Source organism: Nuphar pumila, chromosome 10, assembly GCF_984573655.1.
Source record: "Nuphar pumila chromosome 10, dmNupPumi1.hap1.1, whole genome shotgun sequence".
Classification (NCBI taxonomy): Eukaryota; Viridiplantae; Streptophyta; class Magnoliopsida; order Nymphaeales; family Nymphaeaceae; genus Nuphar; species Nuphar pumila.
The window spans coordinates 94,872,826-94,944,914 of NC_143258.1; the positions used below are offsets into that span (position 1 = coordinate 94,872,826).

The following is a 72,089-nucleotide window of genomic DNA, read 5'->3' on the forward strand; positions in this document are numbered from 1 at the left end:
TCTAAACTATTAGATGTGTTCAACATGCTCGATTTAGTGAGAATCTACTTTTGGATCATGATTTTTTTGATGAAAAAACATGTTTTGATGAGCCATGAAAAATTGGCACCCTCATAGCCTTTGATATTGCATCACCAAAAAAGCTTGTATACATGTCATATTCTCGTGATCCAAAAGTTGGTTACCACTAAACAAAATCTATAGATCACATCTATGATGTTAGATGTGAAAAAATATAAAAAAATGCAATTTTGAGAGGGCAGAAAGTGGGCAAGACCAACGTATTACTCTATAAATATCTATATATATTAGGCCCCATTTGGCGTTCTGCCTCATAGGTTTTAAGTTCTTTATGATGGATATGAGCCTTTAGATGTGTTTAGCGTGCTCGATTTAGTGGGAATTGACTCTTGGATCATGTTTTTTTGATGAAAAAACATGTTTTCCCAAGCCGAGCACCTTCATAGCCATCGATTTTGGATTGTCAAAAAAATTTGTATACAGGTCAGAAGATTCTGACTATCCAAAAGCCAATTCCTACTAAACAAAACCCATAGATCACATCTAGGGGCCACCTAACGGAAAAAATACCTGAGGAACACATTACTTTATATATATATATATATATTTGCTGGTGCATAATGAGTTTTTGTGATTGTGTTTTTCGTGGACCTCTGCCTCCTTGGGCTCCGGTTCATGTTAATCAAGACAAGTTGAACTTATGTAAAATGCTCAAGTTATTTACCAGCAGGAGATGTGACCATTGGAATAGAGAAAGCAGCAGGGGAGTTGGCCGGTGGAGTAGAGGAAGGTGTAAAAGAAATCGACATCGGAGATTGTGCGATGCCTGATGGAGGCCTCTTGCCAATGGGCGATGGTGGCAAGGAGGCAGCAGACACAACATTGACGACAATCTTCTCCCTGGAGGCATAGAGCTGGCCTCTGCTGCTGATGAAGTAGTAGGTCGCCAAGGCGTTGAGGATCACGGTCGTCGGGATTGTAGTCGTACCAGGTCCTGGAGTTCACGGGGACTTTGCAGGTGCCGTAATGGTTCTTGGGCACTTTCAACACGTCATCAGACGCCGCTGGGAAGATAAAAGATGATCACCAAGGCCAATTTGAATTGGGTTTTGGATTAATACATTGATTCTAATTGGGTTTTGGATTGCATTGATGCTTTAATTTGCTATACAATTTGATATCTACCACAAACCAACAAACATTAGAAACAAGGTTGGTAAATGCGATGAGGCAAAGCGAGGCGTTGAGCCTGCGCTTCGCCTTTGAGGCGTACGCCTCTCACAACGTGAGACTCTCAAGCAAGGTTGTAAATGCGATGAGGCGAAGCAAGGCGTTGAGCCTGCGCTTCGCCTATGAGGCATACACTTCTCACAACACTGATTAGAAATCCTACTTACCATGTTAGCCTTTGAGTTACTTCTAATGTAAAAACTGCATCCCAAACATTATGAACAAACCATCGAAGTAGAGAATAACTTAATGCATGAATCATGACTGATATACATATTAAAATGCATTTGAAAAACCTTTTATAGCATACACATGCTCCATAACATCTTACATGCATTCGTTGTTAGGATCTACCTACCTCAAACCAAAATAATTACTAAAATAAAAAAACTCAGAATCGTAAGGTGGCCTTCCTTCTTCTCTAAACTATACCTCATAGGATAAATCAGCCATCAGCTTCAAACCTTCCAACCTCACCCAAAAGGCATGAGAATAGAGAGAAGAAGAGAGAGAAAGAGGGAGAGAGCAAAATAGGACAGGAGGAAGTGAAGGGGGGGGGGGTTATAGCCCCTCTTGGCATCTCTAATGCCTATGGTAAGTCTTTCTACCTTTTAATTTTTAATTGGATTTCAATTTCATTAATTTTTTATTTTATTTCTTATTTTTATTGGCAACGTAAATGGGGATGACCCACCTCCTTGGACTATTTTTTCATATGAGAGTCCATGTCATATAGACTCCCTCCCATGTAGGAGGGCCCACAGTGAGGACGCCCCATATGGAGTACATGCTTACTTAAAAACTAGTGTAACTATGTAAAATTGCATAATTATTTGGCCTAAGCTCCAATTAAAAAATTATTGACTTCTCATGCTCATAAAGAATCCTAAGTAGATTAATATCTTAAAAAGTAGAAGACATGCCAAGTAGCAGGTAAAAATAAAGTCTTGAGGTCTGTATAACGTTAAATTCACCAGTCACCATATATATAGCCCACTTATTTGAGCGTTGGAGCTCTTGGTCTAGACCACCCTTTACACGATCAGTCAACAGCCCTCTCCAGTCTCCACCCTCCTTCACCTCAATTCCTATTTCCTGGCATCCAATACGCAGTCTTGTGAATCTACAACTTATTTTTGTAGGGAGAATTCCTGCCTCTGCTCTTCATTTCTTTAGTTACCACCCAGTTTGATTTTCATCAAATTTCTTGATTTGACATGCATGGTCGAGGGGGGGACTCAGACACATACATCACATTCTTACATACATATCCATGGTTAGCTGTATGGGCACAGTTTCCAGAAGAACTATATAAATATACATATTGAAAAAATGAGGGACCCATTTTCTCCTTCTGCCCCAAAAGTTTGAAGTGCTTTATGATAGATCTGAACAGTTAGTTGTGTTTAGCATAATCCATTTAGTGAGAATAGACTCTTGGATCATGTTTATGTTTTTTTTTTATGAAAAAATATATGTTTATGAGCAAGAAAAAGCTGACACCTTCTTAGCCATTGATTTTGGATCATGGGAAAAACCTGTATACAGGTCAGATGCCGGTGATCCAAAAGATGATTCCACTAAACAAGACCTATGGATCACGACTCTGGTGTTAGATGTGAGAAAACATAAAAAAAAAAACTATGATTTTCAAGGGTGAACGGAACCAGCGCGTTATTGAAAATGAAAACTGAACATATTAGATGTGTTTCGCATGCTCCATTTAGTGGGATTCGACACTTGGATCATGTTAAATCTCATGTAGTATTATTATATCCAAACCGGTGTCATATTTTCCATTAATATAGGTAAATATATTAAGGTATTATTTATGAAAATATTTTTTACAAAATTTTCTTATTCGCAAGAGAATCATTTATCATATTTCATTCATTCAAATGTGAATCCAACTGTTTGGACTGTGTCCGACTCGATTCGCTGAGGCGATGATGTCCGCAAACTCATCTAGTCCATGTATTTGACACACCGATAATTTTAGCGGACTGAACTTCTCCACAGACAACCTACTTCTGGAGAAAAAGTCGCAAGGGGCTTGACGGGGGAGAAGTTTTGACGTGTTCAATAGCGTGTGGGACCCACGCTAAATGGGGGACAAAATATCTCTGCACATATTTTTGTCAATGCTATCAAACACGGTCTAATAGGCTAATGACTTTTATGGCCGAGCAATCTCGATTGATAGGGATGCAAACGAGCCATCTATGATTTTTGGCAGTTCTGACCCGGTTCGGAGTGGACCGGGGGCCCCATTTGCATCGGGGATGAAGGTTAAAATCAAAACCTGTGTGGGGATGGAGGCGGGGATGGACTTATGCTTTCTTCCAACCCGGCTCTTTCCGCCCCCACCCCCATTCCCCATCTCCGATAGTAAAAGAACTAAAATACCTTTAGGGATGGCCCCGCTCCGTTTGTCTGGCAGGAGCGGGTAGTGCACGTCTCCTTGTGTTGGGACGTTGGAAGTTCCAACCCCAAATGGTATGGTTGTATGACTGGAAAGGGTCTGCCTAACCACAGCTCTCGGTCGAAAAGAAAAAAGGAAATGAGAACGCACCGTAGTAAAGTAACGTTACGTACTTGCGACTCTCACGAACTAATCCATGTGAATTTCGTCCAAGCACCTAACGTTCAAAACAAAAATGAAGATCACCACTCAAAGGCTAGTAAATCTTTCCTGAATAATAAAATGACTTATTGTTTAAAACATCAATAATAGCAAGTGAATACTGGAAAAACATTGGTCATCCTCATGGCTCATCGGTTTCAAACCACCTATTTATTAAAAACTCAGAGAAAGATTATTTTGACCAAATCAGACCTTAATATATATATAGGGGTGTAAGTGGGTCAGGTATACCCGACCTGACCTGACATCCCAAACCGATTATGTTCGACCCCACCCGGTTTTAGTGGATCCATGGGTTCGGGTTGGATCCAAAATATAGAACCATAATGAAAACAGCTTGGATTTTGAGTATTACATTACAAATAAGGACCCGAACCTGTTTGGACCCGACTCCCTTTTTTGTACCTTACCCGAATGGTCCACCATGTTGTTGTAAAAATGAACCAACCCGACCCCGATCCGGTTATGTGCTCAAACCCATTTTATTCTTGAACCGACCCCAACCCACTTTGTACTCAAACCAACTATGTATCCAAACCCGAACCAATTATGTATCCAAACCCGTTTTATAATTGGAAATACTAGTAAATAACTACAATAATTAGTAAATGTTATGTTATATAATCAATTAAATATTTAAAAAACGTTGATAAACTTACAATTAATATGCACTACCTTTTACTGATCAAAACTTTAGTTCAATTTTTTTTAGGTACTCCCTATTACCCTTCTGACATGGAAATTATTGAGTCGAAGTCAATCTCAATTCTAAAGAATAATACTCAAGAATTCATTGAATTTGCTACATTTCGATATATGTTTTTTTATTTCAATTTGAAATGAGTCGATGGTATGGAAATATGTTTTTATATTTCCATATTGGCATTTTTTTAAATAATTAATAAAGTTCTCATTTATTAGCATATAATCTTCTTAATAAATAGTTATTTTTGGATACGCAAGTTGGGGTTATGCGGACCCCACCAGTTGTGCAATCATACCATCAGGATTTGAACGTGCACTGTCCCAACACAAGGTAACGTGCATTACTTGCTCCTAACGTACAAGAACGTGGAGCCCATTAAATTACATATTTTTTAGTGCCTTTAACTAGTGAACTCGGTGAAGGCTCAGGTTTCCCTCGCAAGGGGGAAGGCCCATTAAATGACCCAGTTCTCGGCAAGGGTACCTTGTCATAAAAAACAATTAGGTCCATAATACCATCATATCAAGAACCAAGTTAAATCCTGAAGCCGTTAAGAACCGAATTGATCATACTCAAACCCATGAACCCATAAGGGTTTACTCTTTTTAGTCATACCCAGACCCGAAACCAACTCGAATCAAAACAAACCAATACATACCCAAACCCATTAACCCATATGAGTCCATAATTTCTGGCTGTAACCATACCCAAATTAGATTGGTCGGGTTTGGGTCATAATTTTAGACCTGACCCAATGAACCGAACCTATTCAGCATGATCAAAATAGTAGAATCCAGGATCATATTTTTTGATGTAAAGGTACACTTTTTTGGGAGTTCAAAGTTAGACACTAATTTTTCAACCCTTAGAAACTGACATACACGTTAGAAAGAAGAGCCAAGGGCAAGTTTTTACTAAACTGAACATGCATGAAGGTCAGATATGCAAAAAATTAGAAAAAACTAAATATTTTATTTTTCCATTAGGGTGTTCGAACCCACGAGAGTAGAAATTAAACATTATCCTAATGATTAATTTTGATCTTTTAGGCTATCAATTTACAAGGGTTGGAAAAAATAAAAACATCAGTACCGTTTGAAACAATCTTTGCCCATGCCGTGATCAATGATACAGATGGCGCCACATTTTAGATGTATTTGCACCATAGTTACAAAGAAACAAAATGAATACAGGGAAACAATTGTGAGGCGGATTCGGAGTGTTAAAAAGCAGTACCAAGAGCAGAGGTGAATCATCTTCCCTGGGTTGGAAAGGATTCATCTTCGACGAATCGCAGCAATCAGTGTCAATGCCCCCAACCATAAGTTGGCACAACAAATCATAGCTATAGAAATAAATTCTCTTCTTGCTCTGCATCTGCTTCCTCATGCTCCTCATGTTCCACTAGTTGAACTTGTTGATGGATAGTCGGGCATTGGGCTGCAAGATGCCGGACACTATCATAACCAAAACACTTTTTGATCATTTTCAGTTGTCCGTGAGTTGGTGAGAAATCTGGTATTATATGTAGATCCCAAATCTTCAGCCCGGGGTGGTTGCTTGGTGTTCATTTAGTTGGTGGCCTTAGTATTGTCATGATCCTGTTCCCCGAATTCGAAAAGAGTCGTTGGACCGACTAGATGAAGATACCCGAGAATCTTGCTTTGACTTCAACTTCTCCTCCACATTTAAGGCATACTGATATACCCGAGCTAATGTCAAAGCCGGGATACAGATAAAATCATCAGAAATAACATGCTAACAACTCACGCAGGGAAGAAACGATTGGGTAGACTAAATTTGAAATGAGTCCATGGCATGTGAAACATTCCGGTTCTGTTTTAAAGAACGCCGAAATATAGTTGGACACCTGCTGCATGGCTCTCAGCTTCTTGAATCTGGCTTTGCAGACTGAGTTCATGAAACTCACTGACATAGAGCCTTGTCTAAGCTGGAGGCACGCCTGTAAGTCTGCTGAGCGTAGTTGGAGGGTACAAATTTGGCGTACATTTCCTGCTTAATCTCATCCTAAGTTTGCACCCCTATCTATTCCAGGGTTCTGATCACGAGTCTTCTGTAAATTGTTATGCATATGACCGAACTAAAGCCAATCCACCCAACCGGGTGACTGTTAAGAGAACCCTCTGATGCTCAGGGACCTGGTGGAGATAAAAAAAACTCTCAACTGCCTCGGACCATTCATGAAAAGTGTCTGCATCAAATCGTACCAGTGAACTCAGCAAGCTCCATCTTGATGTCATAAGTCTCTACACGCTTAGGGATGGAGGCTGATGAGGCCTGTGTATTTCAAGATATTTCTAACATTTTCTCACAATTTTTCAACAATGTTAAGTGAATTTTGGCATTTCACATCAACAATAGACGTTTTTTGAGCAATTTTTCATTTTGTGCACTGATAACATTTTGTCACAAGTGGATATTACGATAGGGTTTGACGTTAGGGATGACTGGATCCTGTTCCATTGATCTTCTGCATTGTTATCAGGGTACAAGATGTGTTGGTCACACCTTGCCACCCCCTTAAAAAAAAAACAGTAAATAACTAGCAAGCATCGGATCTATGGAACCTTGGTTGTCAATCCATCTTTTCTGTTGAATGGCATAAAAGTTCATCTTTTATGATGAATAACATAAAAGGAACCGACCCATTGTTTACTGTTCACTAGACAATCAAACATCCCTATTGTTATCCAATAAATCCCTTAAGATTTAGTATTTAATTGAGACACATGTTAAGTCTTTTGGTACTTCAAACTACTCTGCTTCTATGAAGGCAAAATATGCCAATGGTTTTTCAAGAACGTGAACTCTATAACTTCTACATTACAAGATCATAAAAATTTACAAACATTGCCCCATACAGGTGGCATGGAATGCATAGAGCGTGTTCAACAAAATGGGAGATGTCATTAGCTCAATTCTTCTTCACTACTTGTGAGAGAGCTTAAACTGTTAGCACAGATAACCGCTTGAACTCCTTTATGCAATATCTTGAATCCAAAAATTTAAAAAAAGGAAGCTCTTGTAATTTTTTTCCAATCATTCTGATATAATTGAAGAGTCAAAACCATTGTTTATAAGTTCTGCTTGAGTTGCAGGGAAGAAACGATTGGGTGGCACTTCCAAATCTGCAAAGTCACTTTCGAACATGCTAACAACTCTTTTCATGGATGGTCTATCAGTCGGATTCCACTGTATGCACCATAAAGCTATAGTGGTTATCTTCCTAATAATTTCCTCATCTCCTTCTCCAATAACATCATCATCTTTGATTTCTCTATTATGGTAAAGGCGATCATAAATCCACCGAGGAAAATAGACATCACTTGAGTTGCTACCACTGCAACCAACTTTCTCCTTCAATCCGACCATTGCTATTAATAGCATCCCAAAACTATACACATCTGATTTATGTGAGACATGTCTAGAGTTTCCATAGAATACCTCTGGTGCAATATAACCAACTGTACCTTTGCCTTCTGTAATGGAAACAATGCTTTGGTCTTTACAGTACAATTTTGCTAGCCCAAAATCAGAAATTTTTGGTGTAAAATCATTGTCCAGTAGAATGTTATGGGGCTTGATGTCAAAATGAATGATTCTTTGATCACATCCTTGGTGCAGATATTCAATTCCTCGGGCGATGCTTAGGGCTATGTTGTACAACTTCTCCCAAACTAAGCGATCATGTTGTGTGGTTTTATTAGTGCAAATGAATTTCTCAAGTGAGCCATTTGGCATATATTCATATATAAGAGCCCTTTGAGATCCTTCAACGCAGAAGCCAAGAAGGTGAACAATGTTAACATGGTGGATCCTGCCAATAGTAGCCACCTCATTGATAAACTCTTCACCTTCATTGTGTGATTTTGTCAATAGTTTTACTGCCACAGCAGTGCCATTAGGCAGCTTTCCCTTGAATACACTTCCATAACCACCTTGCCCAAGCTTCCGCTCAAATTTGTATGTCATTCTCTTTATTTCATTGTAAGTGTATCTAGTGGCTGTCAGCGATTTGTAATCACTCAAGAACCTTTCGAGTTTGGCAGTTGTCAGAGATTTGTAACTTCGATGGAAAGTAGATCGAACACAGAAACAAACTACACATGCTGTCAGTAAGCTGCCAGCAACTGCACCCAGAACACCTGTGCAAGTAAAAGCATATGGTTATACTATCGATAGGAAATTAAAGTTAATATTTGAAATTTGGCTTGGTGACCATTTGGATTAAGGTAGCAAAATGCCAGCCTAGCTACTAGCACTAGGTCATTAACTTCGTAGATGCCCATGAATCATTTAATCTGTACCTAATTAATAAAAAAATAAATTCAATATTGAAGTCTATCGATTTTTTTTACTGCTCCAGTTGTTTGCTTTTCCATAGTTGGCAATTTCAGCCTGATCTGGCATCCCACTGGATCCAAGTTGCAAAGACCAGTTGATAGCAGGCAAGCTGGGGAAAAGTGGTTGACAAAGAGTCTTCCCTGTTCTTGTTTGCAAGTCAACTTAGTTGATGGAATTGATGAGCTTGGACACACCGCCTTAGGGATAGGTTTTTGGGGTTTAAGTTTAATGAATTAGTGTAATGCCTTCCATCTTTAGTATTTTAGAATGAGACCTAGCATTTTCACTATTATGCCTCCATCAAAGATCAATAGTAAAACAGTTTACCTGCTACGAGTTTCAATCGTGACCTTCGTTTTCCTGAAAAAAATGGAAGAAAACAGTTAAAATATTGCACAATTTTTTAAAATAACAATAAGAGTGAACCAAATACTAAAATTGCAGCAAACTGCTATTGTTTATGCATCAATAGTACTGTCTTCTTTTGATTTTCATGCGTGTGGTGGCCTTACTATTTAATCCTATTTCCAGGTTGCACTTTGATTACCATGAGAGAGCCTAAAGAAAATATATACAGATGAGATTGAGACATCAGAGAAATGCAAGAAAAGACTCGTATTAAATTGGCTTCTTTCAGGTGTATGATCATGTAAAGACTCATATTAAATTGTAAAGGGTCGGGGTCTGCCTAACGCTTGCTAATCCAAAAAAATAAAAATAAAATTTCAAAGCCGCACCATATCTACAATTTTCTCAATCAGCCAAGGTCTCTCTGTCAGTCTGTCTATGAAAAATGATACCAGCCTTGTTTCCGAAAAACGTGATGGGAGGCCAATTTGATTACTATTCAGGTGTGTGAACGCAGTCTTCTGCATAAATAGGCTAATCTGGGATATGAAATTGTAAATGGCAGTAACAATACTAATGAATTGACGATTTGAAGTTTAGATTGTAGCGCACATTCTTGCTTCATTGCGCATCGCCAAGTCACAGTGTCAATCAAATGCCACCAATCTGGTTTTCAGAATTTTCTTGGTATCAAAATGCACCAAGTTTTTGGAAAAAAAAAACAGAGAAAAAAGGTATTGAAAATCTCTTTCAGTTAAAACAAATAGAAAATGAAAATTTTTCAAAAACATCAACATAGAAAAAATGATCACACACACATAAAATGGATTGGTACGTTGGGATATTTAGGAAAAGAATAAATCGTATTTATCATGAACATATTAGGCCTTTGTGTCTTGCGAATATTCCAAAATAAACACAAGAAATTCCAATTTTCAATAACATCTGCGACGTAGTCCAAGGTGAACCTCGTACAAGGGTACTTTTTTCCAAACCGGTTTCACTCATCCCCTGTCATCCCTCTCCAAGGGCCGCTATTTATTTAAATCGACGATGGTGAATCCATCTATAAGGTCAGATTTAAGGTCATTGATGAAAACAACTTGCATCATGAGATTTAAGAGAGGTACGAAGATGGAGGATAACATAAGAGGATGACTGGAACTGAAGTCAGTTTTTCCAGTTCACAGAAAAAAATTTAGAAGAACGCTCAGGAGTAAAGCAGCTACGTGAGAAAATCATTTTTTTAGTTAAAAGGCCATGTTCTCGTTCTATCCGAAAGAAAAGGGAAGCTTCCGTTGGCTCATTGGAACCAGATTCAGAGAGAGAGAGAGAGAGAGAGAGAGTCACCAGAGGAATTGGGGTGGGTGCTGCAACTCCCCGGGTGCGAATCATTCTGGCAGAAGCAAACGAAGGAACCGGAGGTGGAGTTTAACCCGCAATGCCCACCGGATGCGGTGCAATTGTTGCAATCAAGCGCGGAATCGAGAGTCCATCCCAGAAGGAACCCGTTGGACAAGGACGCGGCGAAGTCGCTGTTTGTACTGATCGATCCCAGCACCGGTAAGCTCACGTTCGCTTGGCAACTGATAGTCACACCGTGCTTGGAAGGGGAGTCGTCCAAGAAGGCGTAGGAGTACCAACCAGCAGTAGCGTTGGAACAAGAAGACACTTCATTGGATCTGAAATCGTAATTAGTGCTGCTACCACCACCACCAAGGTAACCACCACTGCCACCATCAGGAGTAATACCGGTGGGCGGGGTCGAGCAATTGTAGTAGAACGTCTCTATTTTGTTACTGGTCGCGAGGTTGAAAGGGAGGGTCGTAGTGGTGCCTGTGATGTCTGAGAGCACTATGCTTCTCTTTGGGTATTGGCAGGTTTCGGTCCCACCGATCAATCTGGGGCTGATGGCCACTTTGATGGTCTGAGCCGTGTAGTCGATGGCATTAACCATGAAGTTGAGGTTGGGGACCTGGAAGAGGAGGGTGTTGTTGTTGTCAACGCAGGTGAGATTGAAACCGGAGTACCCACAGCCACTGTCGAATTGGGAAGGAAGATAGAATGGGTATTTGACGAGGATGCCATTGCAGGTTTGAGGTGCACAGGCCAAGTACTGTGGGTTTACTGCTGAACAAGCTGTGATGAAGAAAAAAAAGAGGGAGAAGAAGCTGGTTGTCAACTGAATCATAATGAAAGATGGGGTGTTTAGATGATAAACCATTCGCTGAAGGAGAGCGGAAGAAGAAGGCGAAGAAGAAGTTGAGGGAGATGGATCTGTTTTTATTATTATCAGAGAACTTTTAGAATACCCCGAAACATTTTGGTTCTAATTGATGAGCACACCAAAAGTTTGAGAGCTTATCAAAGTTTTTACTTGGAATAATCAAATTCTCTTCGTGAATTAATGTTACATTTAATTTGGGTTAACTTTAGCTCACATTTTAAATTTATCATTTTACCATTGTAACTTGTAAACCCTTATCCTACAAGTATTAACAAACTTTGACGGTAGAACTCCTATTGCAATGATATTCAAACTCTTGACCTCACCCAATCTAAAACAAAGCCCTACCTACTGACTCATCATTTAACCACTTTAAAAAATATTTTTATATAATCCAGCAACCCAACCTGAACCCAAATTCTTAAGTACGGGCATAAAAAGCACCAACTGGAAAAATATTCAAGCCCAGCCGAACCCGACATAATATATATATATATATAATAAAAATGATTTTATGAAATTATGCGGATCTCAATTTGAGATTCTACACCCAACAAAATTATTATTTTGTCCGGTTCGGGTATACCATGATACATCAAAAAACCGGACCCATTGACAATCCTAAAGCCAATCAATATAACAATGACCCATCACATTGATAGCACAACCAAGTCAGGGTTTGAAAACTTGAAACTTCACCCCTAATAAACATAGACCCGATTATGCTAACAATGGGCTGGGACATTATTGGATTGATTGGTTTTGCTGAAATTTAGACATGGCTAAGTAGCTTTTTATTTTTATTTTTCAACAAGTGTTTATTTGGTATAGTGGTTGGTGTTTTTTTTTTTAAATTGTTCAGGTCATTTGTGCAGGTCAAGAATTGGAGTATATATCATTGCAATCAATAGCATTTATTACATTAAACTATGTTGATTTCTAGAATAATAAGTTACAATGGTAAAAAATGATACATTTCAAACATGACTTAACCTAAGAACAACTCAACGTTAATTCATGGTTGAAAGAATTTGATTAAACTAGGTAAAAACTTTAGTGTGAATTTGCAAACTCACAAACCTTTCGTGTGAGCATGAATTACACCCAAAAGTTTAAAAGTATTTAAATTTTTCTCTTATTATTATTATTATTATTGGGTGCAATGTGATTGCAACTGATCTGCCCTCCTACCAAAATGACCTGACTTAACTTTCTGATGACTGGATCTCCAAAGTGAGCCAGGGGTGTTGACTCAAAATAGTCCGTGATGACTGAAGATGGTCCAGAGGAAATTCCCCATACCGGATCAGAGCATGACAACCCCGGGTCCATGGACCTGGGTCCAAATATAATGCAGCCAGATTATCAAGAACGCCGGGGTATATTTTGGATGTTACAAATGACAAGGAATTTTAGGAGAAAACACTTTGTCAAGTTCAAATATGGCGGCAGACTACTCAGTCAAGATATGTTTTTCAAAGCAAGAATGTGTCCACACTGCAATAGAGGGCCCAAGTTCAAATCAATCGAAAGGCTCACAGTTTCGCCACCAACTGTTGTTATATTGCTAAAATATCGTGGTATTTTTACAGTCATTTTAAAAATCGTGATATTTTCTTTCGAATAATAATATCGATAGATTTGCATTATTAACAGCAACATCTCATAAAGAACTGCATATTTACATATTTTTCTACTTTTTAATAATTTGCCGATAAAAGCATGAGAAACGCAAAAACTTTAATTTTTTAATTCTTCATGAGAAATCGAGCTTAATTAGGTGGATTTAAGCAAACTCTCGGTCCACCAGTGTGTGAAGTATTATAGTGACATTTTTAAATGGAAATTTAAGAGGGGACGTAACAAGGTGGATTGGATAGGGATGTAAATGGTTTCGATTCAGGTCAGATATCCAACCATATCCAAATCGGTTCAGTCCAATTAGGTAGCCAAAGTCTCTGGACTTGGTATCAAGTTTTGCATCTGAATCTTTTTGAATCCGAATAAATTCCCATTTCAACTGAAATCCAAATCTGAATATATGTAAATTAATGTCATGCAATTTTTAAACTAGTTAGATCCGGATTCAGTTTTAGCTGATACCTATCGTCCCAAATCTGAATATGGATCTGATTAGGTTAGATTTGATTAGGTTCAACTTCACTGGGTCCTGTTTACTGTTAGGTGTAAGAAGGAAGGGAGAGCGAAATTCCAAGAAGAAACGTGGGTTGTTTTACCTTTTGGAAAAGGTTGGTTTTAAATAGTCTCATATTGATTGTGCTTGAGTTTTTTGTGGGCTTTATAAACTACATGTAAACTCATACACTTGTTCCTGAGAACAAGAGGGTGGGATGACCACCATACACGTGCGCGCCCGCCCACCGTGCCGAGCTGGTTCGGGTAATTGGCCCTTTAGGGCCATATCCATTGAAGACAAAAGTACCTTTTTACCCAAAGTGTCTATGGATACGGGTTATGAGAAATGATAATGGATCATGACTCCTCGAAGTTCGTGCCCGTTATGGCTCTTCGGATTCTGTAACGAATCTCGACCTTTCGAAGTCCGTTTACGGGTCACGTCTCCTCGGATTCCGTAACGGGCTCCTTCCACGTTTCATAACCGTTCGTGGGTTATAAATGTGTAGTCAGGGCTGGGGCCTGTTGCTCTCTCTCTTTCCTGAGTTATCCCGAAAGGAGTGTTCTGCAACATTTGGTTCGTGGAGGTTGTTTTCGAATGACGCTCCGTCGGAGTGCACCGTTCAGTTCGTCGTGGCTATTGTATCCTGGGGGAAGGACGCCGAACCTTGATTTGCACTGTATGTGGGGGTGAATCTTCTCTAAGGGGAGTACTTTCGTACGCCTTAGCCTGTTACATAATCTAAACATGTTTCTGTTGTTTTCTTTATGTTCTTTGCATTTGTTTGCTGTTATATTGTCGTATGGATTTTGGATGTTTGTGGAAACCGACATGTCTGCTCCTTGTTGTTGTTTCGATCGTCTGTTGATCATGCTGTATACACTGTTGAATTTCTTGTTTTATATTGTGCTTTATATCATAATGACGATTGTGAAACTGTGTGATCCTAAAATTGATCCAACATTTACAACCCCAGGAGGAGGTTGACACTGTGTCGTGGTACCACGGACATGGTATCTCATGTCACCATGTGGTAAGCCGGATCCTGTGTCAAGCTGAAGGCTCAGGTTCGAATCCCTCTGCCACATGGGGGCTTAAGAGAAATCTGGTAGGGGTCTGCCTAACCTCACTTAAAAAAAAAAAAGTGTAGTGGGACATATCGTTTGTACCCAAAACCGTACTAGAAAGCAATTTTACTTCTAGAATTGAGAAGAGATGTGAATATGCAACTCTTGAACTTTGAGCAATGTACTTGATTTTCAACTAACATGTCAAATCCTCCAGTCAAGTCACCTGGATCCTGTTATAATCAAGCAAAAGCTTGGAACAGAAATATTGGATCACCATCTTAATGCAGTGGCACGTCCCGGCCTATGCACAGCAGCCAAGTTTGATTATCATTGGAGAGGATACCAATTTCTCTACCACCAACTGGTAATTAAACCTCCGCTTTAATGTGCACTAGATTAGTAGCAAGTCCGACGCCTTAATGGGATTTGGTGCAGTGAAAGTTAATCATGCAAAACCAACAGAGCCAACCCGGTTAAACTTGGCCCGAAGCTCATCTGTCCTTTTAAATAAGTCGAGCTTGTACATGGCTTTGAGGTTCGGATGAGCAAACGAGCCCAAGCCTACTGACCTCGAGTAGGCTTGATAAGGCTCGGTTGTTGTATACGTTAATAATAAAAAATATATATTATATGTATGTATTATATTATAATACATATAGGAAACTACCAATAATATAAAATATATTATTGATAGTTTTGGATGGTATTGATTGACTGCAATCAAGTCCATTTTGCAGTCAGATTTGTGATTTTGTTTGAGATTTGAAGAAGTTTAAGAGTTCAAAATCTTCAAATTTTTTAAGGAAATTTTGAGATTTGAAGATCACCAAAAAGAACGGACTGAACCCAGGCCAGCTCGGTCCATTGTGCATGCTCGTAGCTCAGAATGGGCTTACGAATAAGGTTGAACTCGAGCCGAGCCTGTACATTAATTCTTTTGGGCGAGCCCAGCTTGTACATGCCTGGCTTGTGTGCATCCCAAGTAAAAGTGATGTAAATCATAGGGTCGATTTATGAGAAAATTCTACCTTACTACGAATTATTTAGGAAAACAGGAAATAAATATGAAAATAACAAGAACTAAAAGGAATTGAAGGGAAATGCAAGAAATTAACAAAAAACAAGAAATAACTGAAATAAAATAGAAATAACAAGTTTAGAAATCTAACTCAACTCTCATGTACTATATCTTCCTTATATTTATAGGAAAAAAAATTGAATCTAAGTACATTCAACATACCAATTTTGATAAACATCAATTAAGAAACTTGCTAATCCTAATAAACTACTAAGTTGAAATATGGATCAAGTATTTAGATCACATATATATTACAAGATATTTAAGTAAAAAAGAAAGACCTAAAATCTAAAAAGGATCCAAATGGACCCAACGGACCCAGAATTCTGTCACTCCGCTCCTTCATCATTCTTCTCATGTTGGAAAAAGACTCAGCCTTCGGTCTGGTTTGCTTTCGCACTCATTCTACAAATGATCCAAAAAGAGAAAATATATGGAGCCTCCTACTCTATGGTGGCTGGTTCAAAATAATGGTAAATGGATCATCTAAAAATATATGAGCCCAAGTAAAAAGGTCCAACTGTAAAGGCTTCTGAATCCAAATATGATTGATCATATCCAAAATGGTTTCACTTGGGCCAAATGGGCACTTCAAGGGTTATTTAAGGGATAGGTGTGCATGAGTATTGGTAAGTTTTGGATAGCATTTAGGTTAGTGTAGACCCATTTAGGAGATTGGGTTAATTTTGACCTAGTGAGGATTCAGTTGGATCATGATCAGATCAGGAGGATATTGAGTCGCCAAACCTGGATTAGTATAGGTTAGATATTGAATCAATCTTTTAGGGTAAAAGTTTTGGTTAAGACCAGGTCCATATCCAAAATTGTTTTGAGTCTGATCATGACTCGGTCTGAATTGGATCTAGAGCTCTGGTCGTGTCCGATTAGGCTCGGATTGGGTTTAGACCGGTGTATTAGGACCAAAATTAAGGATACAAACCCAACCCGGCGGACCTGAGTAGTGAACATGGTCCACTGGAGACGGAATCGACGGCCCATGGGCCGAAATTAGGCCCAAACCTGACAAAACTGAAGCATGAGCCTGAGAACCGACCCGTGAGCCAATTTATCACGAGAACCAGTTCAGTTCTCCCAGTTCTCTGCTCGCTTGGGAAACCACTCATGTGGGAAACCCAAGGGGAGGAGCGCTCCTGTAAGAGCACCTCCGCCTAAGGGTGTCAACAGGTCAAGTTTGATTTGAACCCAATTGGAACTAGACTTGGACTGAATTTTTGAATATGGTATCGAGTCCAGACTCAGGTCTAAGTGGGTTCACTATAAGAAAAAACATACACAGACCTGATAAGAACTACATGAATCAGACCCAGACCATACCCGATAAAACCATATTTTTTATCATTTTTACATTGAAAATTTGTGGGTCTTAATCGAAACTTGGGTTGGTTTTGGCTCTATTATAAAATTTCAAAAAATTATACTCCATATTGGACCTTTAGGTTTGGACCCAGGCCTTATTATTTATCACCATACCTGGACCTTATAGTGTTTGGTTTGGGTTGGGTCCGAGTAAACTCGACCCATTGACACCCTTACCTCCGCCCTACCCAGTCAGGTGAGGAGGCCTTCTCATGGGTTTTCCACACAAGGGCCTCCCGTCGGTGGTTCAGGTCCCCACAAGCTGGTCCCGTCCATCTTTTATGGAAAAAAAACTCTGTCAACATCCTTTTGTCTTTTTCAAACCAAAGAGCGGATGGTTTTTGTCTTTTTTTTTTTAAAAAAAAAAAAAGAAAAGGTGGGGTTAGGTGAACCCTTAAGAGAACAACAGCCACCCCATGTGGCAAAGAGATTCGATCCTGACCTTCAGATTGACAGACGACCCGGCTTACCACATGGGATACCACCTCTGTGACTATAGGAGGATGCTAGTAAATAACCTAAGGTTATAATTGAACTACCAAAAGCTTATCCACAGGGCTCCGCTTGTTTGGTAGGAGTTGTTATTTACACAACAGGGACGTTTTAAGCTCAAAACCCAATGGTATGTTGTGTAACCTGTGGGGGTCTGCCTAACCCCAGCTTGCCTTTCAAAACAAAATTGAACTACAAAAAGCTAAAACCATGATTGAGGAGTCAGAGACCTAGTCACCTATCAGCCCAAAAGGGCTCCACGCATCTAGTTAGGGGTGTATACTTAGGGTGTGGGTCCTCGCCTTAAAGTTGAAGTAGCAGATTTCCTGGCGAGCAAGGAGGAGGTGATCAAGGGATTGGTTTTAACTACTCAGTGTCGGATCAAATGGGAGAGTGGCAGTTTGTAAAACCCCCTCTGACAAGTTTGGCGGAGGGGATAAATTCGTTAAAAAAAAAAAGAGTGCTTGAGAGAGAGAGAGAGAGAGCTAGCTAGCCAGCCAACGCCAGTGGCCGTTCCCTTTGCCTTAGAGAGAAACAGAGAGGGTTGGCTCTAACGGCTGACCCCTCTATATTTAAGAGGAAGGTGAGAGAAGAAAGGGGTGATGCCCCTTCCGCTCATTTTTTTAGGGTATAAAAAAAAGGGTTCTGACCGAGTTGGTCTGGTCTAGGTCGCACCCATACCAAATCGAGTAACTAAATGAAAAAAAAAGTCAGTTGAATCGGTTCAGACCAAATTAGTTCAAGTTGAACTGGTTCAAGCTGAACCGATTCAGATGGAATCGGGTTCAGATCAGGTCAGCTCAAACCAAATCGGTCTGAACCGAACCAATTCAGAGCTAACCGATTCAGACAGATCGAATCGATTTGGGTTTGAACTAGACTGAGTCGGGTCTCATTGGATCTCGGTTCTTAGTTCGGATTCGGTTTGATCTGGATCAGACCTATTCTGGAATAAGTTAACCTAGACCGATCCAAATAGAACTAGATCCAGCGAGATATGAGTCTGGATCCAAAACAAAACTAGATCTGGTTTGGATCAATTATGGATCTAGATTAGAATTGTATCTGATTGGATCAGTTTTGGATCCAGATCAGAACTGGGTCCGGATCCAGTCAGACAATCCTGAATTCAGATCAGTAATAGGTCTTGATCCAATCAGACAATTTTGGATCCAGATAAAAAATAGATCTTGATCAGGTTGTGATTATTTTTGAGTTTAAGAATAATTTTTGAAATAACCAAAATGCCTTTATATATATACCCAAGATCCATTTTGGTAAAATAGGCATAACTTTGCACTCCAAACTCAGAATTAAGTGAGATTTGGGGCGTTGGTCTCGTATCGTAGAGGAAAATCTACTTGTTCATCGATTTTGGTCAAATTAGAGACACAAAAATTGAGGTCTCACAAGTCAATTTGGAAGAGGTATTTTGATAATTTTATTAAAATATAAAAGGTTTTGTGCATTAATACGAATATGCTTGTGTAATGACTATATCCTACTATTTGAGCATCTTGACACTCGATTGCAATTAGAGCACAATATTCGTATTCGATGTAAGGAATATTATAAGTAATTTTAGACATGAACAAATATTTTTGTGTTGCATGTTATTGTTGCGAATTAACATGATTAGTGTCATAGCGTTTAAGTGTGAACATGATATGCATAAATTGACCATGCATGATATTATGAGATGATTGCATACACATGTTAGTTGTATGGTATAAGTTTTATGAAATAGATTTTTAAAAGATATTTTTTGTAAAAATGGTTCTGTGAAAGCCAGACACCAAGTAATAAAAACCAGCTCACACTAGGTTGAGATTTGGGTCAAACTCAGGGAATGAGAGAAAACTTTATATTTCACACAATAACAACCTTTATTGCCTTTAAAATAAAAATAAATAAAAATAACTAACTATTACAATGTGTTACCCTCTTACATAGGGCTTAAAAGGAATAATAAATTATTTTATTACAAACCCAAATTATTGAAATAAATAAACCTAAGCTAAAAGAAAAGAGAAAAAGGGTCTTCAGTGCTTAAGCTCTAGTCTCTTTGATGCCTCTGCTTTACTTGAATTCAAGACCTACGGGTATTTCTTTTTCATTTGCCTTGCATTCATTGCTTACATTTCTCACACATTTTCTAAAGGGCCAACTTGAGAGCTTTTCTGAGGGCTTGAAGACCCTTTTGAGAAAACCTTTTGAGGACCTCAGAGGGCTCTTCAGGAATACTTTTGAGGGTTTATTGCACGTCCAACCGCTTTCCTGCAAAACAAAAATACAAAACGCAGAAGAACTAGACAGAAATTCAATGTTAATTAAAAAAAAAATCACAAAAACAAGAATCTAACTACTAATAACAAACTAACTACATGTAAAACCTATGAATCAATCTGTAACAAACTAAAGCACTAAATGACAAAATAGCAAAACTAACTAACAATCAAAAAACTAATTTATAACAAACTAATGTCAACCTAACTAAGAGATCAAGAAAATAAGTAACTGAAAATCAAGAACGGGGTTAAACTAATATGAATAACTAATCCAACATTAATAAATAACAAAAGCTAACAAGAACTACTAACTAAAAAATCAAAACAATAATCGGCTAATATTTACCAAACTAATCTAACGATGCTTTCAAGATTGAAATAAAATAAAATAAAATAAATAAACTAAACTAATAGCATGACACAAATAAAACTAAACTAATGTGCATAAATTAAACTACTAACTAATGAATTAAACTGGAATTTATCTATAGCTTAGTACGATTAAAGAAATCTAATATTGACTACTCTAAAAATGATACTATGAAATAACAAGAATTCAGTTAAACTAATTTAATTACTTCTAAACTAACTGATCTGAACTAATTTCTAATGAACTCAAACTAACTTACTTCTAACTAATAGACATGAAAATGGAATTATCATGAATTAAAAATTGTTAAAAAAAGGAGAAATCGCTTAACGATAATCTAATTAAATTTGTCCAATTATACGAAACTAATTTAACAATTAAACAATTAATTATCTAACTAATTACCAAAAGTAAAAATATGGATCAAATTTAATAAATTAAATAATTAATAAAGAAATAAATTCATTTATTCTAATCGGTTGGAACAAAATGATTCTATTTATTCTTTTTATATTAACTATTGATTATCTAGATTATAATCATTTGAGTAAAAACTAATTAACATAATTAAATTTACTAGAATAGTATAAAAATGTGATCTAATTGAACGTAAATTCACCTAATGAACGTAAATACATGAGTAAAAAAAAGAAAACATGATCTAACAATCTAATATTGAAGAGAATTAAAAATAAGACAAGAAACTCTAATCGGCTACCAAAAATTGAGAAAATCGGAAAAACTAAACTAAACCATTTTATATTTTTTTCTTCTTTTTATTTTCAGATGCTAAAAAAATGAAACGCACCTAAACTATATGCAATGACTATGCAACTAATAAATTAAACTATATGCAATGATATGATGTATACATTCCATGCAGGAACTAAAACTAATATAACTACGAAACTGCAGAGAAACGGGGGAGAAGAAATATACCTCACGATCTGTTTCTGATGCAAGGGTTGAAAAAAAGAACGTGGTCTTGACTTTGAGCTGCATGTGCCTCCGTCGAAAGGGAGTAAGAAGAACCGGCGCCAAAAAAAAGTTAGAAGCAAGAGGAAAATGGGGGAAAAAGGAAGAGACGAGGGAGAACCGATTGGGAACGAGGAGGGAAAAGAGAAGAGAAGAAGCTTGCATTTTCTCAAGAGGGAAAAACGTGTTCCATAGCTGAAAACATATTATTTATACTAAAAAAATTAGGTTACACATTTTTTTTCAGAAAACTCAAATTAATTTTTAAAAAATTCAAAATAATACTTCTAAAAACCATGTTTCATAAAAAGAACTCTTCTAAACCAAATAAAATACTAATTAAACACTTCTACACTAATTAGACTAAGAATTAAAAAGTTTTAAACAAAACTAAATACTGAAAAATGCAGGGAAGAACTTGAAATATGTGATTTTTTCCTTCATTTTCAATTTAAAGCAGTTTCTCAAAAACATTGATAAGAATAAATTTTTAATATAATTTTTTGATATATCATGCATAAAAATGAATGAATAACATGCAAAACTTATGCATGATCAAATTCCTCAATGCTTATCGTTTGCTAGTTTTCGAGCAAACTGACCATCAACAAAAAGCAAAAGACAAACTAAACAAAGTAAAAACCTAACTCACTTTCGTAGGAATCACAGTTGCATTTAGCATATGCAAAAAGCCCTTTAAACCCCTGGGTTACCTCAGTGGATGAGTAAGGTCTCGTAAGGGTTTGTAGTGATGTTATCCACAAACATCTCTGTCATGCATGCATAAGATTCAAATTCAAGAAGCATTAGACAGTTAAGGAGTTTGTTTTCACAAATATTTTAGGCCATTACCCTTTCAAAACATAATTAGAGCCTTCTACATGCCACCACAGAATAAAACTATTTCTTTTACTTTTCTAAGAAAAACTATAATCATTTATACTTTATTCTTGGAAAATCAAATGCACACATATCATTGTTAATTTATCTCCACTCATATATTTTCTGCACATATTTTCTCGATACTTATTTCTAAGAAGTGAACTTAATCTTTTTGTTCTTGACTTTTCTTTCTTTCTTTTCAATTTTTCTATATTTTTTTCTTCTTTTTATTGAGCACTATATCAAATTTCCAGTTTTCGTGACCCGTGTAACGAGCTTTGGGTCAGTGACTCCCAGGTCAGACGACCTTAAGGCACAATATATAAAGTATCCCTCAGACTTAATTGCTCAACTTATATTTTTTATTTTTCTCATGTGCATTCATATAGTTTCATTCAAGCATGGAAGAGTGTCACTAAGGACAATGTCATTTAAGCATGGGGGAGGGTGTAGTTTGTACACCCATTTTTTTTCTTTTTATCCATGTATTTGCACTGATGAAAACTCATAAAAATTAGGCTTTTAAGGAATGAGTTTGACTTTATATGAATACTTTACATAATCTAATATTTTTAGAGATTTTTTAAGCCCCACAAAGAAAATGGTTTTTTTTTTCTCAACACTAATCTAGAAACACAGTTATTTATGTGGATTTTAAAGTAAAGATGATAGATGCATATTAGAGTTTTATTTTGAATCATAAGTATGAATATGCACGGTTTACTTTTGAAAACTAAGCAAATGAATAACATTAAAAATAGGAGCTCAAAAGTAAAAAAGAGCATATGTTAGTTGTTTGAGGTCTTTGTATTCCCAAGTATTTGGGCTCAGACACAAGTTGCAGTGTTTGATTCTTATGCCGAAAAGGATAGCAAAGAAAAGTACTTCTTTGTGTAAGTTGATATATGTGGCCTATTTGATTCGAACAAGTAGAGCATGAGGGGTGTTTATACCTGGTGCCCTAAAGTCATCTAGTTTGGGAGCCGCCAACCCAAAAGGCCGTTACATGGACTTTATAGAGCACTGCAGAGATTCCACCTGTTTCAATATTTACAACTCATAAAAATGCTCAAAATACAGTGCATACATGATCTAACATTCATTCTCATGAACGAGAAAATAAACAAACACATCCTAAGAAAACTTCAAAAGAACAAAAAATCTAATCTTAAAAATACAACATACAAACACTATGCACTGCCTCACACATCACCCAGGTCAATGACCTCGATGTCTTGACTAACCATGGCATCAGAAATGTACGGCTTCAACCATTGCCCATTGACCTTGAATGTGTTGTTTGTTTGCTGGTCCAAAATATCAATAGCACCATGAGGAAAAACTTTTTGGACTATAAACAGGCCATCTCATCTAGATTTAAGCTTTCCCAAAAATAGCTGGAGTCGTGAATTATAAAGCCAAACCCTCTGACCGGGGTTGAACTAATTCCTCAAAATATGTTTGTCATAAAAATTCTTAGTTCGAGCCTTATAGATCTTAGCACTCTCATAAGCCTCATTTTGCAACTCCTCTAGCTCACTCATCTGCAGTTTTTGCTCTGCTCCAGCTTTGGCCATATCAAAATTAAACTTCTTAATTGCCCGATACGCTCTATGTTTCAATTCAACAGAGAGATGACATGGCTTCCCAAAAATCAATCGGTAAGGAGACATGCCAATCAGGGTCTTAAAAGCAGTCTGATATGCCCATAATGCATCATCAAGGCGCTGAGATCAGTCCTTTCGGTCTGATCGGACTGTCTTTTCAAGAATCCATTTGATCACCCTGTTGGAGACCTCAACTTGACCACTCGTCTGCAAATGGTATGGTCGTAGCAATCCGATGATGTATAAAATACTTTCTGAGTAAGAAAGCAACATGTACATTCTTGAAGTGCATACCACCACCACTAATCATAGCTTTCAGGACACATAACCTACTAAAGATGTTGTGCTTGATAAACCTAAGCACCTCTTTATGATCATTGGTTCATGTGGCCATGACCTCGACTCACTTGGACACATAATCGACCACTACTAAGATATAGACATAACCAAATGAAGGCAAAAAGGGACCCATAAAGTTGATGCCCCAAACATCAAAAATCTCTATGACAAGAATGGGGAGAAGGGGCATTATATCAGGCTTGAAAATACTCCCTGTATGATGATAGCGTAAGCATCTCATACAAAAATCATGAGCATCTCTATGCAGTGTTGGCCACCGAAATTCAGACTGGAGGACCTTCGCAGCGGTCTTCCGACTAGAAAAGTGGCTTCCACAGGCCAAAGAATGACAAAACTCTAGAATGAACTCGTACTCCTCCTCGAGAACGCACCTTCGAATCATTTGGTCGGGACATAACCAAAACAACTCAGGATCCTCCCGAAAATAATGTTTTACCTGCGCCATAAAACGATTTCTCTCATTCTTGTTTCAATATGGAGAAAACTCTCTTATTACCAAGTAGTTGATGATGTCCACAAACCAGGGCAGACGCTTAACATGAAGAACCTGCTCATCTGAGAAAGAATCATCAATCTGTCTCTAATCAGTGGGTGTCTCTACTATCAGTTTGGACAGTTGGTCTACTACACGATTCTCACATTCACTCCTATTTTGAATCTTGAGATCAAATTCTTGTAGCAGAAGGATCCACCAAATGAGGCACGATTTGGTATCTTTTTTACTCATTAGATACCGCAAAGTGGCATGATCTGAGTAAATGATAACCTTAAAGCCCAACAAATATGAACGCAACTTCTCTAAGACAAATACTACAACTAGCAGTTCCTTCTCAGTGGTCGTATAATTCATTTGAGCATCAGAGAGGGTTCTACTAGCGTAATAGATAACATGATGAGACCTTTATTCGATCTTCTGGCTAAGAATGGCTCTGACTGGATCAAAAGCGTCACACATGATTTCGAAAGGTACTGACCAATCGGGAGATCGAAGAATAGAAGTTGTAGTTAGAGCCTCCTTTAGAGATAAAAATGCCTTCAGACAAGAATCATCAAACAAAAATGGTTGGTCCTTCGCGAGCAGGTTATATAACAGTCTAGAAATTCTGCTAAAATCCTTAATGAACTGCCTATAGAAACCTGCATGCCCTAAGAATAATCGCACATGTCGCACTGAGGTCGATGAAGATAATTTAGCAATGGACTCCACTTTGGCCTTATCGACCTCAATCTCTTTCTCAGATATAATATGTTCAAGAACAATCCCTCTGTCAAACCATAAAATGGCTCTTTTCTCAGCTGAACACAAGATTTGTCTTCATGCATCATTTTAGAACTCTCGCTAACTTTTAAAGACAATCGTCAAAAGAAAATCCATGCATAAACCGAGCCATGACGAACATAAACTGAGCCACGAGCTCAATCCAATGGTAAATGAGCCAAGCCCGAACATGCCCTGTTAGGTTCTTTCAACTCGTTTACCGACCCTAAAGGTCCCATTTGGTCGACACAACTCCTGCCTATATTTCTAGCTCTTTCGAATGCTCAGGTCGACATGACCAAATATACCCCATATATATATATAAAACTTGACTTTAAGGAAAAATCTTATATACATTTTCTTTCTTTTTTACCTGTTTATATAACCAAAGCCAAATTCCACCCACATATATTATTTGCAGATTTCTTTGCAACTTGTTTTTTTTTATGCCCTTCATTGATACATCCTTTTGAATTTAAAACCTTTTGTAATCGTATATCCATTCTCTAATGATTGTGTGTCTCTCAAGCTATAGTGAACTCCTAATGTTTTCATGTAAATGATGTGGTTGGTCAATACAGTTCCCATATAAAGGTTGGTAAATAATGGAATGCTTATAAACATTTAGTGAATTAGCCTGTTTGTTTTTTTTCCATAACAGAACAGAGGGGATTGAGACCCCCTCCAACAGTTATCCCAGTGAAATTCGAACTTGCAACATCCTAACACCTGGTGACATGCACTAACTGCTCCTACCAGACGAGTGGAGCCCCCTTGGTATAATTAGCTTATTTAATGTGTTTTATTGCATTGTCAAGATATACTCTCTTCTATGTATTTACTAGGGCTAGTAAACTGACCGAGCAGATTGTGACTTGGCTCAGTTTGGCTCGTCATGAAGTTGGCTGTGATCAGTTCATATAGCTTGTGAGCACAAAGAGCCACGAGCAGCTCGTTTAGCTTAAACGAGAGCTTGGCTCGGCTCGGCTCGGCTCGGCTCGGTTAATCATATAGATAAAAATATATATATTATGTGTAATATATAAAGAGAAATGCATAAAATATATACACAGAGAATGATGCATGAAAAATATATACATAAAATATGACCTATTAAGTGCAATACATAAGATATATATGCGTTGAGTATATATATATATATATATATATATATATATATATATATATATATATATATATATATATATATATATATATATATATATATATATATATATATATATATATATATATATATATATATGTTTCATGTATAAATAACATAGAATGATTTTACACGAGTAGGCTCATCTCATTTAGGGACGAGTGGAGCTTGAGCTTGGCTCGGCTCAACACAATAATGAGCCAAGCCTAAACATACCATGTTCGGTTCATTTGGCTTGTTTACCAGCCCTAGTATTTTCAGACTTTTTTTCATAAGGAAAGTATTTAGAGACATTTTTTTCATTATTTTTATGAGAAAAAATGTTTTATTATCGTGGTCAGATTATTAATAACACCGTGAGATGACACTGTCAGATTTTGGAACCGTTATAATGTGCTTGTTAATGGCAAACATTGGAAAGTTAAATATTTTATAGGGCACTTCTATAGTGGTACTATACCACCATCTTGATTTACATAGATCTAAGCTCCAAACTCAAAATCTAATAATTGGATCTTGTTTAGCATGCGTTATTTATTATGTTCATATGTTAAAGTTGATTGGAATAAGATGTTTTATACCATTTTTAAACACCCTTATTTTCATGAATTGCGAGAGTTGATTTTCGCTGTCTTAAAATTAGAATCTTATGGTGTATTAGACATGATAAAACCTTCTAGTATAGTAAATAAATTATATTAAAATTTTTGATATATATGTCTGGAAAAATATTCTAAATATATATATATATATATATATATATATATATATTAAACCAAACAATATTTCAAGGGGCAAATCTGAAGGTTTAGATGTGCCAAAAAACAAAAAGTAAACAAAAGAAAATTAGAGTTTTTAGCTACGGGGTTTGCCGGTTTGGAACCCATGAGGCTGGCAGACATTATCATTTATATAAATTGGCATAGTGAATGTATATGTTTAATCTTATTATTAGAGCCTTCTAGAATGGCATCTGATAAACTTTCTTTTCGCAATTTTGAATAAGATACCTGCTAGCTATGACGAGTTGAGGAACTGTATTATTTTTAAATTAACGCGCTATATTGGTCAATAACGCGGTTATTGGTCAGGATAATTTCCAAATTAACAACTGTATGCCACGAACCATTGAATGCTTGAGGCTGAAGATGAATCGGTTGAGGAGAGAGAGAGAGCTGCCTGAGGAGAAAACAAAGAGAATTTATTGCTTTTTGGTATAAAGAAAATTTAAAAAATAGTTTCCTAAATTTAAGAAAAAAGAAACAACTACTTTTCTAATACAATTTTCATTTTAGTTTTGATTGTTGGGAGTTAGGGATGGCAGTGGATCGGGGCGGGGGACAAGGTCTCCACCTTCGTCCCGTCTCAAAATTTTACCCTCCATCCTTGCATGGGTTTTGATTTTAACCTTCATCTTCGTTTCATGTCCTTCCTCCTCGACTTAAATGGGGTGAGGCAGGGTGGGGTGGGGCTCCATTTTCCCTTGGTCCATTGCCATCCTTAAAGAATGAGACGAAGGTTTACTAATGGGGATCGGGGCAGGGCGGGCGGGAGAAAGCCTAAGTTCATCCCTGCCTTCATCTCTACAAGAGTTTTGATTTTAACCTCCATCCTCACCTCCATCTCCTTTTTTGTCTTCCATCCCCGTTTCATGTCTTCCATCTCCGGTCCAAACGAGACGGAGCAAGACAAGTGATAAACGTTATCGCCTTTCAATGGTGATAAGGCCGGGTTCATCGCTTGCTGCCATCAGGGGTAACAACGGGTCAGGTTTACCCGGACCCAACCCATACCAAACCCTATAGGGTCAGGGTATGGTGATAAATAAGAAGAATCGTTTAAGACCTGGGTTCAGACCCGATTGTCCGATTAATACATAGATCCAGATATAGTTTGTGAAACTTTATACCAGACCCGAGCTCAACCCGAGTTTTGATTAAGACTCATAATTTTTCAATATAAAAATGATAAAAAAAATATTATTTTATCAGGTATGGTCTGAGTCTGGTTCGTGTAGTTCTTGTCGAATCCGGGTATGATTTTTCTTATAGTGGGTCCGATTAGACCCAGGTTCGGACCCAATATCATACCCAAAAATCAGGGCCAGATCTAGTTTCACCTCAGTCCGAACCAAACCCTAGCAGTTGACACCCCTAGCTGTCACACCCAGCATCCATTCTAGCGATCGGTAGGCCCACTGTAAAATAGTATCTTTTATCTTTATGGACCTGTACACGGTAAAATAATCTTTTATCTTTATTACATTGAAAATTTTCAGATCTTAGTAGTAATTCGGGTCAGGCCGGGGTTTGGTATGAAATTTCACAAACCTTACCCAGCTCCATATATTAATCGGACCATCTGACTCTGACCCAGACTCTTAACTTGTTATCACCAAACCCTAACCTTATGGTTTGGTATTGGTCGAGTCCGGGTTAAACCTAACCCATTGACTTTCCTACTCACAAATGTGTGAATCATAGTTACTAAAAGCTTTTGCTAGATGGAGAAGCTTGCTTCTTCATTAGCGATTTTTGCCAGAAGCACGCTTCAAAAGCTAGACACTCACTTTCTGGGAACAAAGGGAAGCTTGGAAACCCGCTTCTCTTTAATGATAACCTCACTTTCCAAATGGATTCCCCTTACTTCCTTGGCACTTCTCTATGGCTTCTTACATTTTTCTCTCTTTTTTTCGTTTTTCATATGCTTCTGTCAACCGTATCTCGCTTTTCGCTTCATACTATTAAATACTCGCTTTCGCTTCACGTATTGCTTCTCGTATCCATTTCATTTTCTGGTAACTATGATATGAACACATCTCTTTTTCCATAATATGTGCTAGATCAGGTCAGTCCCAGACTCAGTACCAGTACCTCAAGTTCGGTTTGGTCTCGAAACTGCCATGGTCTTAGCCTACTTAGCTGCAGCTGGAATGGATCAATTTCAGTGTCTTACATACCAAGTCTTTGAAGCTGGTTAGACTTATGCTCAACAATGCCATGACCATATAGACTTCGTTTCTTCTTGGTGGCTTTTCTTTCCTCAAATCCTAGCACTGCTGATTCTCCAAATTAAATACCTACTTTGACTAAGCATAACTTGTTCATAAGAAACTTGGCTTGAGCCAACCATGACATCTGATCTCCTATTTGATTTACATGGACAAACTCGGTATACTTTGTTGTCATCAATCTGATTGTTGAAGCCACCATTATAACTTCAAATGGAACCATTATCATTGGCTTGCTGACATAGTTTATGTTGGTGCATGTGGTGAGTAGGCTTGCTCATGGATAAGCTGAGTCAGTTTTCAAAATTAACTTTTTATTCAAAATTCGTATTTTGATTTATCAAAAACATCGGACTCATCGTGATTCTCTCAGCCGACTGTTGAGCCGAGAGAGGGAAATTGAAGGCTATAAATATTCATGGGACTCAGCCCCTAATACACATAGAGAAACAAACTCTGAAAAGAAAAGAAGCCTTTAAAGCAAACCTCCAAGTCTCTAACAACTTTCATTTTCCTTTTTCTCTTTTTCTGCTGTTGCTGTCACCGGAGGTCTTTCCGCTGTGCCAACCTCTACAGTGGTATCAGAGCAGAGGTTCGAAGACGCTCTCCACGTTGTGCTGCCTTCAACCTGCGAAAAAAAGAAAAGCGTTGAACAAGTAAGTCTGTTCTTCTACACTTTTTTGTCTCTGAAAACCCAAAAGGGCAAACAGAGACTCAATTTTAAGAAAGAAGTTTTTTCTTGTTCCTCCCTGTCTGTCTTTGGAAACCCAAAAAGGGCAAAAAGACGCTCAACTTCATCAAGAAAGAAGTTTTTTCTTGTTCCTCCCTGCCTATCTCTGAAAACCCAAAAAGGGCAAACAGAGGCTTGGCTTCTTCACGAAAGAGGCGATCTTTTTTTTTTCTTGTTCGTCTCTACAAACCAAAAGAAGGGGAAACAGAAAGCCAGATCAAGAAGGAAAAAGAAAAAAAAACATTTAGACAGTTTCTATCGCCGGATAAAATCGGTCGACTGCCATTGTTTCTTGCAGGACCGAGCAAGCGGGGACAAAAGTCCTCCGGCATTTTTTCTATTGCTCCCTTTCCGGAAAAAAAAAACTCATTCACCAGAATACATAACCATAAAATAGAAAGTCAGGAAAGGGCAAAACCCTAAGTTACCGGGAAAACCGGTTTTGGGGCACTGTTTGGCCTCGAGTTTGCATGCAGGGGAAGCCTGCCTCAAGAGAAGCAAACACAATCACAGAGTTGAGCCATCGCCGCCGAAGAACGACAAAAAAAAAATCGATCATTTTGTCTTCCCTGAAAGTTTCGATGAAGAAAAGGCCTCAGGCCTGTGTCAGAGGGCGCCTGCATCGAGAGGAGCAGACCCAACCAGAGAGTCGGGTCATCATCGTCGGTGAACGGCCAAAAAACCATTTTCCCAACGTTTCTGGAAGCTCCAGTAGTGGAATAGCCGCGAGTTTGTTGTCAGAGGGAGCTTGCATCGAGAGGAGCAAACCCAACCAAAGAGCTGGGTCATCGTCACTAGAGAACGACTGAAGAACACCCCAATTGCCTCTAGTTGCACTGGAGCTCTGTCAAAGAAGAGAGAGAAAAACTCGAAAAATATAACCTGCTTCGAAGGTTCAAGGCTTATATAGCCTGAGGGGTAAAAAGACCCTGCTGCCCCTAAAAGTTTTGAATATTTCAAAAAGGGGGTTTACAACTTTTTATTTATAACCTGCATACCTTTCTTTTTAAAATTTGCAAAAACAGGTTTGCGACTTTGAAATTTCTGAAAATTTGTTAGAAATAACAGTATTTCTTTTTCAGTACCTGAAACTATTTTAATTTTTTAAATAACTTTGTTTCTTTTAATCTAAAACATTCGACTTTTTTGAAATTTTGTTTAAGACTCAAAAATAGGTCTATTTACAATTAACGGCTTGTTTTCAGTATAGACTGATGTAATCTTTTTCTTCTTTTTTTGTCTCTTTATGTTGACTTGCCATAAATAAAATATATATATATAATAAATATATTCTAGTATAAAATGGCAAGCCATGTTTGTGCCTCCAAACTAGCGAAAATCGACAAGCTAAACGGGACCAACTTTCCTATTTGGAAAAGGCGGATCCCCTTAGCTTTAACCCTGGAAGGACTGGAATATGTCCTTAGTATGTCTGTGGAAAAACCGAATGACGATGCAACTCAAGATGATATATCTAAATTCAAAAAATTTCAAAAAGATGACCTGATGGCGAGAACCATCATGCTCACCTACATAGATGATGATTTGATTAAGGTCTTTGAATATTATAAGACCGCCAAGGAGATGATGGAGGCAATAGCCACCAAATATCACACCACATCCGAAGTCCACATTTAGTTACTACTCAAACAATGCAACTCATATAGGGTGAAAGAGAGTGACAGTGTAGTAGACCATGTAAATAGGATGTTGGTCATGCCTAAAGACCTAGTCATTGCTGGAAATGTAATTCCAGATAGAATGCAGGTGTCCACCATACTGAATAGTCTTCCGCATTCATGAAAAATGGTGACAACTACATTAAGATTAAATTCAAAGAATTTAAACCTAACTGAGTTGCCCTTACAGTTAGACATAGAACAAGAACACATTGCTAAAGAAAAGAAGTTAGAATTGATGGTGGTTCAAGATACACGGTCGCATAGCCGAGTACCCTTTAAGCATAATAATTTTAAGAAGAAGGGTAATGGGAAGTTCCATAAAGGGAAAAATGCAGGTTTCAAACCTCAAGGAAATAAAAGCTCGCAGGTCAAGTGTTTCAAGTGTGGCAAGATGGGGCACATACAAAAGAACTGCAGGACAAATTTTTCCAACAATAAGAGCAACTGAAATGGTGGAAGATACAACAACTCAAATAAGAAGAATGGTGGAAAAAAAGTCATTTGTGTTGTATCTGAATGCTACTTTGTGAATGAAGAGCTCGTAGGATGGTGGGTGAACTCTGGGGCTACTCGACGCATAGCCAAGTCCACCGATAGAGTTGTGGATCTTAAAGAGCTGGGACCAGGAGAGCACAAGGTTTACATGGGCAATAACTCCTATAGTGATGTTCTAGGAGTTGGATCCTACAAACTCAATGTGGAAGGGACTAGTGTTTTACTTAAAGATGTTCTTTATGTCCCTTCAATGAGAAGAAACCTTGTGTCTGTACCAGCCTTGACTGGAAAAGTTTTTGAGGTCCGTTTTGTCCCTGAGAAAGTCACTATGAGGAAGCATGGTAGAATCCTGTTTGAGAAAAAAATTGATAAAGAACATGGGATGTTTAAATTATCAGACAATAAAGAAAACTTGTTCTCTTATATTGATTGTGCCTTAGTTATTGATGTGAATGCATGGCATAGAAGACTTGGGCATATAAGCCTAAAGAAAATGAAAAATCTGGCACAACAAGGAATAATCTCTACCTTTAATGAGTCTCACTTTGAAAAGTGCGAATCTTGTATTTTTGGAAAGATGGCAAGAAAATACTTTCAACATAATGTTATTCGAGCCACTGAACTGATAGAAATAATTCATACAGACATTTGTGGACCCTTTAGAGTCCACACTTATAGTGGCATGTTATATTTTATAACATTTATTGATGATTTATCAAGATATGAATATTTGTATCTTATCAGAAACAAATCAAAAGCACTTGAGAAATTCAAAGAATACAAGAATGAAGTTGAAAGACAACTTGGTAGATATATTAAAATTATAAGATTTGATAGAGGTGGTAAATACACCTTAAACGAATTCTATAATTATTGCAAAGATCTTGGCATTAATAGGCAAAGAACAGTGCCAAGAACATCACAACAAAATGGTGTTGCTGAGAGGTGTAACAGAACCCTCTTGAACATGGTTAGATCCGTGTTGGCAGGTGCACAATTGCCCAAAGTTTTTTGGGGTGAAGCTGTAAATACAACTATGTATACCTTAAATAGAGTGCCTTGTAAGGCTATCCCAATAACTCCATATGAAAGATGGATTGGTTTGAAACCAGACATAAATCGTCTCAGAAGATGGGGATCTGTAGCTCATGTAAAAATCTTAGATCCAACTATGGATAAATTGGATAACAGATCAACTAGATGTATCTTTATTGGTTATCCAAAAGGCTACAGATTGTATCACCAAAGACTGAGACTGATTGAGGGTAGAGATGTTGAGTTTATGAAAAATCTCAACAATAAATCTGGTGATCCAATTGAGGATCCCTTTGATTTGCTATATAATCATGATGATCAGAATGAACATTTAGGTAATGAACCAGCTATGAAACAATTAGGTAATAAACCAGTTGTGGAACAGTTAGGCAATGAACCAACTAATTTTAAACCCTCTACCTCTTAAGGACTAAGTGGTTGTAAAAGGTTTGGAGTTCCTCCATCCTACTTGGATGACTACTATGTGTATTTGTGTGAGGAACTCTACTATTCTGTAGATCTTAATGAATTGACCGATAATCTCTCATATGATAATGCAATTAACTCAAAAGAGGCATCAGAATGGAAAAGGGCTATGGATGAAGAAATTGAATCCATTGAAAAAGAATCAAGTTTGGGACTTAACTGATCTTCCTGAAGGAAGAAAACCAGTTGGTTGTAAATGGGTTCTTAAGAAAAAATATAAATTGATGGATCTATAGACAAATTTAAAGCAAGACTAGTTGCGAAGGTTTTTCCCAAAAGGAAGGGATTGATTATACGAAAACCTATTCACCAGTTGCTAAATTTACGTCCATCAGGATAATATTATTCATAGTTGCTCATCATGACCTAGACATATGGCAGATGGATGTAAAGACTGCCTTCCTAAATGGTGACTTAAAAGAAGATATATATATATATATATATATATATATATATATATATATATATATATATATATATATATATGTGTGTGTGTGTGTGTGTGTGTGTGTGTGTGTGTGTGTGTGTGTGTGTGTATGACAACCAGAAGGTTATGTGATAAATAACGATAAAGTGTATAAGTTAAAAAAATTATTTTACGAGTTAAAGCAATCGTCAAGACAGTGGTATTTGTTTTTTCACAAAGCCATAACAATGATTGGATACGAACCAAATCAGTTAGACCACTGTGTATATGTATGGAAAAGTGAAAGTCTTTTCTGTATCCTATCATTATATGTTGATGATATTTTGCTGACTGGAAATTATAATGAAAAGATAATCAACACTAAGAAATGGTTATATACCAACTTTGAAATGAAAGATATGGGTGAAGCTTCATATATCTTGGGAATTAAAATCACCTAAAACAGAGATTCAAGGACTCTCTGTTTAAGCCAAGAAAGGTACATTGACTATATTCTAAAAAGATATAGAATGCATGACTCCAAACCTATTAGAACTCCAGTTGCAAAAGGAGTAAACTTAAGTAAAAGCGACTGTTCTGGTGAGGGTCAACCAAGTCTTGAAATTCCTTATGCACAGGTTGTTGGAAGCCTAATGTATGTGATGCTATGTACAAGACCTGACATAAGCTTCGTTGTATGTCGTGTTAACAGATATCAAAGTAATCTAGGATGACCTCACTGACAAGCTGTAAAGAGAATATTCTGATACCTAAAAGGTTTTAAAGGCTTGCGAGTGAGCTTTCAAGCTGACAACCTTGATTTGATTGGATATTCTGATGCTGATTTTGCAAGGTGCAAAGATGACAGCAAAACTACTTCTGGCTACATCTTCCTCTTTGGAGGAGGAGTTGTTGCATGGTCCTGTAAGAAACAGGATTGTGTGGCTCAGCATACTCAAGAGGCTGAGTATATCGTGTGTAATGCAACCACGACATTTGTAGTATGAATCAACATGTTCATTAAAGACTTAAAGATAGACATATTATGTGAACATGTGCAGATACACTGTGATAATCAAGCTGCTATTGCTCTAATAAAAAGTGGAGTTGATAGTTCCAAGAGCAAGCATATAATGGTAAAATACCACTGCATACATGATATGATTGAAAATAATGAAATATCTGTGGGTTACCTTCCTACATTGGATATGGTAGTTGATCCCTTAACAAAGGGCATTACAGAAGACTTGTTTTCCAAGCATGTTGCTCGTATGGGATTAAAATATGTATGATTATGAAGGAAATCCTTAACGAAAAATCCGTAATCAGTTCAAGGAAGCCCACAATAGTGGGAGCAAACTGAGCAGTCTCATGTCCAAGTGGGAGATGTTGGTGCGTGTGGCCATGCGTTGCACGTTGTGCTTATCCATGAGTAGGCTTGCTCATGGATAAGCAGAGTCAGTTTTCAAAACTAACTTTTTATTCAAAATTCGTATTTTGATTTATCAAAAACATCAGACTCACCGTGATTCTCTCAACCGACTATTGAGCCGAGAGAGGGAAACTGAAGGCTATAAATATTCATGGGACTCGGTCCCTAATACACACACATAAACAAACTCTGAAAAGGAAAGAAGCCTTCGAAGCAAACCTCCAAGTCACTAACAACTTCCATTTTCCTTTTTCTCTTTTTCTGTTGTTGTTGTCACCAGAGGTCCTTCCACTACGCCAACCTCTACAGTTTCTGTGATCCTCCATCTGCAGACAAGCTCATGAAAGCAACAACGAGGAAGATCGTAGCTGATTAGCCTCTTAAGCATCACGATCACCAACTTTATGAAACATAAATACGTCTCCGATTTCAAGTTTAGTTTCCTACCTATGCTACCACTGTGTCAGTTGGAGCCAAGGTGATTCTGGGATGTCCCACAGGAATGATACCCTACATCTCCTGATATTGAGTTTGGGGGACTTGTAGAGTATGTAAACTAGCCTCACAAGTGAAATCAGATAAGCTAATGTCTGTTCAAACATCATGTGAAGTACTGAAATGTATCAAAATCCATAAGGTAACAACATTTGTACAATTAGCAGCCAATGTAAGTACTTTTGTACCGGTTGTAATTGTAGTTCTTGAATTTTGTCACATCGACAATATATAACTGAAAGGGTTTGTCCCATGTCATTCGGTTTTCAAGTGAATTTTATTATTCTTGTTATAAATTTATAATGGTCTATATGAATAAGAATGATGATAACTGGTGAAGAAAACACAATCCTTGAAAATATGGCCTATTTTAGAACTTATAGGACCATGAGCTTGAAAATATGCCCCTCTTTTAAAATGTTATTATAGTGCGCATTAATTTGGTATAAATTGATTATTTGTTAAACCCATGCAGTTTTCCTTTTAAATAGAAGACAGAGAACATTAGTGAATATCTTCAGCTATTTGGTTATCAAAATTTCATTTATACTTTACTTTCCTTAAAATGTTCATAATCTTGTAGAAAATGTTTATGCCATTGTTCTTTTCTTAAATCTACTTGACATCATTCATTGGATTTGTTATTTACAGTCTAGTTAGATCAGTAGACCAAGAGCAACCTACTGTTTTTTCAGCATCTGCAGGCTAGATTCCAATCAGAAACCCCTCAGTTATGATAGGTAGGCCAACCTATCCATTTGTCAAACCAAGTGAGTGGACTCGGGAATTGGAGTCAACTCGGATCGGACCCCAAATGGGTCACCGATTCAGTTCACTGATCTTATTTATCATGCATTTTATGATTTTAATGCACAATTCTTATACAAAGGCACTTGTTATGAAGAATCTAATGCTGTTCAATGAAAAATGTTGATGATCTTAACTGTTGACATATTACAGCTTGAAGTTTAGTTATTTCCTTGTCCTATTCAACGCTATAAAATATAGAGTCCTAACTCATCCGAGTCACTGAGTCAACCCGCTCACTTGCGAATCAAGGGTTGGGCGATCCGGGTCCGAGTCACAAGTTTGCCAACTATGGCTATCTCCATTCAACCCCCACTATGTAGAAGCTTATCTCTATACGTAGACAGCACTTTAGACTTGACCAGAAACTCATTTAGGAGTCTTCTTTTTCCTTCTTTTTTTTTGTAATGAATAACTGATTTTGAGTTTGCTTAGATCACTGACTCAATTTCATGGTTTGAACATGTAGGCGTATCGGCAACCATCACTACCATTTTTGTCCTTTCAGTGGTTGCTCTGCTGATGTGCAGAAGACATTTTCACAGGAGAAGGAAGCAAATCCATGGTGGCCACAAAGTTGAAAGGTTTCTCTATGATTACAAATCCCTTGTACCCAGAAGATACTCCTACCATGATGTTAAGAGTATAGCCAACCAGTTCAAGTATAAGCTTGGGCAAGGTGGTTATGGAACTGTATATAAAGGAGAACTTCCTAATGGGATTTCTGTAGCCATAAAAGTGATCGACAAGGCAAGTAGTGATGGTGAAGCATTTATCAATGAAGTGGCTACAATTGGAAGAATTCACCATGTAAACATAGTTCGCCTTCTTGGTTTCTGCTCTGAAGGATCAAAACAAGCCCTTATATATGAACTTGTGCACAATGAATCTCTAGAAAAGTTTATTTCCTCTAAAGAAGCAGTACAGAGCATCAATTTAAGCTGGGAGAAGCTTTATGACATTGCATTGGTTATTGCTCGTGGCATCGAGTATCTGCGCCAAGGATGCCATCACAGAATCCTTCAGTTCGACATCAAGCCACATAACATCCTACTGGACAATAACATTGTACCTAAGGTATCTGATTTTGGAATGGCAAAATTGTGCTGTAAAGAGCAGAGCATTGTATCAATGACTGCGGCTAGAGAAACAATAGGATATATTGCACCTGAATTGTTCTTTCGGAATTTTGGAGTTCTCTTACAAGTCGGATGTTCATAGTTTTGGGATGCTATTGCTTGAAATGGTTGGGTGGAGGAAGTACATTGCTAATACAGCAGATAATTCTAATGAAATATATTTTCCTGAATGGATTTATAACCATCTAGATCAGAGTGAGCCAGCAATTGAAGCAATCTTTGAGAAAAAAGAGAACATTGCAAGGAAGCTAGCAATTGTAGTATTGTGGTGTATACAATGGGACACCGCAGACTGCCCATGCATGAAAAAGGTTGTTCAGATGCTAGAAGATGCTACGGAAAGCTTAGAAATTCCTCCAAAGCCTTTTCTAGCTTCTTCTAAGCGCGTACTCTGAGGAATTTGTTAGAAACTTGGAATTATAATCTTCATTTGTGTAAAAATGTGGAGATCAATTAACAGGACAAGATCAATAGCTATTGGCATGGATAAGAATGCCATATGCATTTGAAACCAATTGGATAACAAGTGGAATATTTAGTCTGCATGTGGGTCACTATTGGGATATCTTATGCTGAGAGCTGCCATTGGAATGAGAAATAAGGTGCAGAGGATAAGATTGGGCTAAAGCAACAAAAAACATGATGAAAGGAATAGACAATGAGATAATTTGGTTTCTGTAACATATATGATGCATCAGTATTTTCTATATATGTTGTACTTATCATTCAAAGATGATGTAAATATCTTTTTGGAATCTGCAATCATAGGTTATCCAAGCCTGCATAGAAGAGCATTTTGAAATTTTGGTGCACTATAGTCAAGGGTTAGTTTCTCTTTAATTTGATAAATACAAATCACTTGGTACATTAAGCAATGAAATTATTAAATATTCATGCCATCATTAACTGCATGGATAAGAACACATTTTTTTAACCATTGGATTGCCAGTGGACAGATTGGAATTGATGTTATTTGATTTTCATGAGATTGGACATTGTCACTAATTGGAGATATCCTTGAGTCGAGCGCTACCAATGGGATGGCAAATAAGGCGGATAAGGTTGGACTTGAAGTAAAAGGACCATGAGATGTTTGAGTCAAATTCATTGTTCTTCATCTGTCAGGTCCTACCTCAATGGGTTTGGAGACATCATATTCAAAAAATGAGTGTAGCTGAGATGGGTATGCTTAGATGGATGTGTGGAAATACAATAAAAGCTAAGATTCAAAACGAGGAGATACGTAAGAAGGTAGGTGTTGCATCTATTGAAAATAAGATGAGAGATAATCGTTTATGGTGGTTTGGACATATTCGGCGAAGGCCTAATGATGCTCCAGTTAGAAGGATAGAGAAATGGGAAAATATATTAGTTAAAAGAGGTCGGGGTAGGCCTAAGAAAACTTGGATGGAGATGATAGGAAAGGATATGAATGCTTTGAACCTCACCGAGGACATGGCATTGGATAGAAATGATTGGAGGAGAAGGATTCATGTGGAAGACCCAGAATGATTTTCTTTTTTGGTTCATATCGCCGACCCCAATTGTTTTGGGATGAAGGCGTAGTTGTTGTATTGAAAGATGGTGTAAATATAGGAATTCATGTTCATATTTTTCTTACCCAAGGATCAACCCAGTTTTGAGATTAGTCTAGATTTCGAGCCCAATCCATCTCTACGGATGGGGACCAATCAATTCAATCCTAACCCTTTCTCAACCTAATCCTATCACATACGTGCTCATTGGAACCCTTTATTAACCTAACCCTAACTTTTTTTTTTCTTTTGAAAGAAGAAGATATATATTGATATTAAAAAGCAGTACATACACAAGCAAAGTGATGAGATACGACTAGCTGCAGTCAAGAGAGAGAGAGAGAGAGAGAGAGAGAGAGAGAGAGAGCTAAATACTGTAACAAAAACAGAACATAACAGAAAATATCCAGCCCCAACCCTTAAGCGCCCAACCATCAGAAAAAAAAAAAAACCAACCAACAAGCTAGTGGTATCTCTCTTTTTCTCAAATACGCAATGCCCAATCCAGTTACCAAGCTAAATAATATCAGATACGCACTCATTGAATGACAGAAGGGAGATATCATATCTTGCATTGCTAAGGTAGTAAGAATTTGCGGTTCTTTTAACTGGAAAAATATTTGTTACTAATGAAGGTAAGGAACTAATGAGCTAGTGATCATAGATGCAGGTTGTATAGACTCAACCTGGCCGCATAGACATGTTCAGCATGGTTTGTTTGCTAAGGATCAAGCTTTAGATCGTGCTTTTCTGATGTAAAAACATGATTTTTTGAGTTATGAAATTTCTGCACATTGGGGGCAATTGATTTTTGAACCCCTTTAAAACCTAATTACTTGTTATAATAAATACATGATTCAAAACAAATAAACAAACCATGTATATCACATCCGTAACATTTGATTTACAAAAAATTAGAAAAATTTGAAGAAAAGATTATTTTCTACTCATTAGTTTCTTACCTTCATTAGTGGCTAATATTTACATCTTTTTGCCTAAATATATTTGCTACAATCATTTCTATAGTAAAAATTTGCGACCTTTTTTGGCCGAAGTATATTTACTACAATCATTCATTTGTATGTACAGTATAGTTGGATCTCATGATTGATAGTATAATCTAATAGACAAGCGGTTGCCCATTAACATAAAGCCGCAGGTTTGCCTTGCCCACTAGAGAGTACACTCAGCTTCTACAATGGAATGTGCACCCTGAGTTTTGAACTCATGATGCCATTTAACTTGGGATGTTATGGCCCACTCCCTAGCTAGATAAGATATATGTGACATATGTTAGGTCACTACAAAAATTAAATTAATTTTTTAAAGTATTGGTGCTAATTCTTTCTAGGGGTTTCTGCCACCTGTCTTATGTGTGATTTGCAAAATTGTCTCTGGCTTATCCGTTTTCACAAATCAGTCCCTGAACTTTTCTGCCATTAACTCAAACTGGTCCTTCTGCCATTAGCTACGTAAGGCTAGATGGATGTGGATGAGGTGATGTCCAAATCAATCCATGTCACCCTTATTAAACCTAATTATTATGTATCGATACAGTTCAGGTCCAATTCCCACATAAGCATTATTTAATCCTAGATAACCATATTCAACCTAGATATACTATGGGGAAAGCATTTTACCAAATCCAAACCCGTTTAACTTTCTATGTTAATCGGTTATAGATCTGGATGTATTTTATCTTGGAGGTGTATGGACTTGGATTTGTTCTAACTTCAGATGCAAAAACCTAGATCCAGATCCGAATGCATATGAGGGTCCAACCAGATCTAGGTAAGTTGTAACAGATTAGTTAGATATCTAAACAAGTCCAGATCCAATAGCCATACGAGCTCTACCCCTAGAGCTCATCTGGTCCGGGCGATTTGTGAACTTCACCAAGTTGTTGTGAATTTCACCAAGTGGATTTAGTTATTTTCTAAATTTTGTATCCAGCCTACATCTAAACCGAATGTGGCTTCAACGGGTCGGGTTTACCAGGACCCGAGCTGGACCAAACCCTATAAGGGTCTGGGTAAGGTGATAAATAAGAAGACTCGATTAAGACCTAGATCCAGACCCAAAGGTGCAATTAATACATGGAGCTGGGTATAGTTTGTGAAATTGTATACCAGACCCAAGCCCGACACGATTTCCTATTAAGACCCGCAAATTTTCAATGTAAAAGTGACAAAAAATACTATCCTACGGTTATGGCCCGAGTCTGGTTCATGTTCAGGTATGGTTTCTCTTATGATGTCTGATTAAACCTGGGTCTGGACCCGATACTATACCCAAAAATCAAGATCAGGTCTAGTTTTACCTGGGTCCAAACCAAACCCGACCCGTTGACACCCCTTAAATGTGGCCCATTTTCCATCTCATCACACTTGGCTCGCCATTAAACTATCATCACACGTTAAAAAGTTCTTTGTCTTTCTTGGGCAAACACATATAAATTAAGAGCATGAAAAATACGACAATAAAGGAACATTCTATTAAATATTGTGCCAAAAAAATTGACACTTAACATAAAAATCGAAATATTTTCATAAAAAAATTATATTTAGCTCGAGCTGAGTTTGAACTGAGCTTGAGGTAAGCTCGATAAGTATCGGCTCATATATTTTATATAGTATGAAATATATACATTATATTAAAAAAATCACTCCACCCGGTCTCAACTCGAAACCCCAGCCCTGCCTCGGCCTCGGCCTCGGCCTCGGCCTCCCCGCCCCGACACCCTCAACCTCCTTCCCTCTCTCTCTCTCTCTCTCTCTCTAAGTCTCTGAGACTCTCCTATTTCTCATGCTCGGCTCCAAGACCCCCTTCCCTCTCTCCCCATCTCCCTGTCTCCTTATCTCTCAGGCTCGGATCATCTCTTTTGTCTTTGCTTATGATGTCGTCATTTTTTATCTTATTTTCTTGCTTCTTCATTCTCTAGATTTGTTGTTCTGATCGGTCGTCGTCAAGACGAGGAATTTTCCAGTACTATGTGCGGGTTCCATAGTCGGGGTGGATGCAGTTAGGGTTGGGCCACTGGAGGAGAAGCAGAGCTCAAGTCTAATAATCCTGATTGATAATTATGATAGCTTCACTTACAATTAGGGATGGCAGTGGATCGGGGGACAACGGGGCTCCGCCTCGCCCCATTTGGATCGGGATGAAGGTTAAAATCTATCCCGTGCGGGGATGGACTTACATTTTCCCCCGCCACGTCCCCAATCCTTTAAGGAATGACTATAGACTAAGGAGAAACGGGCCCCGCCTCGCCCCCTTTTGGACCGGGAATGGAGGACATGAAACGGGGATGGAGGCAGGGGTGGAGGTTAAAATCCATCCACGTGCAGGGGTGGAGGTTCGGATTTTGAAACAGGGCGGGTGTGGAGACCTTGTCCCCCCGCCCCCGCCCCGGTCCACTGCCATCCCTACTTACAATCTACTCCAGTGTTTTTTTTTTAACAATTGATTTCGTGTTTTTTTTTTTCATTTCAAATTTTATTTTTATTTTTATTTTTATTTTTATTTTTATTTTTATTTTTATTTTTATTTTTATTTGATGTGTCTCTTTGGAGTTCTCGGTTAATGTGATGACCTGTTTGGTCATTTTTTATCAATAAGTGTGAAATTGTTTTCTCAGTGGCGTCCATGAGCAAGAAGCTCTCTCTCTCTCTCTCTCTCTCTCTCTCTCTCTCTCTCTCTTGACCGAGACGGGGCCAGCTCGGTCCGTTGTGCTTAGAAAGTGCGAAAGACAACCTGAGCTTGCCTCAGGCTCAGAACGAACTCGATTAAAGATCGCCCTGAATCTAGCTTAACAAACTGAACCGAGCTTAACGAATCGAGTCGAGCCTAAACAGCAGTGGTTTAGGCTCAGGCCGAGCTCAAACCAAGCTTGAGCACCATTTTATGTTGACGAGCCAAGCTTGAACATGTCAATCTCGGTTAGAGCTCTGCTCGTGTGCATCCCTACATACCTCTGGGACAAATATCGCAAGATTTATAAAAATCTCAGGATAATATTATGAGAAGTTGCCTTAAAGTTTAAAATGGCAATTTCTTGAGAGATTTTCAAAATGTGACAAATATCACAATATTACATTTTTAGCCGATATTTATCATGAAAACCCCTGAGATTTTTATTTTTAAATGTGTTTTATTTATGTCTTTATAAAATTTATTTTTTAGTTTATTTTTTATTACCAAGATTTTGCCAAAAAATGTTAGATTTATGAAAATTTTTAAAATATCCCGAGTTTTTTTACTGCCGATATTTTGCCGTTTTAAAAAAATTTCACTATGCTACATAAACCTCGATGACAAAACCCTGTGGGTCAAAGGGGAGGTGGACTAATTTTGGTTGGGTCTGGATCCGAGAACAGCAAGCAAGGGCAGCGTCGTACTTGAATGGGGGCAAAGACGAGACCGCGTAGTGCTGAATTAAATTAGTGCTTATCCGTGTAGGGACATTTTTGTTCCCATCATCCAACGAATAGATTTCGTCTGAATCCATTTCTCAACCTGTTCTTGTTAAAAAAAAACAAATAAATAAAAAAAGGAATTTCCTTTCTTCCTCTTCTTCTTCTTCTTTTTATATATTTTTTGAAGATTTCTCGTTCTCTCGGTGGCTCATTTTTCTTCTCCGATTCTTGCCCTAATTCTTTCCGTGCGATCCTCGCGAGGGTTTCCGGCAATCGATCCTTCGTCCGGAAGGGAGCAGAGTTCGTGGGTTTCACGCGAGCTCCGATCCCTGCGCCTCGGATTTACTGAACGCGTTAGGATTAGGGTTTGCGTTTTTTTTTATTTCCTCTTTTTTTTTTTCCTTTTTTCCCCTTTCCTTACGCTTTAGTCGATCTCTCCCTCTCTCTGTGAGAATCGTTGTCTCTTCGTATAGAACTTCAAAATTTAGGACATTCGTTTTCATTCGCCCGAGCTTAGAGCCTGTTCGCAGATCGTGATCTCTCAAGTGTGGATTGGGCTAAGGTTACGTATCTAATTTCTTCCTTGTTTAATCACCTTTGGAAGTCTCCGATCTTGGGAGATCATAGTCTGCGTGGTGCGGAATTGGGGGGTTTTCATTATCATTTCCGCGCTGTGTGTGCGTGTTCCCTTCTCGTTTCGTTTTTCTCGGTTTTGTTTTCTTGATTTTTTTTGGGAATGTTGGGAACGGGATTGCAATCGGGGCGGGGTCAGGGAGAGGACAGATTTTACAATCCGGTGAGGGCTCGACGGAATCAGCAGCTTCAGAGGGCGCTGAGGAGCGCTGGCATCCCAATCGGGGAGCCGAAGCCCGCTGCTGCTGCGGCGCAGAAGAGCCGGGAGCCGGAGAGCCGTGCCAGATCGGAGGAATGCTCGAAGCCCATTTCTGCGGCGGTGCCTAAGGCGAGCTTGCAGGCGAGACGCACCTGCGGGAACCTTGATCGGTTCCTCGAGTCGACGACGCCTTGCGTGCCTGCTCAGTATCTGTCAAAGGTGTGCCTTTTACCAAAAATTTCCCGAGTCTGTCCTCATTATGTCCTTGCACTTCTTTTTCTGCTTTCATGATTTTTTGTTTTTTTGGTGCGCTTTTAAGTTTCTGAACCATTTAGAATCTTGATGAAGTGCGTTCCTCTCTTTTTTTGTTGATGTTTTTGTTGAATTGGGTTATTTTTTAAATTGAATTGGATTGCATTCTGAAGTTGGGCAGCGATTTTTGTTTTATTATTTTCATTTTTTTTTAAACTTTTTTTTTGTGTTTCACAGACGAGAATGAGGGGATGGAGGACTTGCGATGTCGAGTTACAGCCTTTCTTCACACTTGGAGATTTGTGGGAATCTTTCAAGGAGTGGAGCGCATATGGGGCAGGAGTGCCACTGGTCTTGGATGGCAGTGATTCTGTAGTTCAGTACTACGTGCCATACTTGTCTGCTATCCAAATTTATACTGAATCCTTGAGGACCACAACGAAACAGAGGTAAATTTTGCCTCTTGTCCCCCCCTCCCCTCCCTCCTGTTCTTTTTGTATCAGAGTTTTATGGTCATTATGTGGATTTTAGTTCTTTTCGCTGTCTTTTGATTGAACATTCTTGTCAATTAGTTAGTCTGTAGGATGTGGCTATCGTATACATCTCCCGTAGTTTCAGGTCTGTATTGAATGTAGCATTGAATATTGCATTACTATTATTTTGCACTATGTACGGTTACTGTCGGCCAAGAAGCTTGTTTGTGGAGTCCTTATTGGTTGATTCTGCTTTATGAGTTCTCTGTCTGTATTGAGAATGCTTCAAAGGTGTGACCGTATTTCACATGTTTATTTTCTTATTGTTTTGGTCAAAGTGGTGTCTAAGCAACTATTTACCATTTAATCTACCCCTTCATTAGTTGTATCTTATTTTTGTGGTTGTTCAAAAGTTCTGGTGTTGCAGTCTTGCACAATCTGTTTCATTGCTCTTAGTCTTATCTTGGGGACATATTTCAGCATTTTTTTTGTTCCTTTCAAGATCGGCGACATTATTAAAACAGGTTTTTTTGTGTGTACATCTTTGTATTCTAAATTTTACAGCTCCTTAATATGACTAAGTTTTGCTTTCAAAATTTTGACAAAATATACTTTTTCTTTAAACAAGAAACAGATAGAAGATAAACTGTCAAAAAGAAAAGAGATTAACAAAACTAATATATAAATGGATAATATCAAAAAAGCACATGGCTTCAATTCTTTCTGATTTAGGTAATATCCAATCCTTTCGCTTGTTTTTAGTAACAAGTGCAATGGGACATTGGATCTTCTGGATGATTATCTGCATGTCTTCCTTCTTGTTCTAAAAACAGTCCACCAAGCTAAAAAAAGGGCCTAATGCCTTCCACCATTATTTTTGCCAAAGAAACCATAAAACATGCCTAAAGGTAGCGGTTTGTGATTGTTTCGGCTTCCATTCCAGTCAACTATGCTTCTTTAGCCTACTAAAGAAGGGGTATAACGATAAAAGATGCCAAGTGGTTCCCTTCTCCATCTTGCATAAATATCAATTGCTCACAGCATAGAAGACCCCTTGTTTAAGGAGTTGTGTGGGTGCTCTCTCCAAAGAATCGACCCATTTTCAATTGTGTCCACAGCAATTGGGATTCTTATTTTATTCTAGTTCCTATTTTCAATATATTCTCTGTCAAAAGTTCATTTTGTTCCCTCTTTTAACACCAGACAGCCGAATGTGTAATTATGTGAGTACACTTCTGAGGTTTGTTGATTGGCCAATAGATCTTGTGTTCAGAATTCAAATGACATTGGAAGGAAAAATTCTATCTTTGTTGATTTTGTCCAGCGGGTCTACTTTACCAGACTAACAGATAATACACACAAACACATGCTACTTTGGTACCCTTGATCACCGTACTTTCTTGTAGTCCCATCAATTTTCCAATGTTTGCATGGAATGTTTGTGGATCTGACCATGCAGATCGGATCTCTGTAGTCTTCTTAGTGGACAACATGATTTAGAGCTTTTGATGTGTAGACAGGCTTTTCAAGGAACCTAGGCTAACAGACAGTACACACACACACACACACACACACACACACACACACACACACACACAAAAGCTACTTTGGTACCCTTGATGTACCGTACATTCTGGCAGTCCCATCAATTTTCCAGTGTTTGCGCAAAATGTTTTGTGGATCCAATGTTGCATATGTGATCCCTGTAGTCTCTTTGGTGGAGAACATGATTCAGAGGTTTTGATGTGTAGACAGGTTTTTCAAGTAACCTAAATATTGATGGCTCACGATGCACCAAAATTACACAAAAAAAATCAAGTCTTTTATGATCAAAACAAAAACATTCAAAGCATGTTTGTTTAACCATGTCCAATCCATTTCGAGGTTCTGATTCTTTTAACTTTTAAGTGATGACTCCAATCACGAGAGAGAGAGAGAGAGAGAGAGAGAGAGAGAGAGAGATTATGATTTACCACTCAAACTTGTCTTTTTCTGCCTGTTCTGTTAAGATATGCTACTGATGCTTAGTCAGCTTGCCATGTATTTGTGGTTGTTTCTTGAGTTTGAAGGTACCAAGGTTCAGCCAAGTTTTCTTGCTTTATCTGGTGTATGGAATGATATATTCAATTGCTATTGCTGCCTGAAACTCAAAAAGTTTGGATTTCTTGGTTGTTATACAGACGTCCTGGTGAGGATAGTGATGGTGATTATTATAGAGATTCCAGTAGTGATGGAAGCAGTGATTGTGAATTCGAAAGGGGTTTGAAGTATTCAAGGGAGCAGTGGAACCGACACCATCCTGCAGCAGAGGCCACTCTTAGAATGGACAGATTATCTGCAAGGCAAAAGCATGTTGCTTTTCAGGAAGGATTTTCTAGTGATGACAGTGATGGTGGAAATTCTCAAGCACCTTGCCTTCTATTTGAGTTTCTTGAACAAGATCCACCATATAGCCGTGAACCATTAGCAGACAAGGTAATTCCTTCTCTATTTTACTCGCTTTTGTTTGATGCACACAAGTGGGTTGTTGTTTTCTTTTTTCCCCTAACATATATATGCATCACAGATTGCAGACCTTGCTCGTAGATTCCCTGACCTGAAGGTACTCAGAAGTTGTGATTTGCTGCCAGCGAGCTGGATGTCTGTAGCGTGGTAAGTTCCATTTTGAATTTTTATATACTGAGTGAATTCAGTTTTCATATATCCAGCAAACTTTTACTCCCTAGTGATGTACACCAAAGTTTGTATACACTTCAGATGCGGCTTACATTTATTAACATGAGGCAAGTGCCACCAGTTCCATATTACTATTAGCTTAAATCTTTGGGCTGATATTAAATGTGGTTTTACAATTTTACCCCTTTAGAGGATTCAAGGGTGGAGTTAAGGTGGTCACGTTTTTTTGGCATAGGTAAATTATTCTTATAGTTACAGATGCTATGGTTAGCTTCATTCGGTTACCTGGTTCTCTTGTTTTGCTTAACCCATGCTAGAGGTTTGGTGGGCACTTGAACAGTGTGGAAAGCTAGCAGCAAGTTAAGCTAATTTTAAAAAGTTTTCTTTTGAATTTTGATATACATAAACAAAACTTTGGTGCCTTTTTGAAAATTTCTGTAAGTTGGGTGCATTTTTTTATTATGCTGAGAAGTTAGGTGCCATTTTGAAATAAAGAATTAGTTGGTATTTGAGATGTGTTCATGTTATTGTATCCATTTATTTTTCCTTTTTTTGGTGAGTGGGTCAACCTTTGTTACTTCTAGTATTATTTCTTGTCCTTTATCGAATGTTATAATTACCATGCAGGTATCCAATATATAGAATACCAACAGGACCAACATTAAAGGATTTAGATGCTTGTTTCTTGACTTATCATTCTCTCTCAACGCCTACGAGTGGTAATTATGTTTCCTTTCATTCATTTCTCATCCTTTTCTGCATTTTTTTTGCTCAAATGTATCATCTGGCAAGTCCTTAAATGCTTATATCTGCAATAACGTGGCTACGGCCTTTATGGCAACCGTGTGATCATTTTCCAGTGCCTGCAGTTTTTTCATTGTTTGAACTTAGCGAGTTATTTGATATGAACGCTTTGATGTATGCTTAAAAATATTATTACAGTGCTAATGGTAGTAGTAGTTTTGCATATGTCATTGGGTAAATTATTGATTTGCATCCACCAAAAAAGGCAACAAAGTAAACCATGCAAAAGTTTAAGGGGCGTACATTTAACAAGTGTCAATTTGGCACCTCTTTCCTTTTACTGATGAGATGTCGGCGGCCTGCCTGCCAGTTGCCCATCACAATTAAACCAATTTTGAACTTGCTTGTTTGTATAAAAGCTCCAGAGTCACCAGGAGATCCTCAAGAATATTTGTCTGCTAAAAAAAAGGAAATGAAGCAATTGATGTCAAAGCCTGTCCTCTATGGTGAATGATGGTTCAAAGTCTCATTGAATTCACTTTGCATAATTTGTAACAGAATTCTTCCCTCTTTCTCCAAAAAGAAAAAAGGAAAAAGAAATAATGGAATGGAATTCTGTTTTAATGGCTAATAGCTGATCCTGGTGACAAGCTTGCTGGAAAAAACATAAAAAGAACCTGACTGGTCTAGGTTCTCATGCATGATAACTGTTGACTTGATTATGATCACTTGATAATGATATATGTCATCACATCATCATTCCTTGTTTCATCTATTGAGAGTAAGCTATGCAACAACCTATGTCACAGGGATTCGGCTAGCAGGGTGCCGCACCCGCGTCGAGGCAACTCGACGCGGGTGCGGGTGCGGCACCGGATGCGGTCAACCCGACCCCGGGTGTGTTGACCGCACCCAGGGTCATTTGTGTCCAACTTTTTTATTAAAAAAAATTGTGTCCAATTTTTTTATTAAAAAAATTTGTGTCCAATTTTTTTATTAAAAAAAAATTGTTCCGGGGGGCAGCCCCCCGGACCCCCCTTTCTGCAAGGGCAAAAACCCTGAATCAGGCTCCACAACTCATCAGCTCGACCGCTCCCCTGCACAATTTTATATATATATATATATATATATATATATATATATATATATATATAATTTTTTTTTGCCGCACCCAAGTTTTTTGAAAGTGCCGCACCCCCGCACCCGCACCCATGTGACATAGGCAACAACTTAACTTCATGAATTGAGTAGTTACCTATGAAGGTTTAGCTTCAATTGGTGAACATTGATGTGATGCTATAAAAAGAATGTCATAGTGTGCGTCGGGAGGTTCCAAAGCACAGGTTTATCGTGCATATCATAAGATGGATGGGAAAGGACTTCAAAATTCAAGGAAGATAAAATTAAAAATAAAAATAAAATAAATATCAGATAGAATAATTATGCAATCAATAGTGAATAATGCATGATATGAACAAATAATTTAACCATGATTCACAAATCACGAGTATAGTTGGTTATCCTGATGATTCACAAACATGAGAAGTTCTTTGAATAAGCATGAGAAGACTCATGATAAGGAAAGGCCATCTGCTATATCTCTGTGCTCAATCATCTTAGAATCCATATCAGTAAAGATCAGGCTGGTCTGCTAGTTTGGTTATCCTGATGTTGTCAGCATTGTTCTTGTAAATTCTGGTGCATGCACTATTTATATTGGTTCAGCTGAGAAGTTTCTTGCTTACCGGATGCAGGTTCAGGCGGTGATCAGCCCCCAATTGTGAACTCTGTGCACACATTCCAGGGCTCTTCCATGATATCTCTGCCCATCTTTGGTTCGGCATCATACAAATTCAAGGGTTCTGTGTGGATTCCAAATGGAGGAAGTGAGCAGCAGCAGGCAAGCTCCTTGCTGCAAGCCGCTGACAACTGGTTGAGGCTGCTTCAGGTTGTTCATCCAGATTTCCAGTTTTTTGCTTCACATGGCATGTTGCGGAGATAGATGACAATTGAGCAGCACAAAACGTTGAAGTTCCTTTCACTCTGTTGGATAGCAAAACAAGCCCACTGTCAGAGATCCACCACATCATCCACGTGACATCCAGACTTGTCAATATTGGATCGATAGAATCATGCAGTTTGCCTAGTGGATTTGCATTTCCTGTATTCCAGTAAAAGATGGGAGAAAAAAAAAAGAAAAAAACTACATGAAAAAGGAAAAAAAGTGAGACAAAAGAAGTGTGATCTCTGTGCAAGTGAAAAAGCGAATAAAGACCAGAAAAGGGCAATGGTAGTTGCAATGTCAAGCAGGCAATTATGTTTTTACTGCTGCTTGCAAATGTCAAAAATCAGCTTGTATCTATCAAGGCAGCCACCTAGTTTTTTTTATGCTTGGATCGTGTCCATTTGATCTATTTTTGATCTGCAAAGGTGTCGACCAGCAAAGTTTCTCGTTTACTTCTGCGCAGTATTGATTGTCAAGAAGCGTTTTCAGGATTTTATGTCTGTTAAATTAATGGCTTATTTGTTACTTGCTTCAAGAGAATTTTGGTATTTTGATGATATATGATGAGAGAAGACTTGAGTGCGCCTCTCACGGTGTTTGATCTCTCTCATCTTTCTCTGTTCTGAACTATGCTATAAATTATATAAAGAAATTTAGTTTGGATACTTGCTAAGCTAAGCTATTCTGTTGCGTGATTTTCTTTGTTGTCCAGTACGATGAATGACTCTTGGTGGCGAGACTCGTTTTGAGAATGTAATAGTTGTCAATGGTTCAGAATTGGGTTGGATATCTGACCGAATTTGAATTTGAATGAAACTGCATTCACGTAATGCTCAGCATTGGTATTAGATGATAAAAGGAAGCTTTTGGTTTTACTGTTGGCTTGGTAAATATGAATTCACGTGACTTCATTGAAAACTTAAAAGCCATTGACTCTGCATTTTGCAAATATGACTACCATCCCTGCGCATGATGATTCAAATGATGATAATTTGTTTTCCCACGTCAACTATTTTAAGTTCATTTTTCCTCTATCTAAAGTAAATTTCTTAGAATATTCTTAGGGTATGATATTCACAAATATCTAAGAAACATGCAGAAAATGTAGTGTCTCTATCTCGATAGTGTCTTGAAATTGATGTAATGTCTTTACATCTCTGGTATGGGTATCAGGTAGTCATTTTCATCTTTTGCATCTTACGAGATTTATGGGGTTAAGTAAGCATGCTAAGGTAACTCGAATCTTGCAACAAAAAAGAGATTCAAGAAAATTACTCAAATACTCAGTGCTATTCTTATGAATGTTATTCTATATTCTTAGTCTCAGTATATGTATTATTGTCTAAAATATAACATTTTTTTAATTATACATATTATATTGAAGACATGAAATCATTTTCTCCATGGTAGCTAACTCGAGTCTCACATTGCTTTAATAATAGAATCTGATTATCACACAAACATGCTCATATTAATCAACAAACATTTTTTATACTTTATCAAAATTATCAAAATATTCTTCTCGAGATTGTCTGTCATACTTCCATTTTTGTGCCCTTGGTTAGAGGATAGAATCACAGGGCAAGCAGATTTCTCTCTGCGTTATGAATTCAATGCACCAAACCTCACTCAATTTTGAATCTGATGTGAGTCGACCATGAGCGTAACAACTCGTGTAGAATATCTCAATTCTACGATGTTGGTAAGACTATGAACCACTCTGAACAATCTTGGCCAGAATCACTAGGCACTGCAGTGAAAGAGGACCCACTGGTAATTAGTTGGAGAGTCTGACTAAGGAGCTATACCTGCCCCTTAAGGTTCTTGGTTCATGCTATATTTTGATCTGCCTAGAGTCTCACTCACTGTATGAAAATAAACCCTAAGATGTTTTATGTAGTAAATATGTTTATAACTAATAGAGACCGATCTTTACTTTATTGAACCACTCATTAATGATGTAGGTTTTATGTGAAACCTGACTCTTATAACACTTTATAACACCCTGATTTAGGACCTCTCGAGTCCGAGTTCGTGGGTAGCACTTTCTAAAGAAAAAGTGCAGTGTGCCCAAAGAAAACATGACATAATTTTTTTTTCAAAATTAAAATACCATAATCTCATAACTAAGGTCATATCAGTTACATCATCCAAATCAAAAGCACATATTTACATAAGGTTCAATAAATAAAGACAGTAAAGTAAAAGTCTGTATGCGACTCTCTTGCCATCTACGAACACCTGTGGATGAAAGCAGCTATGTCAACCTGCCTCAGGTAGATATCATGAACCTAAAGTTATAATTATTAAGGGGGTGAGTATAAAACTCAGTAAGGAATAATTATAAACAATTTAAGACTTTGACTTACAACCATAATGGGTTCTAAGCCTCTAGTCTTAATTTAGTTTTCATCACTGAACACACAGGTTTGTCTTTTTTAATTTCACCTATTAATTTTCTCACTCACAGGTTATCATCCACTTAATGCTAACTACTATACTAGATTGACTATACTAGTAATAGCCTACAATGGGCATAGCAACCCATGTAAAATACCCCAATTCTATGATGTTGGTCAGACTATGAACCTCTCTCAGCAATCTCGACCGAAATCACTAGGCACTGTAGTGAAAAATGCCCCACCGGTAGCTAGCCGAAGGGTCAAACTGAGGAGCTATACATGCCCCCTAAGGTTCTTGGTTTATGCTACATCTTGATTTGCATAGAGTCATACTCATTGTGTGAAAATAACCCTTAAGATATTTTATGTAACTCTTGTTTCCCACGTAAACTATCTCAAGTTCATTTTCTTTCTATCTAAAGTAAATTTCTCATAATAGACTACATTCTTAAGTATATATAATTCATGTAACTATCTCATACATGCAGACAAAAGCATTGTTCATTATTAACTAGACATGCTTATAATATCCCTTACCTCGAATACAACCATTAAACTCTAGTTTACATTCGAGTCTCACATAGCTCTAATAATAGAGCCTGAAGATCACTCAAGCATGTTCATATTAATAAACAGTCATTCTTTATATTTTATCAAAATTACCAAAATACTCATCTTGAGGTGGTCTGGCATACCTCAATTTTTTATCCTCAATTTGGTTGTAACCATAGGACAAACAGATTCCTCTCCGCGATACAAATCCAACATACCAAACTTTACTCAAGTTTGTGTTCGGAGTGCAAAGTTATGCTCGTTTTACTAACTTGATATTGGATGACGTATACAAGGGTAATTTGGTTATTTCAACTCACATGTCAGATTTGCTCACTAACTGATGTAAATCCATATCCAGTTTGATGTAATTGAACTAAAACTAAACGGTTTCAACTGAAAACAAACTGGGTCAATACAGTTCTATTCTAGTAAGAAAAGGACTAGACTGGATCCAGTTCATTTTTAGTCGGGATACATAACTAGTCCAGTTCGGGATAAACTAGACTGGATTCAGTTCAGCTCCAGTCAGGAAGAGACTGGATTGGATCCAATTTAGTTTCAGTCAGGATCCAAAACTGAACCTGTAATATCTAAAAACTTTATCAAATATTGTAATGAGATATAGAGAATTTTACCTATTTGAATTTTGGTCCATAATGGTGAATTTGAAATAATTAACAAGTTATTTTTAATTATGATAATTTATTATTAATTAGCAAATTTAATTAGAGATTTATGAGGTTCAAGATGAGGTATTTGGATCTAGACATCAATAGATATATTAGATGATCAACCATCACAAACGTAAGTTTGAATTGTCTGAATAAGTACATTGGATCAATTGGATCCTAAGTATCCAGATATGGATCTCTAAACAATTCGGTTCAACCCAAATGGGTTCGAGTAAGGTTTAGAACCATGTTAGGGTTTAAACCAGATATGAGAGAGTTTTAGATCCATTTGAGACCTAAATGGGTCTCAGGAAGGATTTGGATTCATTGTTGACCCAAACGGATCTCTTAAGGAAAAACTTGATTTCAGATCTATTTGGAGACCCAAATGGATCTCACCAAAGTAAAAATAGTTTGGATATATTTGAGACCTAATTATGGATCTCATTAAAGGTGAATGGGATTGATGGATCCATTTGAGACCCAAATGGATCTCACTAACACTAAATAGAGATTTGGACCTATTTGATACCCAAATAGACTCTATTAAAGCTAAATGAGGATTTTGATCTCTTTACAACCCAAATAGATCCTAATAAAGTAAAAATAATTTGAGTTCATTCGGGACCCAATTGAATCGTATTTAATATAATTATTATATTATAAAAAAAATTATATATATATATATAATGTTATGTTGAATTTGATGAGACCCAAATGGGTCACACCAAATCCAAGTCCCATAACCCACAATGAGTTGGTTTTGGATTCAATTGAATCCAAACCCAACCCATCACCCTCAATTGCACCCCTACTCGTTCACATCCCGCCTGACTACTTAACATCGTCAACCTATTTCGCATACTACCCTCCCTCTTCCATTTTAACTATTTAAACCCCACTCCTCTCCCTTTTTATTTTCATTCACGAGGTCCCCCCTCCCTTCCCATTCTCTCTCTCTCTCTCTCTCACACACACACACACACACACACGGTGGCACCACCACCACCGTGAACTCTCTTTCACTTTTCTTGTTTGGTGTCACGGTGGCCACCTCACCACTGGCCACCACCACCGCCATTTTCGCACCATTACCAGGGGCATCGCCACCGACCATCACAGTTGTATGCCCATTGCAGATGCCCCTTGCACAAAGCCAGCTTTGTCGCTTTTCTTCTTCCGTCTGTTGAACCCACTTTGGACGGCTGCACCTGACAAACTCTGAGATCATTGTTGCCCATCTGAGCCACTCAGAGATCAATCTTCAAATTTGTGGGCAAAAGGTGAGGCCACTGGTAGTTGTCCCTTTCCCCTTTTTGCAATGGGAACTGATCCTGATTCTTGAAATTTCTATCTAGTTTTCTCTTTTTGTTTCTTGAAATTTCTATCTAGTTTCTGGTTATGCTACCCATTTGCTACTAGGATTTTTTTTTATGGTCTACTTGTTTCTACCTTTTTGGTGCAAAGCTACGAAGAAATCTTGTATAGTTATAGACATTTTTACAGCTGCATCTGCTGCAATCTTTTGGCATCGTTGAGACTAGAAATTTCATTTTTTCTTTTTCTCAAAGGAGATTGCTGCTTAAAATGTTGCAGCTTAAGGTCTCCTTGTTTTTAAGGTTTCGTGGACTAGGGGTTTAGTGTTGGACATTTTGGGTTTAAGGGTCCAATCACACTACAGCCATTAGTGGGTCACATTAGTGGCCAAATAATGTGGTTAGTGGGTGGGAGTTACGATGAATGTGGAGAGACCGCATTCACGTAACTGCCTTATTTTCCCATTATATAAAGGGTTAGGAGGCTGCGAAGATGATGAGTGTTCATAGCATTTTCCTGCCAATATACTGTTTCGCATTCAGACTGAGCGGAAAGGGTCCTGCTCATCGTCGATCTAAGGCCTGGGCTCATTGTGGGCGTCGACCGGCTGAGGAGAACGCCGAACTTCCTACACGAACTATGGCGAATTCAGATACGCTTCCTGTCATTGCTAATTTTACAGGGTTTCGACAACATTGGGTTATGGGCCCACGTTGCTACACATTTCCGTTGCGTATGGATGTATAGGCCGTTTCAGCGATTTGGCGTCGGTGGAGTCGTCGTGGGGCGACAACCACCGATAAGCTGCAGATGTAAAACCCCCGAATCGCCTGTGGCCATTGGGCTACCCCTCTGCCAGTGAGCCGTCTCCTAAAAAACCCTCTTTTTCTCTTCTATTTTTCATTTCAGCCGTTGGGCAAGGGGCTTTTGTCGGAAAACTGCAGAGGTGACAACGGTGGTCTTGCCGGCGCCCAGGTTACCCCACCTCATCGCCGGAGTGACCTGTAAACCGGCGACAATAAAAAAAAATTTAATTCCTTACCTGTCGTCGGAGGGTGGGTTCGCCGTGGGGCGTTTTGCCGGCAAGAGCAGCCATTGGTCGGCGGCAGCCTTGCTAATGTCGCCGGGGCTGCCGCCGGACTGGCAGGCCGTGCCGGTCTTCTGCAATTGGACGACGAGGCCACGAAGCGTTGTCGTGGGGCGACGTCTTTTGACGGGGGGTTGTCACCGGATCGGCGTCACCGTGGGGTGACGCAGGTCGCCGGCCACCGGGCTCAGTCGTCGTGACGGCGACGTGGGTCGCCGTGAAACCGAAAAGGGTGGAAACCCCTTTTCGGTTTCCCTAAAAATTAAACAGAAACCCATTGGGTTTTTGTTTAATTTTTTTATAAAGGGACCGGATCGGGTCCAGCGAGAAGACCCGATGACAGACCCGATCCAAACCCTTTTGGGTGGATCGGGTCTGCTATTCACTTTTTGGATCTAACCCGGACCCATAATAGTACCGGGTCCGGGTCTGATCCGGAAAGAATCGGGTCTTTCTCTCGGATCGTGTTTGACCCGGGTCCATTTAGGACTGGGTCTAACCCGGTTCTGCTTTTGGATCGGGTCTTATCCGGACCCATTAAGAGTCTGGTCGTACCCGGGGTCCATTTAGGACCGGGTCTAACCCGATTTTGTTATGGACCGGGTCGTACCCGGGATCCGGTTTGGATCGGGTCGAACCCGGGTCCATTTAGGACCGGGTCTAACCCAGTTTTGTGATGGACCGGGTCCGACACGGGTCTAACCCGGTTCTGTTATGGACCGGGTCCGACCCAGGTCTGTTTTGGACCGGGTCTAACACGGGTTTTTTAGTTCGGGCCGGGTCCGACCTGTATTAAGTTTGGGTCGGGTCAGACCCAGATCTCATTTAAACCGGATCAGATCCATGTAATGCAGGATCCGAACACTATTAAGACTGAATCGGATCAGGAACCTGATCCGACCCTTTTCGAAACCGTTTTTTACTGGTTCTTTCCAGTTTTTCACCGGTTCTGAGATGTTGAGACCCTGTTTTCATAAATATAAAGAGATACAAGGATTTTGGCATACGGTTATAGGGTTTTATGAACTTTTGTTCATATTAAGTATCAGTTTATAAGGTTTAGAACCAGTTCGGACCATTAGATGACCGGTTCGGGACGGTTTCAGACCGGTTCAGAGTGTTTTTAGACCGGTTCCTACTTGAGGACCATGTGTTTTACCTATATGAGTATGATTTTGTTATTTTTCATGCTTTATAAAGTGTTTGTTTTAAATAATGCATGACTTATACATGTTAGTTTATGTATTTTGTATTGGTTAAGTTGTACATGATAAATTTAAGCATGAATTGTAACTAAATTCATGACAATTAGTTTATGCATTTTTGTTGAAGTATGAACTGATATTATGTCATGAATATACATGCATTAAAATGTATGCATGGGCGTGCTCCATAATACGAATAGGATTTTCAGTAAAAGATCTTGGTTGACCGATTCATGTAATCACCAAAGTGATCTGAGTCGTGTTAATTAAGGATTCTTTGGACCGTATTAAGATTCGTAATTATGATTGTGTGTGAATTTATGAAACATCGATTCTATCCAAAGGTAGGTTGTTGTGTTCCAAATTTACACAAGGCGTGATAGTAGATGTGTATTTCAACCCATGAAACATGTTCGTACTCAAAGGTACAGTGCTGAATTGCCTCTGGATTCATGGTCTACTAGTTTCACCAACTGAAGTCAATTCCTTGAGAATTGAAGAGACGAAGCAATTATGAGTATTGTCATTTTCACCAAAGTGAAACGATAATGGCTCAACTATGCTTGTCTCAGAAAAGGTGAAAAATAAAGGGTCTCACTTTTACCTTTTCAACACGAGTCTCGTCTGAGCAATAATAGTAATGTCTTTCTATTTTCATTTCTTGATTTATCAGGTTTCTTCTATATCGACGGTTCAAGTAATATCCCTATCTTAGACGGATCGAATTTTTCTGATTGAAAAGAAATAGTAGTATTCACTTTGGGCTATATGGATTTAGATCTGGCCCTTAGAATTGACGAACCTCCCGCTCTTGCAAAGCGCAGCCGATCAGAAGGCTGCCTCTGAGAAGTTGGAGCACTCGAACAGACTTAGCCTGTTGCTTTTGCACTCTCGGGTGGCTAAAAATATTCGAGGCGTCATTCCTCATTGTAGGACTGTGAAGGAATTTCTGGGAGCCATTGAGGCTCAATTCGTCACTTCTAATAAGGTAAGGGCTAGTACGCTCATGTCCAAATTAGTGTCTATGAAATATGTTGGTGACAGTCACATCCGACAACACATTTTGGAAATGAGGAATATTGCGACTCAACTGAATGACATGAAGTTCGTCATCTCTGACTCCTTCTTAGTCCATCTGATCTTAACCTCGTTACCTACTGAGTATGGACCCTTTAAAATCTTCTACAACACACATAATGATGAGTGGTCTTTTAATGACCTATTGGCTAAGTGTGTTGAGGAAGATGAAAGATTGAAGGGTGAGAGGGTGTCAAGTGCACATATGACCTCTCATAAGGATAAACAGAGGTCGAGGCCAAAGAAAAGCTCTTTTAAAAGAAAGAATCAAAAGAGAGCCACTGGGGAGAGTTCAAACTCTCGGGCGAAAGCTAGATCCCAGTTAGGAGGCCCTTCTATAAAGTGTTTCTTCTGCAAAAAGAAGAGGCATAAGAAGGTGGACTGTTTGAACTTCAAGAAGTGGCTCGAAAATAAAGGTAATAAGTCATTCGTTTCTCATGAGTGCAATCTAATTCATGTTCCATTGCATAGTTGGTGGATTGATTCTGGTGCCACGGTGCACATTGCCAACGCTTTGCAGGCATTTCTGAACAAAAGAGAACGAACGGAGCATGAAAGAAGCATCTTCTCAGAAAATAAGATGCGTTCGCATGTTAAGAGCGTTGGGACCTGCAGAATTGTGTTGGAGTCGGGATTTATATTGGATTTGGTCGATACTTTTTATGTTCAATCTTATAGTCGAAACCTAATTTCAATTTCAAAACTTGATAAGTTTGACTTTATATTTAAATTTGAAAAATCTGAACTTATTATTATGAAAAATTCAATGAATATAAGTTATGCATATATGCGTGATGATTTGTATCGATTAAGAACCAAACTCCAAATTCAGGAATCTCACTCCATTGAGAACACAATGATTAGCAATAAACGTGGTCTAAAGGATAATCAATCCTATTTGCTTTGACATCGAAGATTAGGACATATCTCGAAAGAGAGAGTCCAAAGACTCGTGAAAGAGGGAATCCTTGGATCCCTTGATTTTACGAATATAGAGCCATGTGTTGACTACATAAAGGCTAAGCAGTCTAACACATATAAGAAAGATGTCAAACGCAGCAATGAAAAGTTAAAAATAGTGCATACGGATGTCTGCGGCCCTTTTTCACCGTGTTATACGGGTAAAAAATATTTTGTCACCTTTATAGACGATTACTCATGGTATATGTATCTCTACTTATTATTTGAAAAATCAGAAGTCTTTCAGGTTTTTAAGGACTTCAAGAAAGAAGTAGAGAAACAAACTGGTGAAGTTATTAAAGTTGTCAGGTCTGATAGAGGTGGCAAATATTATGGTCGTTTCACTGAGATGTGACAAAAGGAAGGTCCATTAGCGCGGTTTCTAAAAGAGGAAGGCATTGTACCTCAGTATACCATGCTTGATAATGCTTACCAGAATGGTGTAGCTGAAAGGAGAAACCGTACGCTTAAAGAAATGGTTCGAGCGATGTTGAATCACTCAAACCTCCCTTTGACCTTGTGGGGTGAAGCTCTTAGGACAACAATGCATATTTTGAATAAGGTTCCTACGAAGGTTGTTCAAAAGACTCCTTACGAGTTATGCATAGGTAAAAAACCTTCTTTATCATATATGCACATATGTGGATGTCCAGCAGAAGCTAAATTGTATAACCCACATATAAAAGCTTTTGATCCTAGGACAACTAGTGGTTTCTTCATTGGTTATCCAGAAAGATCGAAAGGTTTTAGGTTTTATTGTCCATCTCATACACCACAGATAGTGGAAACAGATAAAACAAGATTTCTTGAAAATGGTTCTGTTGGAATAGATGTGTCTCAAAATATTGATTTTGAGGAAATGCAGGATTCAAGTTTCACACCTGCTAAGGATAAAGACCTGATTTTCTCTGTCATTATTCCTTCGAGTAATGTAAGAGAAAGTCCAGTCAATGAACATCAATCCCAAATAGATCCGGTTGTTGATGAGGATATATAACAACAACAAGATACAAAGGCTCATTTTGAACCACCTGTAGCACCAGAATTAGGAAATCTGCTATCCATCCGGACTATGTGGTGTATTTACAAGCGTCAAATGATTTCATAGACATTGATGAAGATCCTTTCACATTTGCAGAAGCCATTGAAAGTGATCAACACATTGGATCAATTCCATGAAAGAAGAGCTTGACTCTATGGCAAAGAACCAAGTATGGGATCTTGTACCTCGACCTGATGGAGTTAGACCTGTTGGTTATAAATGGGTTTATAAAACCAAAACAGACTCTAAAGGTCATGTGGAGAGGTACAATGCTAGGCTTATTGCAAAAGGTTTCACACAGATAGAGGGCATTGATTATAATGAGACTTTTTCTCCTGTCTCAACTAAGGAATCATTGAGGATAATCATGGCCCTCGTAGCTCATTTTGATTTAGAGCTGCATCAGATGGATGTGAAAACCGCCTTCCTGAATGGGGATCTGGATGAGAAGGTATACATGCAACAACCTTCTGGTTTCAGTATAGATGACTCAAATAACTTAGTTTGCAAATTGAATAAGTCAATTTATGGACTTAAACAGGCCTCCCGCCAGTGGTATAAGAAGTTCAATCAGGTAATAATGAACTTTGGATTCACTGAAAACATTGTTGATCAGTGTATTTACATTAAGACTAGTGGGAGTAAGTTCATAATTTTGATTTTATATCTTGACGATATTCTTCTTGCAACTAATGATTTGAGTCTTTTACATGAAACAAAAGACTTTCTTTTCTCTTATTTCGATATGAAAGACATGGGTGAGGACACTTATGTCCTTGGAATCGAGATCCGTCGTAACAGAACTAAGGGTGTCCTTGGCCTATCTCAGAAATCCTATATCCTTATGGTTCTTAATGGATGGAGAATTGTTCTCCTAGTTCGGCACCTATAGTGAAAGGGGATAAATTGAGCTTAAAGGACTGTCCTCAGGATGATATTGCGAAGGCTCAGATGGATGTTGTCTCATATGCTTCAGCAGTTGGGAGTTTACAGTACGCGCATACTTGCACTCGACCTGATATAACATTTGTTGTGGGAATGCTTGGTAGATATCAGTCAAATCCAGGCATTGTGCACTGGAAGGCAGCAAAGAAGGTCATGCGCTATTTACAAGGAATGAAAGACTATATGTTGACCTACAGGAAAGCGGACCACCTAGAGGTCGTTGGATACTCTGATGCGGACTTAGGAGGGTGTATTGATAGTAGAAAATCCACTACTGGATACATTTTCCTTCTAGCGGGTGGTGCTGTCTCATGGAGAAGTGGAAAACAATCTACCACTGCTGCTCATACCATGGATGCAGAATTCATTGCTCTATACGAGACTTCATCACAGGCCATTTGGATAAGAAACTTCATTATGGGTCTTGGTATAGTGGACTCTATTGAGAGACCATTAAAGATCGTTTGTGATAATGAAGCAGCTGTGTCTTCAAATAACAACAAGAGCTCAACATTGTGTCGACACATGGAGTTAAAATATTTTGTTGTTAAAGAAAGGACTGAGAATCATCTGGTATGTATTGATACAATTGGCACGAAGGAAATGACTGCGGATCCCCTTACTAAAGGGCTAGCACCGGGATTGTATTCCCAACATGTAAAGGGGATGGGTCTTTTTTATTCCTTCTGATGTATGACAATACATTATGTGATCATATTTGTGTTTATGTTTTGATTCTCTAAGGTTTTGTGTTATTGCTGATTTTGCATAAAGAATCTCTCATATGGGTTAGAGAGAATAGCAGAATAACAATATTAAAGGACCAATAGAATAGGTGAGAGACCAACCTATTCATAAAGGTAATTTCTTTACATGCCTAAGCACTGAAGGTGAATTGTAGAGTAGTACAAGGAAATATGACATTTCATAAAGGGTTGTTCATATTCTTGACTCATACGATTCATCCTTATGATAAAGGGTGGCATGTGAATCCACATAAAGAATTAAATCGAGATAACGGTATACACCTCGATTTAGTACACTTTTGGTGTCAATGGGTCAAGTGGGAGAATGTTGGACATTTTGGGTTTAAGGGTCCAACCCACAGTGTGACCCGGTTTGACACAGCCATTAGTGGGTCACATTAGTGGTCAAATAATGGGGTTAGTGGGTGGGAGTTACGTGAATGTGGAGAGACTGTATTCACGTAACTGCCTTATTTCCCCATTATATAAAGGGTTAGGAGGCTGCGAAGATGATGAGTGTTCGTAGCATTTCCCTGCCAATATACTGTTCCGCATTCGGACTCAGCGGAAAGGGTCCTGCTCACCGTCGACCTAAGGCCTGGACTCATTGTGGGCGTCGACCGGCTGAGGAGAACGCCGAACTTCCTACACGAACTATGGCGAATTCAGGTACGCTCCCTGTCATTGCTAATTTTACAGGGTTTCGACAACATTTAGGTCTTGTAGTTTCTTTATAGAAAGGTTCAAAGGATTCTGGAAGCTTGATTTGATCTCCTTATCTTTGGCTATCATGTATTCCGAAATTGTGGACGGGTTTGTTTATAAGCATTGGCTAAGATTAATTCAATGCTCCTTTGTTTGGAATTAGGTATTTTTGGTTGTTGAAAGAGCAAACTCGAGTGATAAATTAGGGATTTTGGGTAGACTTGGGTTTACTTATTTTCTTTTTAAATTGTTAAATAACTTCTAATTTGGGTAATTGAGCATATATAGAGTGTTTAATCAAAGAAATAGGGAAACTTTTGGCAGAGTTCCTCCTTAGATATCTTTGGATCGTGCAAGTTTTTGGATGTCGTAATTGGTAGCTCTTCTCATTCCTAAGGCTGGGAATATAAGTATTGTTCCTTTTGCTTTAGTTGTAGATCACACTTTTATTGGTAGATGGTGGTGGTGGTCTCGAAGGGGGGTCGAGAATGAATACCAAATACCTTTTTGTTGTTTTTCATTAAACTAATTGTTTGTATGAGAATGCAATAGGGAACACAGGAAATGAAAGTCTCATTGTTGTGATTGATTCAAATGATTGTGTGTGATCCCTGTTAAGTAATTCTTTTGTTTTCATCATCCCCAAGCTCATTTCATCAACCCTTGCAATCATTTGCAACTCCTCGGAGCAGCTACTCAACTGAGCCGCATTGTTTGCATGCTTGACTCCTTAGCTGAATGATCGCTTTTACACTACACAAAGTTCGGTACTTCACTGCAATCACCATTGTCATCTCCGTTGTTGAAACCTCATAATTGCACGAGTACCAAGGCCACAATCGACCAAGCTCACTATCATTCATATACGTGACAAGGTTCGAGGCACGAATCATCCTCGCCATGTTTAGGCCAACAAGCACATCTTTGAAAAAAAATACTTAGGGGCATTTTTGAGATTTTTTGCTTCTCGTAAATTGCAAAAATTTCAAGGTAGGGATTCTTACACCTCTCTACATAGGATTATAATATTAAAATATACTTATGAGTATTTTTCTTGTTTCAAATGAGTATATATGCCTATTTTGTGCATTTACTATGATATTTTCATGTATAACAACTTGCATGCACGTTAGTTTTAATGCTAATTTTTTATGTGGTAATTCTCATTCATGCTTATACATGATATCTTTACATAAAATAGTTTGCATGGATAACAATACTTGAAAAATGTACCATGTGTTTACTTATGGGTCTACGTGCAGAAAATGATGAAAGATGTTACTTACAGGAAAAAAATGAATAATATGCATAAAATGTCTGTGGCTTAAATTGGAGCCAAGGGTTCAACAGACTAGCTGTGTATCATTTAATGGAATATGTGTTTTGGGTAGTATAAAACGTGCACTAACATGCATGAGCAAATATCACTCTAAAGGAGCAAGGGGTCGTTGAAAACCCATTTGGAGGTGCAAGGCGCTCTCGTTCATGAAATAATAATATATATACACATAATTAATATTAAGATCGCTTTCACATGCAAGATACTCATTCGGTTTCAATATCCAACCATACTGAATGAGTTATAGAAACTTGTGACTTGTTCGTATTTCAAAGGGGTACTTGGGTTAATGAGCCTCGGAATGCTTACGTATGGTAGGCAAAACCTGATAACTCATTTTGTATTTTACTTACCTTGGAGAGAGTAAGGGGTACAACCTCAAGTGACCTCAATTATTACTTTTCGGGAGCAATGATGTCCCTTGGTTTTCAGTCACTCATAGGTTAGGAGATCGAGACTATCAAATGTGTCTTACATGATAGATCCTCAACTACTCAACTACTGCAATTAATCTTGGATGCATCTTACTTTTTTTATATGCCTTAACAGGGATTTCTCTCGGTCAATGACCGTTCGCTTTGAGTCGGCTTCAGGCAGTCATCCAGGTAAAATATAATTCTTAAATAAAATACCCCCAGAGTGGGCTGAACTGTTGCGTCGAATTTTTTTCAAGTGCCCGGGTGGATACTAATAAGTGAAACAAAGTTCTCTTTACTCTTACCGATTTGGTACTCAAGATATGTCTTATTCAAAATGATTAATGATCATGATGTAAACGTTACTTTATTTGTTGCATAAACTGTATGACATGTTTTACTGCTTTCAAATAATTATATGTTGTCAGCATATTTTAATGTTACAATTCTCATAGAGTGGTATGTATCTATCAGGCTTTCATGAGACTGACCCCTTTAACGAATTTCAGATTGACATGTTGGACAATGGATGGCAGGTCGGGCACGGGTCTGGTATAAAAATTCACAAACCATACCTGTATTAATCGGACCCTTTGGGTTCGACCCGATTCTAATCGGGTCTTATTATTTATCACCAAACCCTAACCCTATAGGGTTTGGTATGGGTTCAGGTCAAACCCGACCCGTTGACACCCCTATAGAAAAGAGATGAACTGGGTTTTCTTATTATATTAAACCACGTAAAGGCCCATTGCAAGGAGAGGGTGGTGTATGTTCCCCCCCGATGATTCACTGAATCCCACATCTGTGTTCGGGGCTTTGAATGAGCACCACGTATACAAGCACATGGGGCTCGTATTCCCGTGTATGTTGACATAACTTTGCATCGGACTCTGGTGTTGTTGCAAAGACTTAAATACCCTTTCTTGCTATTTTTCTCATAAAGTGATGGTTTGAGAAAATGGCAAAAATGCCCTTCATTCAAAAAAGAAAAAACAAACAGTTCAAAAAAAGGACAAACATGTCCTCCATCTAGAAAGTTGAGGATGATGTTGACTCTTCAAAGTCTTCTTCTTTTTTTGTTCAAAAAAAGGACAAACATGTCTTCTTCTTCTTTCTCCGTAAAACACTGTAAAACCCTCTCTCTCTAGAGAAGAAATCAAGGGAAACAAAGAGTTCTTCCTGGAGAAGGCCATGAACATCAACCCTCTCACTCTCTCTCTCTTCTCTCTCTACTTCTGTGCACATCCAACAGACGATCCTACATTGCTCCATCGTCATCTTCTTCTTCTTCCTTCTTCGTAAAACACTGTAAAACCCTCTCTCTCTCTAGAGAAGAAATCAAGGGAGGTAAAGGGTTCCTCCTGGAGAAGGCCATTAACACCAACCCTCTCACTCTCTCTCCCTTCTCTCTCTACTTATGTGCCTGATTTAGAGTTTTTGCCCATACAGGAGGGGGTCCGGGGGTTCATCCCAGCGTGGGTAGCATCATTCAACTAAATGAGTTGTAGATCCTGATTCAGAGTTTTTACCCTTATAGGAGAAGGGTCTGGGGGCTCCTCCCAACGTGGGTAGCATCATTCAACTTGAAGAGTTGTGGAGTCTGATTCAAAGTTTTTACTCATTCATATTTTAAGGCATTAGATCTCATGTTTGAACATCCACGCATGTGCAGTTTGCTTTCATCATGTTCAGTTGCTTTCTAGATTATACTTTGAATTCTTGTGCATTTTAGATCTATCAATTTGTATGTAACCAGAGCTCATTTTAACTTGAAATTTTTACTGCAACTTCATGCATATGTCTTCATGCTCTCCACAAAAAATCAGATCATTCTGAGTTTGTTTGACCCACTTTAAAAATCGAGATTCAAAACCTGTTATTTTGCACCGTCAGGATTTTAGCAGAATCAGGACCAACTTGCGGAAGTGATTTCTCCCTAACCAGAGATGATCTTTCTGATCCGTAAAAAAGGTTGTTTTCTAAATTGAATTTAGTTTGTTCATACCAAATTTCAGCGATTTTTATGGTGTTTTCGTACCAGTTTCGGGTAAAAAACCATAAACCTGTCACCCTGTGTCATTTTAACGGCTCAGATTTTGATCCATATTGTTTGAATTTTATTTTCCTAATGGAAGATCATTTTTCAATTTTGTAAAACGGGTTCTCTTCGTTTATGTGTCTAGTTCATCCCTGAAAATTTTCATAATTTTTCATGGTCAATTACTATTTTATTTTGATTAAATACCAGAACCTTATATCCAGATTTTATAAATGTTCTGATTTTGGCCCCCATATCATGACTGTTGTAGCACTTCTTCAACAAATCGTTATTTGATTGGCAATATTCTTCAGCAAATTATTGTTATGATTTTTTTGAGTCTCTAATGAGTCTCTACTATGATTTGTAGTATTTTTGGGTCTCAAACGAGCCTCACAATGATTTATAGTATTGTTCGATCTTTTAACTATGATTTATAGTGTTTTGGGGTCTCCAACGAGCCCCACAATGATTTGTAGTGTTTTTCGGTCTTTTAACTATGATTTATATTGTTTTCGGGTCTCTAACGAGACCCACAGCGATTTATAGTGTTGTTGGACCTCGCTATAGCGATTTGTAGTGTTTCTCGCTAAACACTACAGCGATTTGTGATATAAATCGCTATCTGAATCAGGACCAACTTGTCAGGGTCATATCTCCCTAACCATAGATCGGATTTCAAATTCGTAAAAAGTGGTGTCTTTGTTATGAAGTCTAGTTTATTCCTGTAAATTTTCAGCGATTTCTATAGTCATTTGATACCCCATTTGGATGTAAAACCAGACCCCTATCAGTCTGCCTTATTTGAGTGACATAGGTTTTTATTTCATATTGTAAAAGTCATATCTTCCTAACGGAAGATCATTTTTCAAATCCGTAAAAAGGGTTTTCTTCCTCTATGTGTCTAGTTTATATTTGGAAAGTTTTATAACTTTTTATGCTCATTTGATATTTCGAACCTGTTAAAAACCGAGACATGTTATAAAATGTTATAAAACTTAAAAAGTTTGAAACTTCCTCTATGTGTCTCGATTTTTAACAGGTTTGAAATATCAAATGAGCATAAAAAGTTATAAAACTTTTCAGATATAAACTAGACACATAGAGGAAGAAAACCCTTTTTACGGATTTGAAAAATGATCTTCTATTGGGGAGATATGACTCTTACAAAATGAAATAAAAACCTATGTCATTCAAATAAGACAGACTGATAGGGGTCTGGTTTTAGATCCAAATGGGGTATCAAATTACCATAGAAATCTCTGAAATTCTAGCTAAACACTACAGCGATTTGTGATACAAATCGCTATCCGAATCAGAACCAACTTGTCAGGGCCATATCTCCCTAACCAGAGATCGGATTTCAAATCCGTAAAAAGTGGTATCTTTGTTATGAAATCTAGTTTATTCCTGTAAATTTTCAGCGATTTCTATGGTCATTTGATACCCCATTTGGATCTAAAACCAGACCCCTATCAGTCTGTCTTATTTGAGTGACATAGGTTTTTATTTCATTTTGTAAGAGTCATATCTCCCCAACGGAAGATCATTTTCCAAATCCGTAAAAAGGGTTTTCTTTCTCTATGTGTCTAGTTTATATCTGGAAAGTTTTATAACTTTTTATGCTCATTTGATATTTCAAACCTGTTAGAAATCGAGACACATAGAGGAAGTTTCAAACTTTTTAAGTTTTATAACATTTTATAACATGTCTCGGTTTTTAACAAGTTCGAAATATCAAATGAGAATAAAAAGTTATAAAACTTTTCAGATATAAACTAGACACATAGAGGAAGAAAACCCTTTTTACGGATTTGAAAAATGATCTTCCGTTGGGGAGATATGACTCTTACAAAATGAAATAAAAACCTATGTCACTCAAATTTGGCAGACTGATAGGGGTCTGATTTTAGATCCAAAAGGGGTATCAAATGACCATAGAAATCGCTGAAAATTTATAGGAATAAACTAGACTTCATAACAAAGACACCACTTTTTACGGATTTGAAATCCGATCTATGGTTAGGGAGATATGACCCTGACAAGTTGGTCCTGATTCGGATAGCGATTTATATCACAAATCGCTGTAGTGTTTAGCGAGAAACACTACAAATCGCTATAGCGAGGTCCAACAACACTATAAATCGCTGTGGGTCTCGTTAGAGACCCGAAAACACTATAAATCATAGTTAAAAGACCGAAAAACACTACAAATCGTTGTAGGGCTCGTTGGAGACCCCAAAACACTATAAGTCATAGTTAAAAGATCGAACAACACCATAAATCATTGTGAGGCTCGTTGGAGACCCAAAAATACTACAAATCATAGTAGAGACTCATTAAAGACTCAAAAAAATTATAACAATAATTTGCTGAAGAATATTGCCAATCAAATAACGATTTGTTGAAGAAGTGCTACAACAGTCATGATATGGGGGCCAAAATCAGAACATTTATAAAATCTGGATATAAGGTTCTGGTATTTAATCAAAATAAAATAGTAATTGACCATGAAAAATTCTGAAAATTTACAGAGATGAACTAGACACATAAAATAAGAGAACCCGTTTTACAGAATTGAAAAATGATCTTCCATTAGGAAAATAAAATTCAAACAAAATGGATCAAAATCTGAGCCGTTAAAATGACACAGGGTGACAGGGTTATGGTTTTTGAGCCGAAACTGGTACGAAAACACCATAGAAATCGCTGAAATTTTGTATGAACAAACTAGATTCAATTTAAAAAACAACCCTTTTTACGGATCGGAAAGATCATTTCTGGTTAGGGAGAAATCACTTCTGCAAGTTGGTCCTGATTCTGCTAAAGTCCTGATGGTGCAAAATAACAGGTTTTGAATCTCGATTTTTAAAGTGGGTCAAACAAACTCAGAATGATCTGATTTTTGGTGGAGAGCATAAAGACATATGCATAAAGTTGCAGTAAAAAATTCAAGTTAAAATGAGCTCTGGTTACATACAAATCGATAGATCTAAAATGCACAAGAATTCAAAGTATAATCTAGAAAGCAACTGAACATGATGAAAGCAAACTGCACATGCGTGGATGTTCAAAAATGAGATCTAATGCCTTAAAATATGAATGGATAAAAACTTTGAATCAGACTCTACAACTCTTCAAGTTGAATGATGCTACCCACGTTGGGAGGAGCCCCCAAACCCCCCTCCTGTAAGGGCAAAAACTCTAAATCAGGTTCCACAACTCATCAAGTTGAACGATGCTACAGTTAGTGTGCAGGTCAGTCAGTGTTTGATGGAGAAATGTTGGATCGTTTGTTGGATATGCACAGAAGTAGAGAGAGAAGGGAGAAAGAGTGAGATGAGGTTTTACCCCTCTCTTGTAAGGGTAAAAACTCTGAATCAGGATCTACAACTCATTTAGTTGAATGATGATACCCACGCTGGGAGGAGCCCCCAAACCCTCCTCCTGTAAGGGTAAAAACTCTGAATCAGGCTTCACAAGAGTCAATGTATAGGTCAGTCGGTGCTTGATGGAGCAATGTATGATCTTCTAATGGATGTGCACAGAAGCATAAATAGAAGAGAGAGAGAGAGTGAGAGGGTTGATGTTCATGGCCTCCTCCAGGGGAGATTTCTTTCTCGGATAATCCTGCAGTGCAGAGACTGGGTCTTAAATAATCATCTTCGGGGCACTTAAGTCTTTACAACCACTCCTTTTCAAGAACCGTCATTTTTTTTTGCACCAATGAAGGAGAGGGTACTTAAGTCTTTGCAATCTTATCAAACTCCAACGCTAATTAATGCTGACAAACATGGGGATACGAGACACACATGCTTACATACGTGGTGCTCTTTGGGACCCCCGATCATGAGATGTAGCTAACTGCCCTGTTCGGGGGGGGGGGGGGAACATATAACCTGCTTTGCATTGCAAGTGTGCATGCGTGTGCCTAACTTTATATCATGTAAAAAAGGGAAGCAGATCAGGTCATGCTGAACATGAGCCTTTTTGCTCATGCCGACATCGTGGCCGTCTGTTTGTATTTTGGATGAATGCCACGTGGTTTTGTTTACTTTTGAGTTTTTTAAAATGCAAATCGGATGGCCACGATGTCGGCATGAGCAAAAACGCTCATGTTCAGCATGACCTGATCTACTTCCGTAAAAAAAAGTTTCGACCAGTGTGGGCCTATATCGGAAAAAAGCTATGCTAATCAAAACCTCTCATAAATGTAATTAATTTTATCATAATTGAAGGTCCCTGTTGTAGTTGACTTCAAACCAGACAGGGCTGGCAACACAGTTGGGTCCTATCCTGACCAAGACCCGTCTCCAACTTACCTTACCTTGT

At 38.1% G+C, this 72,089-nt stretch overlaps 2 protein-coding genes and 1 pseudogene across 2 annotated transcripts; 2 read left to right on the forward strand and 1 right to left on the reverse strand.

Annotated features, from left to right (window-relative positions):
• Positions 1-7,661: 7,661 nt before the first annotated feature.
• LOC149827438 (rust resistance kinase Lr10-like) lies at positions 7,662-11,538 on the reverse strand. Its single transcript, XM_090018516.1, has 2 exons — positions 10,764-11,538; positions 7,662-8,767 (listed from the first exon to the last, which is right to left on the reverse strand). Exons 1-2 carry the CDS (start codon positions 11,536-11,538, stop codon positions 7,662-7,664), a joined length of 1,881 nt encoding a protein of 626 aa, XP_089874642.1.
• A 1,270-nt stretch (positions 11,539-12,808) lies between these two features.
• Positions 12,809-38,712, forward strand: LOC149827439 (rust resistance kinase Lr10-like; annotated as a pseudogene).
• Positions 38,713-44,469: 5,757 nt separating this feature from the next.
• On the forward strand, positions 44,470-51,927 carry LOC149827440 (uncharacterized). The gene is made up of 6 exons (XM_090019368.1): positions 44,470-45,318; positions 45,589-45,800; positions 48,005-48,299; positions 48,391-48,476; positions 49,128-49,219; positions 50,999-51,927. Exons 1-6 carry the CDS (start codon positions 45,004-45,006, stop codon positions 51,244-51,246), a joined length of 1,248 nt encoding a protein of 415 aa, XP_089875494.1. The 5' UTR covers positions 44,470-45,003; the 3' UTR covers positions 51,247-51,927.
• Positions 51,928-72,089: the final 20,162 nt, after the last annotated feature.

Excerpts from the sequence above, each read along its gene's own strand:
- LOC149827438 (XM_090018516.1), bottom strand. The coding sequence starts at position 11,538 with ATGGTTTATCATCTAAACACCCCATCTTTCATTATGATTCAGTTGACA. Across the intron at positions 8,768-10,763 it reads CAACAATTGCACCGCATCCG|GTGTTCTGGGTGCAGTTGCT; the intron begins GTGGGCATTGCG and ends TTACTTGCACAG.
- LOC149827440 (XM_090019368.1), top strand. The coding sequence starts at position 45,004 with ATGTTGGGAACGGGATTGCAATCGGGGCGGGGTCAGGGAGAGGACAGA. Across the intron at positions 45,319-45,588 it reads CTGCTCAGTATCTGTCAAAG|ACGAGAATGAGGGGATGGAG; the intron begins GTGTGCCTTTTA and ends TGTGTTTCACAG. Across the intron at positions 49,220-50,998 it reads TCTCTCAACGCCTACGAGTG|GTTCAGGCGGTGATCAGCCC; the intron begins GTAATTATGTTT and ends TACCGGATGCAG.